The 72,089-nt window shown below is 40.0% G+C and overlaps 2 protein-coding genes and 1 long non-coding RNA gene across 9 annotated transcripts in view; all 3 read right to left on the reverse strand.

Moving 5' to 3' along the window:
* Positions 1–19,744: 19,744 nt before the first annotated feature.
* On the reverse strand, positions 19,745–28,722 carry LOC128617972 (uncharacterized). The gene is made up of 4 exons (XR_008387647.1): positions 28,474–28,722; positions 27,583–27,741; positions 20,605–20,680; positions 19,745–20,044 (listed from the first exon to the last, which is right to left on the reverse strand). It is a non-coding gene; the product is annotated as an uncharacterized LOC128617972 (long non-coding RNA).
* Positions 28,723–29,023: 301 nt separating this feature from the next.
* Positions 29,024–56,898, reverse strand: cxxc5b (CXXC finger protein 5b). Of its 6 annotated transcripts, none has more exons than XM_053641257.1 (3): positions 56,511–56,898; positions 44,399–45,430; positions 29,024–31,277 (listed from the first exon to the last, which is right to left on the reverse strand). In XM_053641257.1, exons 2-3 carry the CDS (start codon positions 45,224–45,226, stop codon positions 31,233–31,235), a joined length of 873 nt encoding a protein of 290 aa, XP_053497232.1. In that variant the 5' UTR covers positions 45,227–45,430; positions 56,511–56,898; the 3' UTR covers positions 29,024–31,232. The 6 variants fall into 6 exon arrangements, with proteins under 6 accessions (XP_053497232.1, XP_053497231.1, XP_053497230.1 ...); XM_053641256.1 differs by lacking the exon at positions 56,511–56,898 and adding an exon at positions 55,269–55,777; XM_053641255.1 differs by lacking the exon at positions 56,511–56,898 and adding an exon at positions 55,260–55,777.
* A 12,950-nt stretch (positions 56,899–69,848) lies between these two features.
* zgc:110843 (uncharacterized protein LOC541492 homolog) overlaps positions 69,849–72,089 on the reverse strand; it is a 9,197-nt gene continuing 6,956 nt past the window's right edge. For both annotated transcript variants that reach the window (XM_053641190.1, XM_053641189.1), the window contains exon 3: positions 69,849–71,527. In XM_053641190.1, the coding sequence (XP_053497165.1) occupies positions 71,438–71,527 (90 nt within the window). In that variant the 3' untranslated portion in view covers positions 69,849–71,437. The remainder of the gene's footprint in view (positions 71,528–72,089) is intronic.

The raw sequence follows: 72,089 nt of genomic DNA on the forward strand, positions 1-72,089 counted from the left end.
TACGTCAAACCAGTGAAACTGCTGGAAAACTGTGTCACACCAGTCAACCTGCTGGCACACTGCATCAAACTGCTGGCAAACTGCGTCAAACTGCTCACAAACTGCATCAAACTGCTGGTAAACTGCTGGCAAACTGCGTCAAACTGCTGGCAAACTGCGCCAAACTGCTCACAAACTGCATCAAACTGCTGGTAAACTGCTGGCAAACTGCGTCAAACTGCTGGCAAACTGCATCAAACTCCTCGCAATGAGCGTCAAACCAGTCAAACTGCTGCCCAACTGCGTCAAACTGTGCCAAACTGCTGGCAGCTGCGGCAAAACAATGAAACTGCTGGTAAACTGCGGCAATGCAGTCTTTATTTCATCTTTATTACTGATTATAAGAAATCTAACCTAGCCTAGCCTAGCAACCTAGGCTATTTAGTTAGCCAATACTAACTAAGAGTTGTTATGGTTATTGTGAACAGGTTGCTTGAGCTTTATTTTTTTTCCTCCCCAAATTGCCATTCTAGCTTGGTGCAGTTCTAGCCAATCTCTAACAGGGTTTTAGCTTAATGATGTCATTAGACCCTCATTGTACTAGCTTGAGGATATGTTTTGATGGAGACTACAAAGCACTTCTGAAAGTCGTTCTGCATAAGAGCATCTTTCCTAAACAGAGGCGTCACTACAGGACAGGTAGTAGCTTGGGGTCTACAACAGGATACCAGGAAACTCCTAAAAGGGCACCATCTTGCTCAGTGGGACAAGTTTGTGAAGAAACCAGGAAAGGATGCAAAAAATATTTAAAGAGGAGGCTGTGGTATATGTGGTAAGTGGAATTAAGGATAAAATCTGTAGAGCTATAAAGTAAGGTAACGCTAGGCAGACATCGTTTTGGCAAACAAACAGCTAGCTAGGTGTTGGCTCTCAATCTGGAGTATGCAATGTTAATTATTTAGCTAGATTTCTCAGTTTAATTGGTCATTTTCCTCAAACTGTCTTGGACTTTTAAAGTAAAGTCAATAGTTTACATAAGGTGTTGTGTTGTAGCCTACGTGATGTAACAATGCTTTATCTAATTGGGAAGCTTGATCTAGCACTACATCTAGCATGCGGAATATAGCGCTAACACTTTCAGATGGTCATGCTAGAGTTGTCTCCTCATTTTGAAGCATAAAATATGCCTATAGTAAAAAGAAATGCTTTTTTCCTTCTGCTAAATGTTGTAAATATACATTCTGTACATGTAAATCTTACTATCCTATCACTCCTTATCTACTCATGTTTCACTCAATGTTTTCACCTGTTCCCTGTTTCCACCTCTTTATAAAGTTCTTTGTTTCTTTTCTCTGACTTGCGAAGTCTTGCATATGCTTTTGCAATTCTAAACTATATACTTTATTTTCCAATTTACGCTAGATTTCTTTCAGGTCCTGACCTCTGCTAATATGTCTAGCGCATATTAGCATATTAACGCATATTACCTCTGCTAATATGTCTAGCGCATAATATGTCTTTCAGGTCCTGACCATGTATAGCGCCCCCTTGTGGAGAATCTCAACACAATGGAAAACGAGTCAACCGGATTGCGTAAGCGTTTAGATTGAGATTTTAATCAGTATTGTGGAAAAGTCAAACATGTGTCATGGTAACCTCATCAGCTCTGGTGGTGACTGATAACGGTACGCTGCGAATCCTCCTCTATAGTGTGCGCTTTTGATTAGACGCTGCTGCGTGGCTCTGCTCTGCTACCTGGAGCTCTGAATGACCCGCCCGTTCTGCCCGTCCTTACTGCCAACATCACACACAAACACACACACCTTTTGGGATCCTCGCAGAAAGCAAATTCCCCCTCTCTCTCTCAACATCTACAAAGGGTGTGACTGTTTTGCCGTCATGCTCAGATGCTCTAGAGAAGCTTCCGGAGAGAGAAGAGGGGTGGGGGTGGGCCTCAGGGTCGGAGGGACAGGGGTACTCAGGCCTCGTAAACATCTCAAAGCACACACACCCACCCACCCACCCACCCACACACACACACTCCCCCACTGCAGTGGGATTCTCTGAAGGGAGATAAAAAGAATGTGTTGTGTGCAGGAAGAGAGCCGGCTCTGTGACCCCCTCCCGTCGCTCGCTTTCTCTCTTTCTCTGTCACCCAGAGAGAAAAAAGGGAAAGAGAAAACGAGAGAGAGAGGGAGAGAGAGGGGAAAAAACATTGCAGCGCCTGGTGGACTGAGCTGAGCTGATCTTCAGTTCCACTGACCCCTGGTGAGAGAGAGAGAGAGTGTGTGCGCTGTTTGTGTGTGTGTGTGTGTGTGTGTGTCAGTGAAAGTGTGTTTGTGCAACTGCAACATGTGACAGGGCCACTGTGGATGTGCTGCTTCATTCCACCCGCAAACACACACACACACACACACACATGCACACACACACAGAGTGCCCCCCACACCCCCCACCCCAATCTCCCCTGCAGGCAAGAGCGGAACGGTCTGCTGTGAGAACGAGAGAACGAATCTCTGCAAGAAAAATGATCCACCGTGTGTGTGTGTGTGTGAGAGAGAGAGAGAGAGAGAGAATGTGCGAGTGAGAAAGTGTGTGCGTGTAACGGTCTACTGCGTCGTTTCCCCTCCATGATTAATCAGAGCGAGGGCAGGAGGCCGAGGGCCGAGGGGACTGCAGCAGGAACGCACTTAACCCCTTACAGCCCACAGCCGAGAGAGAGAGAGAGAGAGAGAGAGAGAGAGTGAGTGAGTGAGTGAGTGAGAGAGAGAGAGTCTGATAGAGCGTGAGAGTGATAGATGGAGATCACACTTTCCACTGGTAAGCCAACACAAAACCAGACCAATGATTTCAACAGAATTTTCCTCAAAATCTCACACCATTTTTCAATCCAGGACTCTTTTTTTTTCTCTGTGAAAACAACATGAGAGCACGACAATGAAAGAAAGAAGAAGAGAGAGAGAGAGAGAGAGGGAAAGAGAGAAAGGATGAAACGTATTCTCAGAAGAGGGACATGACAGCTGTTGCTGCAAAGTTTGTTGGAGTATTTGAGCAGTAAAGAAAAAATAAAACAGTACAAAAAAACGGTGAACACTGTTGAGTGAAATTAAACTGACCAATGTTTGGTAACCTCTTCATCCTGCTCAGGGTCACCGGGGACCCGGTCACTGGGGATCCAGAGCTTATCCCGGGAATACTGGGTATGAGGTGCGGCGCTCCATCATAAGGCACCATGCACACACACACTCACACACACACCATGCACACACACATTCCCACTCTTTAGAATGTTCCAGAACCTGTGTGGAAATGTGGATAATAAAGGAAAGAGGTCTATGTGCTCTATAAGATTGTATAGAATATAGTGTGTGTGTGTGTGTGTGGGTGTGTGTGTGTGTGTGTGTCTAGACTGAATTTAAATACACAACCTGGGAGTAGTGAGACAGCTCTCACTCACTGCTATCTTTGGCCTCACACATACGCACACAGAAATGCAGGCGTGAGTCAGAGTGGCAGTGAAACGGAAGAGAGTCCATCCTGCTATTACAGGCACTGACACACACACACACACACACACACAGGCACACAGGCACACACGCACACCGTGTGGCCTGCAGTAATCTATAGCTCACTGTTCACACACGCCCATGCGTCACACTCTGAAAGAGAAGATCTCGCTCCATTACAAATACAGCCAACACACACACACACACACACAGAGGCCTTCCTCAGAAAGCCTCTTTGTCTTTATGCGCTCGGCTGATTGCGCCCAGCTAACAGGAGAAGGACACACAGCACCATGTACCGAGAAACCACAACGCCACAAAGACAGAGAGGGTGGAAATGAGAGCGAGAAAGAGAGGGAAGTGTAGTACTAGCAGGCCCACCAAACTGCCTGGAGAAAAACCCTGTTTTATTTATAGTCCGCCGTAACCATGGAAACCGAAGAGGTCACTGCGAGCCAGACCCGCATTTCACCCCTGCTCAGGGGAGTAGGATTTCACGGCAAGCCTCTCACTCTGTGTGTGTGTGTGTGTGTGTGTGTGTGCGTGTGTGTGCGCGTATGTGTTTGCGCCTGAGACGCAGAACCGTGACTGATGGTGGTCACGCAGTCCCTAGAGCGAGGAGCAGCTAGACCCGGTGCATGCTGGGATACGTGCAGAAAGGCTTGAGAAGCACGCAGGCTGAGACGCGTTGGAACAGTTTAGCACTGGAACGAACACAAGCACGCACACACACACACACACACACACACACACACGTCTGGAATAGATCTGCTTCTGCACATCTCTCCAAGACAGCAGACACCATAGTTGCTGTCACTGCAGGATAGATTGTGTGCAACGATTACAGATGGCAATTATTAGATTAATATCCCAGTTATTATTCATTATCACACGTGAAAGTGTAACAGCATCGAATCTACAGCGTTTGCCCAGTTTTGTTTTGTTTTCCGTTTTGTCTCTTGTTTGTTTTTTTTTTTGGTTGGATTAAAGGACTATGATGAAATGTTTCAGCCTGATCTCTACTCAGCGTATCTGTAGCATATGTGTGATTACCACAGGCACCGGATGTCAACACATCCCCCTGTACTGAGAACAAGAAACAGAAAACGTGTTTACTCCAATTCCACGAGGGCAGTCGTTGAGTTTATTCGATCAACCTTTATGCGAAACATATGTTTTGTAGAATGCTTTCGCTTAAGTTAAAGGTGTTCAGAAATTAAATTCTCGCTTGCCGAGACAACTCTGCTTTTAGGATGAAATGGCAGAATTTTCCACTCAGCAGAATTTCCCATACAGCTGGGGTAAAATCGCTGGCATCTCCCACACTCCAATATCTAGCCCAGCTAGCCCTAGCAGATTGTTCCATTATTTGAACCCCCCAGGCTTCTGTATATATTGAAAAAGAAATAAAAATTCATATTGAAATACACTAATTATTACTCAAAAGCAAAAAAGATGGCAATTCAAAATACACATAATATATTATATTATAGTATATTAAATTAAATTGCACCAGAAGAAATGCAGCACAGTGCATCTGCTCCACGGTACTTTAAATTTTACATCAGGCGTAAAATATTACATCATATAAGACCGAGGAGCCTTCAAAGCAAGTCTGCGACAAAGTTCCAGAAATGTATCAATCAGGGTTTGGTTATAAAAATAAAAAAAATATCCCAAACTGTAAACATTCTGTAAAGCACCATTAAATCTCTTACTAAAAAAAAAAAAAAAATTTTAAGGACAACAAAGTCGTCTACCAAAAGCCAGTGACTGGATAAAGAGGACATTAGTCAGAGAAGCAACCAAGGACCCAATGGTGAAAGACCCACAACTCAGATTCGGTAAGTTTGGCAAAAACCCAATACTGGTCTTTTACCCTGAGAACACTATCTCTGCGATAAAGCATGGTGGTGGTAGCATCAGGTTAAGAGTTTAGCCCTGCCGTCTAAAAACTGACCACATCATATACTAATTTTCGTCCTCTGTGTCCACTGAAGCTGTTAGGTTAACCTAAAGCCAATTTGATCATGTTGGAGACAGAGCTGGAAATGCTGAGCAGTGATAACCCAATCCTCTTGTGGTGAAGTTAAAAGTTGAGAAGTTTTTAGCTCGGAGGCAGCCAGGTGTTTGTTTGGATTACGCGAACATGTTATAGTTTGCACACTGCACCTGCGGCCCTGATCTGCCTGCTAGCACCCACTCTTTGAAAATGAAGGTAGGATGAGTAACTGTTCCTCACGCGAGCCCTTAGTTCATGGTATGATGTAAGTTGGGCAGCTGTGACTCAGGTGGTAGAGCGTAATCGTAGGGTTGGCGGTTCGATTCCCGGCCCACGTGACTCCACATGCCTTAGAAGTGTCTTTGGGCAAGACACTGAACCCCAACTTGCTCCCGATGGTAAGTTAGCACCTTGCATGGCAGCTCTGCTACCATTGGTGTGTGAGTGTGTGTGTGAATGGGTGAATGAGAAACAGTGTAAAGCGCTTTGGAACCGCTAATGTTAGAAAAGCGCTATATAAGTGCAGACCATTGACCATAGGTCACATATTAAATGATAGATTTCAACAACTTCCATTAGAAGAGAGAAGAGGTTTAAACACACTGGAGTATTCCGTTAATTCATCATGTGCCCTCTGTTTCTCGGCCGTGGTGATATGAGTAGCCAATCAGCGCCCTGTTTGTGTGTGTGTGTGTGTGTGTGTGTGTGTGGTGATGAAATTGTGATGGAAATGCAATTAGAGATAAGGCTGTAAACTTTGTTAGCCTGCGGATGCTGTAGCGTGAGATACAAGGCCAGACGGAGGCACTGCTCTCTCTCTCTCTCTCTCTCTCTCTCTTTTTCCTCTCCCCTTTTCCTTTCATGCTCTTGTTTTTCTTCCTCGCTGCATTTTTCTCCCACACATTCTCTTCCTCTCGTCTACTTTTCTGTTCACTCCCTCAATCTCTTGCTCTCGCTCTTTCCTTTCTCTGTGCCTCTCTCCCTCACACATTCTCGTCCTCTTTTTTCCCCCTTTGCTTACACCCCATAACGCTACACCCCACCCCCCCACCCCAGTCTCACGCTGTTTCTCTTTCCGCTCGAAGCCGATCCGATTCGGTGACGCCAGGCGCGTATTTGCAGACAGACACCACGGCAACACACTGGACTGTGACGAGAAGAACAAGGGCCTCTCAGAGCTCTTCCTTTCAGCCTAGTCACGGCAGGTTCTAACGTTTATACTGCTGCAGAGAAGCTGAGGACTGACACAAGGCTTTCTGTTAGCATTATAACTGTCTCAAATGGTGTACTATACACTATATACAGTACTATACACTATATACAGTACTATACACTATATACAGTTCTACACACTATGCACTGAGGATGCAGTACGTGTTTTTTGTAGCATGGTAATCTCTTCTTGATACCGAAATGGCAAGTTCTCAGGTGCTGCCTCACATCTTTGAACCATGGTGGAACAGCCTCAACAACCAACTTTAAACATTCTAAGTGTATGGGTCACATTTTGGTATCTGGAACCTACAGCGCCCTCTGGTGGCTCCGCCCCTTTTGCTACATAGAGCAGGCAGTGATTGCTTAGTGCATAAAACGTCCAATGATCAACATTTTTGAAGCAGTTGTAGGATACTGTTCAGCTATTAATAATGCACAACATCTCTGTTAGTTTTCGCGGTATTAACACATTACTCTACTCTGTAACCAAGCTGGAGTCTCGTATCATGGGTTGGTCGTGAAATAGCTGGAAATGTTATCATAGATCTGTCAGACATCCAGTGAAGACAAGTCAATACCATCCACACGCAGTGTTAAATAAATCAACCTCTTGGACTATTGTGCAACACAACAGATAATACAGACACTCTCTAACTACAACTACACAAATACACAAAGCAGCTTTACAGACATCAGGATGTAGATTTAGATCACTAAGGTACAAGCCAGAGGTGAGATTGACAATTAAAATCTTCCTGAGACGTCACGAGGAAGGAACCTCGAGAGGAACTAGACTCTAAAGGCAACTCGTCCATTTCTGGGTCACACCGGATAGTGGGATTATAGATCATTAGTAGAACAAGAAAGACAGACAGTACTGATCGTGTTTACAGGATGTTCACTATGAGCAGATTTCTGGGATGAGTACAAGACAGTGTTTACGATTACAACAGCAGCAACAGCTCTTAAGTACAAATCTACAGAGTCCAAGTGTTAATTATCCACTGAAGCAAGGGTGAGACTTGGTACCAAAAGGACCTACAGCCATGTCACTACTGAGGTTCCAGAATCTTAACTTATCCTTTCTAAAGTGTTCTACAATTAACTTAACTAAAGGGTTCAACAACAATATTCTTCAAGAACCCTTTTACTTAAGATTGGTCTCGAACCACTTCGTTAAGCCTGTTTTAGAACATTCAATTAAGGTTGTTCTAGAATTCTACGTTTGTTCTCAAACCCTTTAGTTTGGATAGTTCTAGAGCCCTTTAGTTAAGACTGTTCTACAACTCTTTATTTAATATTTTTTTTTAGAACCCTTGTTCTCAAACCCTTTAGTTATGATTGTTCTAGAATCCTCAGATTGTTCTTGGACCCTTTAGGTAAGATTATTTTAAAACCCTTTAATTACGATTGTTGTAGGACTCTTTCAAACAATTTAGCTAAAATTGTTCTAGAATTACTTAGTTAAAATTGTTTTAAGAACAATTAATTAAGGTTTTTCTATAACACTAAGATTGTTCTCAAACCATTTATTTAAGATTGTTCTAGAATCCTAAGTTTGTTCTGAAGCCATTTAGTTAAGATTTTTAGAGCCCTTATATTAACACTTTAGTTAAGATTGTTCTAAAATCCTTTATTTAAAATTGTTTTCAAGCCCTTTAATTAAGATTGTTCTAGAACCGTTTAGTTCAGATTTTTTAGAAACCTTAGATTGTTCTACACACATTTATTTAAGATTGTTCTAGAACCCCGAGATTGTTAAGATTCAAACCATTAACTTACTTGTTCAATAAGCCTTTAGTTAGGATTGTTCTAGAATGCGATGTTTGTTCTCAAGCCCTTTAGTTAAGATTGTCCTAGAACCCTTTAGTTAAGATTTTTTTTAGAATCCCTAGATTGTTGTACACACATTTATTTAAGATTGTTCTAGAATCCTTTAGTTAAGATTTTAAAAACCATTTAGACAAGATTGTTCTAGAACCCTTAGTTGGGATTTTTTCAGAACTCTTTAGTTAAGTTTTTTTTTTAGAACCCTTAGATTGTTCTTCACACACTTAGTTAAGATTGTTCTAGAATCCTAAAACTGTTTTACAACCCTTTAGTTAAGATTGTTCTAGAACCCTGAGATTGTTAAGATTCAAACCATTAACTTACTTGTTCAATAAGCCTTTAGTTAGGATTGTTCTAGAATTCTATGTTCGTTCTAAAGCCCTTTAATTAAGATTGTTCTAGAACCCTTTAGTTAAGATTTTTTTAGAATCCTTAGATTGTTGTATACACATTTATTTAAGATTGTTCTAGAACCCTTTAGTTAAGATTTTAAAAAACCCTTTAGTGAAGATTGTTCTAGAAGCCTTTAGTAAAGATTTTTTTCAGAACTCTTTAGTTAACAATGTTCTAGAACCCTTTAGGTTTTTTTTCTCTTAGATTGTTCTTAATACTTAATTAAGATTGTTCTCGAATACTTAGTTAGGTTTTAGAACTGTTATATTTCTGTATTTTCTCAAACACTAGTTAAGGATGTTCTAGGATCCTAAGATTGTTCTTACTGTAAGTTTCTTTTAATTAACTAAAGGGTTCTAGAGAAATCTCAGTTATATAAAGACACACATGCAAATGAAATATAATAGTAAAAAAAAAAAAAAAAAACAGCCATAAAGGAAACAAAACAAATGAATAAAATAATAATTGATCATAAAAAATGTACATACAACATGTACATACAAGTTTGATATGAATTCAAGTATAAGATTTGTATTTAATGAAGTAGATGTTCTGTAGAACTTTAACTGGCTGATTGAATGGGGTGCTGATAATGTGGAGAGTTGTCTGCTCTTTGTTTTGTCATAATTTTGTCCACAATAAGTTGAAATGAATCTGCTGCAGTTTCACTGCTCACTGTATTGTTGCCTTTGATGAAATTGAAAAACGATCAGCAAGGCTTCTAGTCAGTAATGTCATTGTAGCTGATATAATCTGGTTAACTAAACGGCCATTAAGATAAAAGAATGCTGTAAATCCAAACACATCTGTCGTGGGTTTAACTGAACACTGCTGCTGCTGTTCCATAATGATGATGCAGTTCCTTTAACTGGCCTCACTGTGATTCTTATCTTTTCACTCTGTTACTTCAAACTAATACCCAGGAGAAAAATTCCCAACATGTCCCCTTACAGAAAATCACACAAACGTCACATGAGAATAATCACATGGTTCACATATGACGTTTACACTTGAATTTTTTTAGATACTTGTACAGTAAGTCATTTTCACACGATTCATGTATTTTCATCTGAATTTCTCAGGTGATTCATTTCACTTCAAACGTTCCAATTTTTTCTACAAGCCACCTGTGTTTTAGTTTTCCACGTGTCATTTTTCACATGTTGAATTTCCACGTTTTTTTCGCCCATACGTGATCAAATATTAGACGTATGATGACGTGTTTACAATACCCAAAAGTTGGGACGCTGTGTAAAATGTAAATAAAAACAGTAACACTTACTTTTCCAGCCTTATGTTGCCTGCGTCCCAACTTTTTTGAGACGTGTTGCAGCCATCAAATTCAAAATCACCTTATTTTTTTTTTCCTTAAAATGGTACATTTCCTCAGTTTAAACATTTGATATGTTTTCTATGTTCTATTGTGAATAACATATGGGTTCATAAGATTTGCAAATCATTGAAATTCTGTTTTTATTCACATTTCACTCAGCGTCCCAACTTTTTTGGAATTGGGGTTGTACATGAGTTCTCAATTTAAGAGCATATGAAGCTGAAATGTGCCTTCTTGTGTTTTTCACTTGATCACATATTACTCACATTACTCACTCAACCACACCCACACACACACACACCCCTGATTTCCTGGTATTAGGAGCAATTATGCAAAAAAAATAATAAAAATCCAACAAATCCAGGAATGACCTCACAGATATGCACAGGTATGAGAACGCACGCACACACACACACACACACACACACATTGGGGTCAGGGTCAAAGCACAGCTCACTGCATTAGTCACATGGTTGTCCGTTAACGAAGTCAACCTTTCGCTACCACGTATTAATGATTAACAAGCACAGTCGTGCTGCAGAATTCTCCCACTAAACCTCCACACACACACACACACACACACACACGTTTTCTGGTGCTCTCTGCCCTCTCATGCTGTCTCCAGGCAGCATCACCTGCTTCCAGCAGCTCTTCTGAGGAAAAACACATTGTATCTGTCTCTCTCTCAAACACACACACACACACACACACAAATTCATCCTGTTTGTGATCAGTCTCTCTCACAGGCTCATTTTGTCATAATTTTTTCTCATCTTTTATGAACACACACACATACACACACACACACACACACACACACAGACACACACAGACACACACACACACACAAACACACACACACATTTTGGCCCATTTTGGTTAGTTTTTGTCTGTAAAAGGTGCACACTGCTTCAAGGCAGTTTCATGGATTCAGCTGGCTTTCCTAACTGCTAACGATCCACATTAGACCAGGCTAATAATTAGCTTCTAAAACCACACACACACACACACACACACACACACACACACATCCTTTTCTGTTTCTCCTGAGATATCCTTGATCCAGGTATAAAACAGGCAGGAAGCTGACCACTGAAGCTGATACACAGACTTCATACGTGTCTTAAGCTTCTATGATAGGTGTGTGCTGTTTCTTTTCTTTTGTGTTCCTCAAAAATCATGCAGTTTGGTTTTGGAACATATTTCAGTGAATGCTTCAGAATATCATCAAAGCATCCTTGTGTTTCATGTGACATCACACCGTATGACCACCGCCATTTCGAGGGTTGAATACAAGTCTGACTGCGTCAAGGTTATTGAATCTGTGCTTCATTAAGAAATTCTCATTGTCATTTATACTGCGAATCGACTGACCTAATACACTTCACTTCAATATAGTCAAACTGGTAATACTTTACAATAACAGTACATGAATAACCATGCATTAATCCCTGAATTAATCCTTACTTAAATATGAACTAATGATGAGTTAAGGCATGTACTAATCACAAACTAATGAAGAGCTAAGTGAGTCTTACAAATTCATGTGTGAATAACGACCACCTTAAGTACATGTCAGTACATGTGTGTTAGTTAATGTATTAATTAACACGTAGGGGTAAACGAAATCAAGCACGCTCTACAAGAAACAATATGAATTAAACATGCATCATTTCGAATTGTTTTGTATGATTTGCCGCGTGCAGCTGCGTACACAAACATCACTGTATGGCGCTGGATAACTTTCATAATTTACACTGATCCTCCTTATCACATGTAGAAAGACACACGAATAATAAACACCAATCAGTTCATTTCAACGCCGTCCAGTGATGTTTGTGTACGCAGCTGCATACGGCCAATTATACGAACAATTCGAAATGATACACGTTTAATTCGTACTCTTTTTTATAGAGCGTGTTTGATTTAGTTTACCTCGATGTGTTCATTAATACATGAACTAACAGACATGTACTTAAGGTGATCGTTATTCAGGCATAAATTCATAAGACTCACGTCGTAGTTAAGGTTAGATCTTCATTCGGTCGTGATTAGTGTGTGCCTTAACTCATCATTAGTTTATATTTAATTCAGGATTAATTCAGGTATTAGCGCATGGTTATTCATGTACTGTTCTTGTAAAGTGCTGCCGTCCAATTTATCTAGCATTTCCTGTTATAAGATTACTCATAGACGAAATATACGATTATTAAACCTATGTCTGGACTTTGTTTGAACTCATTTCAAGCTGGAAATAGTGTATTATCCTATTGGCTGACCATTTTTCTAGAATGAAGCAAAATGATCGGCTTCTTTCTAAATGATTCATTATCTTAATAAGAAAACTTAAAGCTTAAATCTGAGTAAAAATGTCTCAAAATGCATTTAATAATCATATATTTGCTTTCTTGTCATTTTCTAATAGGAAATACTAGATCAATTGGACTATATTCAAGATATTTTCACTTTGCTAAGATGTCGGTTTTCGCAGTGTTCACTACATATATTATATCTTCATCTTACCTGTGCTGCCTCATAGCTAGGTTAGCTAGCTAGCTACATTTTGGGAAAGCTCAGACGTTTATCTGGGCAGCAACTATGTAAACATTAGCAAAGGTTAGTACGCTGTATCAACTTACTCTCTTTATAATAAGCTGAACTCTTTCAACTCTTTCAGCTGTCCGGTTTTGGTGAGTCTGCGCTCACTGTAGCCTCAGACTGTGGTGTTCTGCTGTTGTAGTCCATCTGCCTTAAGGGTTGATGTTGTTGTGCATTTTGAGATGCTTTTCTGCTCACTATGGTTGTAAAGAGTGGTCATTTTAAGTAACGATATCCTTCCGAGATCAGGTTTTTCCCGGATTCTGATATTTGATGTGAAAATGAATCGAAGCTTACGACCTGAATCTGCATGATTGTATGAATTGTGCTGCTGCTACATGATTGGCTGATTGGATAATTACATGAATGAGTAGGGGTATAGGTGTTCCTATTAGTGTATATCAGGATGTGTTGTGTTCTGCCAGTTTAAGTGGAATCACCAGCTTGGGGGAAATAAAGTTTTCAGAGTGCCATTTCAAAACAAGCTCCTGGACTGAAAACCATTCACATTCACCACTAAACAGAACCTTATTGTTCACCTGAATACTTGTAATTGAGCATAAAAGCAAATAGTCGGTTTGTTTTCCAGACTCAGGTTTGCCTTATGTGCTTCGTGTCCAATCAAAACACCACACTGACACTCGTGTTACAGAAAGTCGACTATAGAGGGCAGGGAGCCAAACCTGTGTGCCTTTTTTTGACGAATCTGATGACACTTTGACTGACTGCAAAATCACAATCCCATAGAAACTTGTGGGATTATTGGGAACAGCAGGTGAAACACCAGAAACTCTAGCTGAATTGTCACCCAGTCAGTGGAAGAGTGAGCTAAAAGTGACAGGAACTGTCTCCAGTTACCAGTGGCATCTTTCTCCATTACTGGCAGGAATAGAGCTGGTGTTCAGGTGAAGGAAGGCGTAATGAAGTATTAGGAAAGAAATTGCAACTTTTTTTTTCTTTAAGAATTTTAGAAGTGTTTTCTGAATATAAATGAAAATTGATGAATTTGTCCAAACAGAGCATCAAGCGCATATAAATGTATAAAACTGTACCTTTACTTGTCAATAGTTATAGTGCGTATATTCCACCTGAAATGACTGGACATTAAGGATCACCATTTTACTAAATGAAGCAAGTGAGTAGTATGAAAATTTCCAAACTATGCAGGGCAGTGGGTCCTGTACATTATGTTAAGCAATAAATCACTTTGGGTGAAGGCTGTTAAAGGAAAATAATTGACAGGGTAATATGCTGCGGCCCAACATAAAGCAGAGTTACTGTTGCCACCTTGAAGTTGATTGTTTTCCACTAAAAGCATGTTCTGGAATGTTTTATTCCTCTGATGCCACCACATTGATCAACTGTTGCGATTTATTTATTTATTTATTCATTAAAGAACGACATGCCGTCATTTTTAGCCATTTATACACAGATCAGCCATAACATTAAAACCACTGACAGGTGACATGAATAACATTGATTATCTCGTTACAGTGACACATGTAAAGGGGTGGGATTTATTAGGCAGCAATTAAATAGTCAGTTTTCAGAGTTTATGTGTTGGAAGTAGAAAAAAATGGGTAAGCGTAAGGATCTGAGCGACTTTGACAAGGGCTAAATGATATGATGGCTAGACGACTGAGTCAGAGCATCTCCAAAATGGCAGGTGTTGTGGGCAGTTCCTAGCACAACAAAACACATGATTTGTCTATACTAAACATTTGTCTGTACTATATCTCTGCCAACTATTTTTACTTACTAATGTTTCACGGCACACGGTGGCTTAGTGGTGAGCATGATTGCCTAACATGTCCAGGTTTGTGGGTTCGATTCCCATCACGGCACTGTGTTTGCATGTTCTCCCTGTGCTGTGGGGGTTTCCTCCGGGTACTTTGGTTTCCCCCAGTCCAAAGTCCCAACATGCATGATAGACTGATTGGCATGTCCAAAGTGTCATATGTGATTGTGCCCTGTAAAGGATTGGCGCCCCATGCTCTCTGGGATAGGCTCCAGGTTCCCTGTGATCCTGAAGGATAAACGGTATAGAAAATGGATGGATGGATGGAATGTTTCACAATAACAGGTTAATTGGAATATACATCAAAAAACAATAGATAACATTTCATAACAGAAATGCTATCTATTGTTTTTGTGTTTCATTGTGGAAAACATGCTAACAGCGCTAGTGTGAACAAAAAATAAATACAATGTTTAGTCTGTCACGTTTGTAGTGTTCCGAGAACATTTCTACATAACGTTTATAAATGTTCTAACAACGTTGCTGCAACGTTTATGTCTAACTGGGAATATTCCTGCAAGCATTCATGGTTTCAGAACTTTGCAGGAGCATTATTTTTGTCAAACCGAAGTGTAACCTGTGAGATAACCTTACTGAACATTCTGATAACGTCCTCCATTAAATGTTTAGGTTATACAATACTGGTATCAATAATGACATCACAAAAATTCTTTCTAGGTGTGGCATGTTCCTTAGAATACACTACAAAAAATTTTAAAACTGTGATGTCTACTATTGTAAACAAACATACATACATAAAACAATATTCCTGCCATTTTTTTTTTTTTTTTTTTTTTTTACAATTCAGGAACTTTATTTGGTCTTTAATGCAAAATATACAGTGGGGGAAATAAGTATTGAACGCGTCAACATTTTTTTTTTCAGTAAATATATTTCCAGTGAGGCTATTCACATAAAATTTTCACCAGACATCAGTATTAACTCAAGAAATAGGGAAATATAAAGAATTCACAACATTAAAGTCCATAAATAAAGTTATGTGTAATAAAGTTTTTCCTGTGTCATTCTGCATTATTACACATACCTTCATTTATGGACTTTAATGTTTGGATTTCTTTATATGTGTGGATTTCTTGAGTTAATACCAAAGTCTGGTGAAAATTTCATGTGAATAGCCTCATTGGAAATATATTTACTGAAAAAAATGTTGGTGCGTTCAATACCTATTTCCCCCGTTGTACATATACACATAAACACAATGCAATGATAGGCAAATAGCAATAGTTAATCGACGAAGTAAAAAAAACAAACACATTTTCTTATCACTTAATTTGAATGAAAACAAAATCTAATGTCTTTTTCCTCACTTGAATTTGCACAAATTTTTCACATAATAATAACTGCTTAAACACGCTTGTTAGTCTTTGTCTCTGTCACACATCTAAAACTTCTCAAACTACCAGGTCCTTTCTCAATCTACTTCCCTGCTTCAAACTTGTTCCTGTTCCATGTCCTTCTCCATCACTGTTCCAACTCTGCCCATCCTGCTTCACAATCTGACCCCGTTTCCTTGTTCCTTCCTTCTCTCACTCCTCTCCATCTCCCCCCATCTCCTGTCTCTGCCACTCTGCCAGGCTCCGGTGCCTGCTGGCGCGTTGGCAGCTCAGGCGTACAGCAGCACGGACAGCAGGTGATACGGATTTCCGGAAAAGTGGAATTAGAGGTGTGGAAATCGCTGTCCAGTGAGTGTTCATGTGGAAAATGTGGAGCCAGGGATGCAGGAAAAACCAGCAGTGATTTCCAGACTCAAAGATCCGCTCAGCCAAAAGCACATAATGCTTTGGCTTTACTTACTGTAACTTTTTGGGGGGTGGATAGAGATTAAAACCAAGTCATCCAACTAGTTACTAGTTGAAACTGTAGAACTGGTTCCCCTAAAATGGTTCAGAAAAAGATTGTTCGGATAGAAAATACTTATGCTGTATAAGCGAGCCTATTTGTGGTTATTTTGGCTTTTTATCACATTTTATTATTTACTTAACAGTTTGTAGTGTTGTTCATAGATTTACAGTTATCTTGTTTAAGATCGTTGGTGGTTTCACTAAAATATTTAATGATTTATAGTAGTTTTCATAGATTTATAGTTAATTCATTAAAGATGGTTGATTCTTTCGCTAAACTATTTAACATTTGTAATGGTTTCCATAGATTTATAGTTATTTAATTAATGTCATGTATCAGAGAAGGAACTCTGGAATACAGTTCCCAACAGCCACTGCACCTCACTGCATCACGGTCATGTGACCACTTGCACCTGAACCACGTTCATGTTGACGAGCACTTATGTGCATATTAGCCACAGTTTGCACTGCACTCCTGGTCTTGCGTTTGTCTTTTGTTGCTGTTGTTAATGTCTTTGTGTTCATGTTCTTTGTTAATGTTTGATTCTTGCCTTAGTGTTTTGCTTCCTGTTCATAGCTCTTGTTTTGTGGTTTGTTTTTGGTATTCATTAAAACTGAAAATCTGCACTTGCATCCATCCCCACCTCCAAACCGTGAGAGAATGCAAGACATCAACAGGGATGCAGCAGAGTACAAGAGACCCTATATGAAAGGGAAAAGCCAAGTTGGGAGAAGGAGGGAAAATTCTCCCTAATTCAAGCCAATGGCTAGAAATGATGTACTCCATCATGGGGTATGTCAAGGAGGAGCCTTCCAACCAGGCTGGAACCATCTTCCACCCTCCCTCCCCCACTGGGCATCTTGTCCAGCATGCCGAGTCGACGGAGAACGTCGTTGAGCCTCCCTGCTCGTCTGAGGATGCCTCTCAGCATTCCTGTTCAGCTGAGGATGCCACTCCGCCTCCCAGCGTGGCCAAGAGCTCTGCTTTTCTTCCCTGATCTTCCACGGATGTCACTATGCCAGGCTCCGCTTCAGACATTGCTCCGCCTCCCTGCTCGGCTGAGGAAGCTGCCCCACCCCCATGCTCCGCTGAGGATGTCGCTCCTTCTCTTTGCTTTGCACCATATGTCGCTCCCCCCTCATGCTTCACGGAGAGCATCGCTCCCCCCTCAGACCTCGCGGAGAGCGTCGCTCCCCCCTCTAGCTTCATGGGGAATGTCGCTTCTCCCTCAGGCTCTGCCTTGAGCTTTGTTCCTCCCTCTGGCTGTGCAGTAGCCATCGCTCTGCATTTAAGCCAGGCTGGGGTCATGTCATCATGTCATCTCTCTGTGGTGTGGAAGAGACCGCCCCACACCTGAGCCTCAGAGCATGCCCAGTTCCTGTCTGAGGTCGGCGACATGGCCAACCAAGTTCTGCTCACGCCAGAGTCTGTTGACACGGCTGACCAATTTCTGCCTTCCTCTTCTGCTGAGGACGTCGCTCTGGATTCCTGTTCCACTGAGGACGTCACTATGCCTTCTCGCCCTTCTGAAGCTGATGACCCAGCTTCCCACGCCGGGGTGCTGTCTAGCAACCCCGGCAAGCCAGCCCCAACCTCATGCCTGCCCCTCGGCTCATTGAGGACCCTGCTATCTGTAGGACAATGCCTGCCTCAGGACCTAAGGGACTATGAAGACATTTTGCCCAGAGGGCCAGGACCGCCGGGGGAGGGAGTGTTTTCTGGCTCCGGGAGTAGCACCTTTTGGGGGGGTTCTGTCATGTAATATTAGAGAAGAAACCTCCAAACTGTGACAATTAAAGATTGTTGATTGTTCTACTAAAATATTTAAAGATCTGTAGTACTTTTCATAGACTTTTAGTTATTTATTTAAAGATTGTTTCACGAAGATATTTAATGATTTGTAGTAGATTTTTTTTCATAGCAGTTTTCATAGATTTATGGATAATTCAGTAAAGACTGTTGACTGTCCTACTAAAACATTACTACTAATAATACTACTAGAAATATGATTTGTAGTAGTTTCCATAGATTTATAGTTAATTCATTGCAGATTCATTATAGTTAATTCACTAAAATATTTAATGATTTGTCACAGTTTTCACAGATTTATAGTTATTTCATTAAAAGTTGATGATTAATACTTTTTTTATAAGTATTTTCTTCGTAAAACGCTGAGATTTTGCGCACAAAATGAAAATGTTATATTATTAATAATAGTAACATAATTAAAGTTTATTAATAAGACTGCTACTATTTCAACAGTTTCGACAGTCGCATGTACATGCTTAACCGCAATTAAATGTGTAGCATGAGAGAGAAACTTGAGCAGGGAATTCAATAAATATAGCAGCAGCTCTTGGTTTCTCTTCTTTTGTGAAATCCCCAGTACCCTCACAACCTTCCTGCACATCCACACACAGCTCCAGGTTGTGTGTCCACCATCTCATCACTATGCGGTAGTGTTGCTCGCTTTGTCTGGGCTTCAACACAGCCGGCTGAATATCATATAGATCATCATATAAATTCTGATCACTATATAGAGTTATATAAAGGAGTGAGAGAGAAAGAAAGAGAGAGAGAGAGCCCCAGGGTGTTAAGTGATTCACCGCATCCTTCCTTTGTTTCTGTGCCAAATGGATGTACAGCCATGGGCTACGCTCTTAGCTGGGCAAAACAATACATCAGTAAATTGATACATAATACAAAATCTATCAATATAAACTACAAAATACTATGAATAAAATGTATGAAAAGAAAATAAGGGGGGGGGGGTGATTGTAAGGAGGACATGAGATGATAAAGGTAATGCTAGCAGTCTAGTGCACGGTAGCTAGTGCTAATGTTAGTCTTCCTTCAGAAACCACACTGTGGTCTGCACTAAATCATTAACTGACAAATGTTCTGTCTTGTGTCTTTACCACAAATGTTAACCCAGTATTACTATTTAAAGAGCCTTAACAATATCATAGCAGGGTTGTTTTTTTTTCCTGCTAGCTAGCATCCACCGCTAGAGATCCAGAACCAACAGTCGTGGATAGAAATGAGTCTGTCAAGATTTCCATTTCCTTCCTGGTGAGTCGATTAAGCTTTTGTAAGCTGCTGTTCATTAAGGTACTGCTTTTGATAAGTTTTTACCACTTGGGAGTATTTCTAGCCGAGCAGCTGTTGTTGGGTGTTTAGCACCACAACGTAACTTAATGGAATCGCTTAATAAATTATAATGCAACTAGTTTTAATTTTGTTTTAATTTAATTTAGCTTGAGGTAGTTTTACAATGTTGAAAGAAAAAAAAAAAAACACTAACCAATAAACAATATATTGTATATTTCCGTAATTGAATTATATTAACTGACTTAATGACACTTTTCTTATTTGCATTACTGTAGTGCTTTTAAGTTGCATGCATATTCATTCATTCATCTTTAGAAACTGCTTTATCCTGGTCAGGGTCATGGTGACTCTGGAGCGCTGGACATGAGGCAGGAATTCACCCTCAATGGGACACCAGGCCATATCAGGGCACTGCACTGAAAATACATTATGTAGATTTTTGTCTACATAATATTCATTCTTAACATTTTACACAATTTGTCGAATTTAATAAAATATATCAACATTATTCAAATTTTCAGATGCTGTCAAATATTGAAACGTAATCAGGCAGGATGCTAGGATGAAACTAGTGGCTAAAGTTTCTAAGTCTAAAGAATGACTTCTTTTTTCCCCACACGTGCTTTTTTCCTCTGTAATAAAGCATTAGTTGTTATATAGATGATTCTATGATTGTGGTACCATTTAACCCTTGTAAATCTTTTTACAAAAATCAACATTTTTCATACGAGGCAGCGCTATATCGCACACTTCTTTGCTCACAATTTTGCTGTTGTATCAATAACAGAGTTTTTTACCTTGGAAATAACAACTACACAAAATGGGGTTAGCTTGCATCCATGTTAATGGCATAACAACATTAAAGATATTATAATTGACTTATTACGTACTTACAGGTACTTACAACTTTCAAAGTGACTTAATCGGCCGATATCACAGTATCATTGAGAATAAACGATAGGAAAAAAGAACTTACTTTTCTTCTTACCACAATCCTCAGGAAATTCAGATGACGCAACTTCCTGCTGACTTGTGGAATATTCCACATTTTCCTAGGGGTGATTGTGGACAGGAAACAGGGCTGAGTGAATGCTGTGAAACTAAAATGTACATTTTTCGTATCCTATAATTAATGACTCGTAGAAACAGATCATTCGAGTGTGAGATCTACACATTAAAGCAAAGAATACATTTCTGATGTATTTTAAATATCATGGAATCACCAGGTACAGATTTCTACTACTGATGTGTCTTATAGGTGAATGTTAAGAGTTGACTCACATATGTGAGCCTTTTTTTTTTTTTTTTTTTGCATCTGTGGGCAATGTTGTTACTCCTGTAGTGTAATTGGATCAAAATGATTCAGTGGAAACATCTGAGCTGTGTCTTGAGTGTGAATTCATTCATCTTGTGTAAGCGCTTTATCCTGGTCAGAATCAGGGTGATGTTTGATTTTACTTTCGTTTCTTTGTCTGTCCATGTGCGTCCGCCATGTTTCAGTTTAAAAGCAGCACTAAGCCACGTGAGTTGCGTGTTCTTCGTCATCGTTTATTACTTAAACCTCTTATCACTGGCCAAAATATTTTTGTCTTTGTCCAGTTTAGAACAAAATGACAATTTGGGACTCGACTCTGATTGGTGCGTTGAGTCAAGTGGCCTGACTCGCTGAACAGATGAGAATTCTCATCGCTAATTTGTACAGGTTTTAAAGAGTAACTTCAAATGAGTAGCGTGATGACTTTTTCCAGACAGTAATGAGTAGTAATTACGTTTTCAACAGTATTCATTACGTGACTCAACAATGGTCAAAACACAAAGCGTTTAATGATGTTTGAAAGGACAACAACACGAAAGCATTTCGATTACATATTTGGTTTGTCTACAAATGTATTCTCCATTACTCTAAATTGTAACGTGTCTTTGACATGCATGCATCCCTGCTTGGAGTTGACCTTCTGTTTGACATGGTTCACTTGCGTAAAACCTTTAAAACCTTAAAGGAACTAGCCTCGTCTATATCAACCCCAAATGAGTAGCGTCGAGGTAGACCAGTTGTGAGTTTTGTCTCTGAACCATGTGACGTGTTTTGTTTTGAGGCTACTGATGAGCTCAGTAATGCGTCACTCACTTAAATCAAGTTTTGTCAATAATAATAAGTAGATATTCAACGCTTTGATGGTTTAGTTGATGTTAGAAAAGAAATTCCTCGTCATCTGCCAAATGAAGGTGAGAAGAGTGCTCGAGAGAAGAACGATAAAAAGAGAGAGAGTGAGCGAGAGAAGGAGGGAGTGAGCTGGAGAGAGAGATGGTGGAAAGGCTTCTGTAATTGGCAGTCAGTCTTTGTTGGAGAAGGCCGCCGGATTTAATAGGCTCTGCTGGTGACTCGAGCAGCGTGGCAAAAACCGTACACACACACACACACACACACGGCCACCCCTCCCCCAGCCCTCAGAAGGGTGCCGAGTGCTCCTGACTGCCCCTCAGCAACCCAGCAAACCTCACTAACCTCCGATACGTACAGTGTAGGATTACATCCTATCGATGTTACAGTTCCTCACTTCCTTGCACACATTTCAGGAAATCAGAAGTGTCTGCTATCAAATGTCCCAACACATTTCTCAGAAATGTACAGGCATTCTGTAAATCCTAAAGTGAAATAGATTGCAATACCTATACACTCCCCCAACACACACACACACACACACACACACACACAAACAAACGTACATACACTCCTCAAAATGAATTATTTAGAGCAAAATCCCCCCCCCACACACACATATCATACGAACTTCTACAGCAAGCCATGTCGTTGCACACTGCGCAGATCTATTGACAATACAGCTGTCACAGTGCTGTCAAACTGCACGAGCATGTTGTTCTTATATTTATTTATTTATATTCTTTGCATTCTATTCATTTATGTAAGGAAACAGGCAGGACGTGTCTTGTGAAAGTCATCAACGACAGGGTGGTGTGATCCGTTGATTCATTCCATTATCAGCACTTCCTGAAGTGTTTTATGCCCCTTATACCATAGCAGTTTGCCAAAAAATAACACATTTTGACATATTTTTAAACGAACAAGATGTACAGTACTGTGCAAAAGTTTTAGGCACATGCAAAGAGCATGCTGTAGAGCAAAGATGCCTTCAAAATAATGAAATTAAATGTTCCTACGTTTTAAAAAAAAATACTATAAAGAGCAGTAAACAGTGGTAAATGAAGCAAAGTCAATATTTGGCGTGACAAAAAAATTAATTAATTAAAATAGTAGTCTCGAGTACAATGTGTGTAGGTTTATAAGGAAATGAGTTGTGAGTTTTATTGAGCGTCTTACAGAACCAGACACGGTTCTTCTGGAGACTGTCGCACTCGCTTCGTATTTTTGCAGCGAAATCCAGCAAACTTCATTGTGGGTTTTTTTCTCTGAAAAGTGTCTCTTACGTAATATGCTGCTTTCTTTACTGACATACAAACATTTTCCACTAATGTTTGCATTCTAAAATGTTTTTTGTACAAACTCGATAATATAGAAGTCATCCATCCATCTTCAACCGCTTACTCCTTTTCAGGGTCACGAGGAACCTGGAGCCTATCCCAGGGAGCACCGGGCACAAGGCGGGGTACACCCTGGACGGGATGCCAATCCATCAGAGGGCACAATCACATACACATTCACACACCCATTCATACACTACGGACACTTTAGACATGCCAATCAGCCTACCATGCATGTCTTTGGACTGGGGGAGGAAACCAGAGTACCCAGAGGAAACCCCCCCACGGGGAGAACATGCAAACTCCACACACACAGAGCCGCAGGAATCGAACCCCGACCCTGGCGGCGTGAGGCGAACATGCTCGCCACTAAACCACTGTGCGCCCCTAATGTAGAAGTCATAAAATAAAAAAATATATAACAAAGCTTGTACTGTAAAAAAAAAAAAAAAAAAATAGGGTGCCTAAAACTTTTGCACAGTACTGTACTTTATAACTGTTTATTAGTTTATGTTGTTTTTAAAGGTTGAAGTTTACTGACTGTTACCAAGCAATGACACTGAAGAGTCCTTCCAAAAACTACACCATATAAATGATTATATGGTTTTTTTTTTCTTTAATAAACAATTTTACCAGATTACATTTCTTATAAATCTGGCTAAAATTGGGAAACAAATTAAGATAGATATATGCTTGTAAAGATTAGTGACGAGAAGTTCGGATCGTTTTACTGACTCGGATCTTTGAATCATGTTCAGCAAAATGAACGAATCTTTTTTCAAGTCATTTCAGCAGAATATAATTAAAATGTTACACGTTAAATTCCCCAACACATCTAATGCTTATGCAAACGTTGATCACATCTGGAATAAAAATTAAATTATAGGCCAATGCAGCCAAGGCTGATTTATGAGAAACAGAAATGATTCATTAATTGCTTAGCTGGGTCTTCAGGCTATGCAGTTTGTTAGTTCACCTCACCTTCCAATCTGAGTCATTCTTTCGATTCATCTGTTCCCCAGAAACAGAAATGAGTAGTTCACCTCTCGAGTCTTCAGGTTCGAATCATTCGTTCATCCTGTGACCGCCCCATAGGCTGAATCCAGTGAGACTGTGACGTGATGAACCAACGATTCGAACCCAAAGACTCGAGATGTGAACTAATCATTTCTGTTTCCGGTACTGCATGGTGCACTGCCTATGCGGCGGTCACCGGAAGAACGGACGACTCGAACCCGAAGATTCGAGACGTGAACTAATCATTTCTGTTTCCTGTACAGAACCTATGGGAATGTTGCAGCACATGCGCGTTCAAAAATAACGAATCGCTCTCTGAGACAACTCCCAAGTTCCCGAGTCATGTTAATGATTTGCTCAAAATGATCAAACAGTTCATGAATGACACATCGCTAATAAAGATACCGTATGTCTCTGATCTTTGTGATGAAATTTTGGTTAACCTGCAAATTACTCAATTTTCTTCTCACACATTTTAGGGAAGAGTGTCTAAAACGTACACACACCTTTAGCAAATCTTTGCATAATTATGAGCAAATGAAAGGCTGCATCCAAATCGACGAGCACTCTGTCCAAAGTGAAATATTTACATCAAAATACCATGTGCACTTATCGTACACAACAGATCGTTTATTTACAGATTTAGTAAATAAAATGTAAGAAGGAACAAAATGTGCACCACACTTTCACTGAAATGAATGAATGAATGAATGAATAAGACTAACATTTTATCATTCATTTTTCTGTTTTTCCGAAGATCTTTTTCTACACGTGATTTTTCTCTCCAGCTAAACGTTCACGCCCACCTCACATTCACAATTACAAATTCTGGCATTTGGCAGACAGCCTTATCCAGAGCGACTTACAGAAGTGATTTGAAGTATCTATCAATAAATACATCTCTCACACACAGAACACACAGCTCAATCATGTGGCTCAACTTGTCTAGTCTGACTTTCATTTGAGACATCATTTGAGGCAAGATATTACTTGTGTTGTTCCTTTTCTTCATACTCTACCTCTGTACTCTCCTCATCGTCTATCCTTCTCTAACGTACAGCAATTAGTAACATCTTTTACGGTGTACGTGTTCGGTCGGGTCCGGTAGTCAGGTTTGGAAGCTCTTTGGCTGTGTAGCCATTGCGTGTAATAAATTATTGTAGAAACAAAATGAAAATAATAATGCATAAATGTATCATGCTGTAACTTTGCATCACTTTTTTCATTCGGTAGAGAATGATAAAGAAGTTGAATTTTTATTAGGGGGATAATAAAATGGCGGCTCTGGTACAGCTATGGGAGATTTTGGAGTGGAGATTGTGTTAAATAATTGTAAATAGTGTCTAATTATTGTCATGCTATGTTATGAAAAGACTCAGACTAGCCCTTTTGCAATCGATTCATTTCTGCTTGTGTTGCATTTTTTTTTTACGTCGTTTGCTTTAATATTATTAATATATCACTGATATAACTTGTTTTTATATATATATTGAATGCTTGATGCACATTATGAAACTGTGTGAGTGTGTGCAGTCTCTACCACCCTACCTAAAAACCTAGCCATGCCCAAGTGTGTCCAAGGGTGTGCGTTTGACCAGATCTGTATCCGTTAGTGGTAACAGTGTGGTGGTAGGACTTCGACAGATGCTTCATTAGATATTAGGACATGAGGGCAGTGGTTAAGGTGTTGGTCTATTGCTTAGAAGGTCGTGAGTTCAAACCCCAGCACTACGAAGGTGCCATTGTTGGGCCCTTGAGCAAGGCCCTTAACTCTCAACTACTCAGATGTATGAATGAGATAAATGTAAGTCGCTCTGGATGAGGGCGTCTGCCAAGTAACGTAAAGGACATGGGTTTGGTGTGTGTGTGTTTGTGAGAGGAATGAAGGTGGTGAGGAATATCTGACAGGTTTGACCTTGTGGGGACATTTAGCTGGAGCTGCAGCTTTTATTTTAGAACCTAAAATGTTTCCTTTTGGTTCCTGAGGTTAAGATTAGAGTTGGATTTAGATGTAGGTCTTAGACATAGCATTAATTATAGTTGTATTAATAATGATGCCACTGGAAGTTCCTCACAAGTATAGTAAGACAAACATTGTGTGTGTGTGTGTGTGTGTGTGTGGTGCACAAGGGAAGCTGAATTAAATGGCTTCCTTGCAGAGAGAGACCTGAGCCTGTCCTGCTGCTGCCTCCCGCCACCACACGCAATTAAACCCAGACATAGCCTAGAGAGAGAGAGAGAAGAGAGAGAAGACAGAGAAAGAGAGAGAGAGAGAGAGAGAGAGAGAGAGACCAGCAGCAATCTCTAGATCTCTGGAAGAGGAGAAAGGAGGGAGAAATCTCTCACTCAGTGTGTTCACTCATGCCTCAGCGTGTACGCTCAGACAGATTGAGTTACAAAGGTGCTGCACGTGATGTGTGTGATTTCAGGCCTTGGGGGTCATCAGCACTTTTAGAAGGACGCTAATTCTGAACACGGCTTAGGTCGTCCTCCTTGTTGTTGTTGTGTGTTTTTGTTTTTAAATGGGTCTCTAATGATTCAAAATGATCTGTAGAAATAACATTTCAGGTCTGTGTGTGCCAGAAAGTCACTTGAGTCCCCACTTTCTGACACACACACACACACACACACACACACGTTTGATCTCTTGAATATTTTCTTTACAAAACAATTTTATAATCATCAGAGACCCATTAAAACATTTCCTAAGTGAAAACAAGCCGCAGAGGGGAAAAAAAAAGAAACAAGGAAGGAAAGAGCAGGCCCAAGGTCTGGGTTTTTTTTCTGCCTCTCTCAGCAGGAGGGGGTAACATCGTGCTGACACACGCACCTGGAAGTGCCGCTACGCTGCCTCGCACCAATTATAGCGCAATGTCTCGCGCTGCCGTTACCATAGTAGCACCGCACTACGTTCCCGCCTCCTCCGAACCCGTGCAGGAACCGCGGGGGAGCGAATATCTTATCATCCATCGCCCTGGATACCGTTCCTTCCCTCCCCCCTTTCATCCCTCCTTCCTCACGCACGCCCAGTCACATGAGCGTCAGGCCGCTCAAAGTGTGTGTGTGTGTGCGTGCGTGTGTGCGTGCGTGTGTGTGTGGCCATGTTTTTATATCTTGGTGGGGGCCAAATGCAGAAGTATAGTTATCTGAAAGGGACATTTGGCTGGTCCCCATTAGAAAAACTGCCCTTTTTTGTTTGATTGTTTCTTTCTTACAAAACACTGCAGCTTATATTTTTTTTTTAAATAAAGTTCCTTTTGGTCACTGAGGTTAAGGTTCAGGTTAGATTTAGACATAGCGTAGCATTAATTAGCTGTATAGAATTATGTCAACAGAAAGTCCTCAATATTTATGTCAGTGGAAAGTCCTCAGTAGGATAGTAAGGCAAACATGTGTGTGTTTGTGTGTTTGTTTGTCTGTGTGTGTGGATGCATACCTTACAGCACTAGAGCCTGGGTTGTGCTGATAACGTTGAAAGGGTCTCCAGCCCGTCCCTCAGTGTCACCCGTTCTGTGCCTACAGGTCACACACACTGATGCATGCAAGCTTTTTGGACAAGAGTTGGATGGTGAAATAATGTCTAATGAGCGTACACCTGTAGCGCACACAAAAACAAAACACAGCACATGCACAGGGACGAATCACTTTGTTCTAACGGTAAATTCGTATCAGGTCATGTGATCACCATGTTTATGGAAGAAGAAAAAAATAGCCTACCACCCAAACATTTTTAACTCTTGTGGTGCCTGTAATGTTGAGGGATCACAATCTGAAGATTAGTGGTCGATGCTACGCATCATTACAGTCCAATTTTACTTACAAAATTCTTTTTTAGATGCGATTTACCAACACATCTGAGGAAAATGTTGATATTCCGGATAGTTTTGTCTCATTTTCACAGTCACTGTGCCTTTACATTGACCGTATACCATACTTATTGGCTTGGTGATAGCTAGCTAAATCATTATCCTCATTTAGAGTCAACAGCAAAGTGTCTTTAGGTGTTGCCCCATTGTGTAGCAACAGTGTTTTCATGATTCTGGCCATTGAGAGTACCTCACAAGGACAAATTTCTTTGGTGGTCGAATTATTTTTCCGATAGCTCAGATTCACGATATAGCATTGACATTTCTCAATATGGCGGAAACCCGTAGAAGTTTGTTGTAGTCAGAAGACATCTGCATAATTTTTCATAATTAAGCAAGACATCTGATGAAAATTTCAATGGAATATTTTTTGACATGTTTCCACTGGTACTAGTCACTGTTACTAGTACTAGATTGTTCATATGGACTATGTGCTTGTTAGCAAATTTTTGTCTCGTTACCTGTTAATGGGATGTCCACAATACTCTTTGCTATCAAGATGAAGGGAGATAACATTTATGACATTGCTATCCATATAATATTCCACATTGATCCAGCAGCCATCCCAAATAAAAGGATTAGCTAGTCATGATCACCAGCTAGCTATGCACAGCGTCCATGTTTCTCGGTTGCCTAGCAACCGTATTCCCTTTAACTTTAACTACTTGAGCGGCGTCGTGTTTTTGTCTTCCCATGTCAAAAGCACTACTTCACAGTTTTCATCTGAACACGTCTTCAGTTTCCTTAACTAGCGTTCTTGTGCCTGTCCTCTCAGAGGGCCTCATTTATCAAACTGGATACGAACGAATTCATTTATCGTTCGTAGGAGCATTTACACAAGAAACGTGGTAGTCATGAAAATCCAGTTAAATCGTTAAAAATGTAGTAAAATCGTATCCTAGGAGAGCTCCTGAGTTCCTGAGGTGACGAAGTAATGTGAACCCCGATTGATCGGCTTCGGTTCATATAACTGGTGATTAGTTACTGTAATTTTATACACGGATTACGCGGTCAAGTTTAAATAGCTTATTTATTTCAATAACACACAAATTGAATGAAAATTTTGTGAAACGCAGTCATTTCATATTAATGACTTAAAGCAATCCAAAACAAATCCATAAATCAATACAAATAAGACTAGCCATTCAATTAGGTCAAAAGAAATGGCGCCCTATAACAGGAGGAAGAGTTAGTGTGCATTTAAGGTAGCTGACTTGCTGCAGTGGCTGAGCTGCTTTACTAGAAGATTTAATGCATGTCACACTTAGGAGGCGCTCTTTCACCATTTAATTGTCATTTTGTCGTTTTCCGCTCTGTCAGCTTTGCCTTTTCTGTTGTTTTGCGGAGGTCACTAAATATAAATCAGCTGTGCTGTGAACACTCTTGGTAATTTATGGGTGATTGGCACTTATCAACATGCGCAACAAAGAAAACCAGAATTACAGAAACGTTTGTAAATCTGGTGGGAAATTTTGGCTTATGACAACATTTGCGCACAACTTTACTAAACGATTCATAAATGAGGCCCATTGTTTCTGTAATAGGCTGAAGATTTAATCCAGACAGAGCTTACACAGAGAGAAAAGAAGAGAAAAAAAAGACAAAAACGAACCCCAGACCTAGACACTCATTCACTCCTACCCTCCAAACAAAAAAATGCACTGATGTGACTGCTTTTTCCCACATGCAGGCTATAAATCCTCCCTACATACTAGTAAACAGACTGTGACGTGGAAATTTGACTGGGTATCGATTTGACCCTGAATGACCTTTGGAGCAGCACCCTATCTGTTTTCTAATTAGCCTTCAGATCCATAAAACTTTGTACTTCAAGTCACACATTTACATATTCCAGCGGCAAACAGTGTAGGTTGGTATCTCTATTTATTCCAAAGCTGAGGAAAAGCTGCAACCTCAGAGCTGTCGGTTTCTGACACAGATACATGCATTCGTTTATTCAGTTTACAAACGCAGCCCTCGGGATGGCGGCTGTGGAAACATGGATGTCGCACTGAAGACCTTCAGACATGTTAGGGACCTGGGCTTCATCCATTTCTAGCCAGGCTTCAACACTAAATCAGAACAGAACACCACCAGCGTGACTGATTAAGCGGATTGTGGTCAGCCATCCAAGATGGCCTCCACCATGTGGTTATGGTGCAGGAGGGAGGGATGTCTTTTGTCCTTGAGCCTTTTTAATCTCACTGGGAATCTCACGATCTAGGTAAACGTACAGAGAGCTTTCTGACGTGGTTTGGTAGTATAAGGGCCACCACGTTTTGTTTAGAGATCTCGGCTGTGTCAGTAATTTCCGTTTGACCAATCAGGATCCAGTAGAGCAACAACCTGCCGTGGAAAGTAATCTGATCTGTAAACGCCGCCGGCTGGTGTTCGTGCTCCTTTTTCCGTTTGTCTCAGCCATCCTTGAATGACGTCAGTGCAGAACTACATTGATTCTGTTTCACAATACAAAAAAAAATAACAGTAGATGGGGTTTTTTTTGTTTGTTTGTTTGCCAAAAGGGATGCTACATCATAATGATTTCTGTCTTTTCATCTGGTTTGATATCAAACATCGATCTGAAAATCAGTTTTTATGACAAACTATTCCCCCCCTCCCAAAAAGAAAACAAAACAAAAAACCAAAAAAAAACAACAACCAAGAACATAAAAAAGCCAAATCCAAATATACTGAAGCAGTCAGTAAGAACGTCGGTGCTAACTGTACAATAGTGCTCTGGATTAATAACTAGCTTTAATACAGAGTCTCGAGTTTACATTCTCTAATGCAAATACAGCATTCCTCCACACATGGACAAAACACAAAAAACACAGAAAATAAAATGATTGTACATCTTCTGTTTGGCAGTCCAGAGTTCCCAAAGTGTCCAACAAAGGACACGACTCCACAACGATTCCCGATTGGAACATAGAGAACAACGAACGAACAAACAAACAAACAAACAAACAAAAAATAAACAAAGCAGTGACATGCTGCCATGGCAGTCTATTTTTGGTTCAGAAGAACTAGCTTCGTCCTCGTTTAGTGCCTTCTTTTTTTTTTTTTTACCTCTCTCGATTCATAGAGGCTGTTTGTTTATTCTTTTTGTTATTTGTGGCCAGTGTTTATGAGCCAGCAGCAGTCCGAGTGGGCGTTGGCGTTGCACGTGATTGGCAGTTTGTTAATTTGAGCTCGCCAGGGAGTCCGGCTGGCCGTCGTCCTACTGGAACCAGCGGAAAGGAGCTCCGGTGGGCAGCATCACCTTCTTAGAGACACAGGGAAGTAAAAGAGGGGGAGGGGGAGAGAAAGAGAGAGAAAGAGAGGAAGAGTAGTGGTCAGTAAATGAAGCATTTTGCGCTATGTTTAAATGGATTCTTCAGTGTCTTTCAACCTAATCTTTCAGACATTAATTTGAACACATTATCCTTACCAGAGGAAAACACCAGTTTACTCGAAATTCACTTTTAATGGAGGTCTAATGCCAGTTGTTGACATCCATTAATAAACATTTATTATATATATATGTATATGTATATATATATATATATATATATATATATATATATATTTTTATTTTTTTTTTATTTTTTTTTTTTGCTAAAATACCTTTATAAATTCAAAGGTTTTTCTAAGCTCTCAAAGATCAGACTACTTTTTCAAAGGGAATAATTTGCGGATCTGATCGCTCATAGATACAACACCACCTTTGGAAAAGAGTTACGCTGAAACCCCTCCCTCACTCGTTCACTATTTACTATATCGACTGCTCCGTATGCAGCACTATATAGGAAGACAGACTGAATTCAAACTTTAGTGGTCATTAAACAACAATTTTTAAAAAAAAGATTTAAATTTATATTCCACTCTGGTGTCTATTCTGACCTGTCATGTTCGAGCTGAAAGAACTCGCAATGGCCTGTATATTATTATTCTAGTTAGTATTGTAGTTATTGTTTTATTATTAATATACTGGTATTTTACTATGGGTAATAACATACGAAGGGAGTAAACCTCAGTCTTCCACATGATACGATACGATTTTGACAGTGTTGTAGTTGAGACCAGTTCATCCGAGCTGAGTAGGTGGAGTTAAGACTGAGGCCAGATGAGGGTAGAGTCCGAGACAAGACTGAGTCCAAATGCTCCCGAGTCCATGACAAGACCAAGACCATGAAAATATGGTCTTGGGACCAAGTCCAGTCTCGAGTACTACAGCACTACTCCATACAACCACCTGAATCCTGACCGTGTGCGGTTTCAAGATGTGTGCAAAAGAAAATAATCAGTCACTGGTTAGTATTGGATGTGAAGTCAGTCATTGGTTAATATTGGATGTCAATCAAGTCGTCAATTTAGTGAAAATAAGCTAATAATAGTAATAATAATGCTAATTACTGGGCTTTTTTTTTACTCAACTGGTCTCGGGAATAAGTCAGATTCCATACTTGTTAGAGTCCAGGTCAAGACCAAAATCTCCCAAGTCCCTGACAAGACCAAGACCATGAGACCGTGTCCAGTCTCAAGTACTACAACATTAGATTTTGATTCAATATTTGACAATATCACAGAATCTGCTACAATACGATTCATTTTATTAGCCTCCAATCGATATGTGATCAACACTGTTCAGAATTTAGGGTAGGTCTATCCTTAAATCCTTAATTAAAATCCTTAATTTGCTAACAATAATGATGTAGCGAAGGACTTTATTTCTGTCAGAGTTATGCGCAAATCACCTCGCTAACCTATTTACACATCATTTACACCACCAGTTAGCATCATCAATGGTCTGTCCTTTGTTTTTTGGGCAATAATCGATTCATGTTTGTTGCCTCAATTTATTTCAATTGTTGCCTTTTAAATCAATGCATCGGTCCAGTTCACCCTCTAACATAGTAGCTATCAGGGGAATAGAATGAGAATTTGAACAATGCTATAAAATGTCTGCATACCAATTAGTGCGCTAGTAGAAAACGAATGGAGACACGGCATTCTAGAGCTACTTTTTACTGTACGGTTACAGGGCTGGAAATTGGAACTCGTATCATTTTTGCAAAGTTGGAAACAAACATGGACGCCTTTGTGTTCATCTTTTGCTAGCAACAAGCTAGCCAGCTAACTGTCATGAGCAAACTGTATGGTCGATTTAACAAGCGAATATGTGTGTATGTTGATTGATCTAAAGCAATTCATCTCATTTATACAGTAATGAAGTGCTACATTATTTACTGTTGATGTATACAGCCATGTTGATTTGACATCACTTGCTGAACTCGGGGTTGAGGAGTTTTACATGTTCTAAGTCGGAGGTCAGAAATTCAGACGTACAAGGTTTTAAGAGTTTTAGTCGAATGCAGCAGACGACCATCAGAGTGTAACAGTTGTTTTATAGTTTTGCGTTTTGACGGACTTCAACAACTGTGCTTAGATTTCCATTATCCGCGAGTAAACATGTTTTCTGGTTTTACGCGGAAATGTGTTGAAATTCTTGTCTGTGGTAATCACAAATACGTTTAGTGGAAAGGGATTAGATGGAAAAATACTGGAACATTCCTTTAAGGTAAACATCTGAGAAGAAAACAGCTGCTGACAAACTTCCCAGAGACTGGAGCATTAACACCTGTGTTGGACTGTGCTTTGTTTTTGTTCGTTCCTTCGTTCCTCTCTCTCTCTCTCTCTCGCTCTTCCTCTGCCTGATTTACCCCCTATTAGTCACGTTTGCTCACTCACCCCTCCCCCATCTCTCTCTCTCTCTCTCTCCCTCTCTCTCTCTCTCTCTCAGTGTGCGGAGCTGGACTCTGAGCCTGTGGAGCCTGAAATGCCGCAGTAGTGGTGGATTTTTCCCAGCATGCCCTGCGGCTGTGGGGGCCGGCCGGGCGGCGGTGGGACGTGGGGACTGGCACTGACAGACTCAAGCCAACTGCAGCATTTCCTGGAAAAGCTAACCGTCATCACATGAGAGAAAGAGAGAGAGAGAATGAGACAAAGAAAGAAACAAGGAGGAGTGAAGTTGCTTAATTATGAAGTAACATGGGCAGACGATGATTTCACCTACTGTGACTTAATAACCTCTCACACTCATACACACACACACACGTACTCTCATACACACTCTTTTCCTGTCCTGGACATCCTCTCCCTCTCCCTCATTACTCTCCAAGATAGCTGACAGGACCTTGGCATATCTGCACACACTCACACACACACAAACACACACACACACACACACACACACAGTTCCCCTTATCCTTCCATGACCCCCCTGACAAGCCAACACAGATGGACGCCCGGCGCAAGCACATGGCAAATCAGTCCCTGGCCACACACACACACACACACTTACACACAAACCAGAAAACACTCATCCTTCCCACGTACACAAATAAATATGACACTGCAGACAGTTTCGGTCGTTATTTTTCTCACTGTTATTTTTAATTTTCTCTCAATAAATCACACACACACACACACACACACACACACACACACACAGACATGTTCCTAAAATACCTCATCTGTCTGACTGTTGCTTAAGCTCTTTGGGAAAGGGGTGGAGCCTGGATTACTGCCATCCTTGTCTCCTCCCACACACAGCTGTCAAAGGTTTTAAGTGGAAAACATTACGCGCACACACACACACACACACACACACACACACAAAGATATGGTCCACTTTTACAACATTTTACACACATCAATAACCCTATATGCAACAAAAATGAAGACAAACTATGACACACACACACACACACAAACAAAACCAACTCACACCTTTCCTCTTTCCTTCTCCTGTCAATAAAACCTTGCATGTTCTCCAATCGCCATAACCTTTGTAGATTCCCCCACTTCATCAATATGAGCCTGTTCATATGATACACACACACACAGCCCAGTCAATACATGCAACACCGCCCCCCCCCCCGTGACATCAATAAGGGCTCTTTAAGCCGTATAAGCCTCCACGCTTTCATCATCCATCCCCTCTTACTGCCAATACGACATCATAACACAGCACGGCTGAGCGATATGACGATATTATGCTGATATTTTGATGAATGATGACACAATACACTTATCTGTGAGTATCAAAGGTATCATAAATAATCCCGTTTTACTCATATTATACATCCTGAGGCTAATAAACGGAGAGCGAAACTTACTGACTGTTACAAAGCACTGACACTGGAGACTCCTTCCATGAACGCTGATTAAACGTCTCCTTACACAAAACGTCTTAAGTTTTTCTCTGATAAATAACACTATCTTTTAAACATTGGTCTATCGTTAGGCTAAAGTTACATAAGTGTCCGCTTTGAGTTACAGTCGAGGTCGTAAGCTTACATACGCCTTGCAGAATCTGCAAAATGTAAATCTTTTTTTTTTTTTTTTGAAGAGAGATCATTAAAATTGCATTTAGTTTATTTATTTAGTTCTGCCCTGAATAAGCTATTTCACACAACAGATGTTTACAGATGTTTAACTGAATTTACACAAATGAACCAGTTCAAAAGTTTACATACGCTTGATTATTAATACTGTGTGTTGTTACCTGGATGATCAACGACTGTGTTTATGTTTTGTGAGAGTTGTTCACGAGTCCCTTCTTTGTCCTGAGCAGTTACACTGCCCACTGTTCAGAAAAATCCTCCAGGTCCTGCACATTCTTTACTTAGGATCTTCTGCATATTTTGCCCCTTTCCAACAGTCTCTATATGATGCTGAGATCCAATAGTTCACACTGAGGATGTCTAAGGGACTCGTGCACGACTATTCCAAAAGCTGCAAACATTCACTGATGCTCAAGAAGGCAACACGATACTTTAAGATCCAGGGGGGTGTAAACTTTTCAACAGGACGATCAATGTAAATCGTTTTTTTGTTTAAAGAACTTGTGTTTTTCATTTAGTACTGCCATTCGGAAGATATAAGATAAGATATATATATACGTCATCCTGTTCATAAGTTTACATCCCCCTTGGCTCTTAATGTAGTGTGTTGCCTCCTTGAGAATAGAACGAGCGCATTAACATACTGTACACCTGTGACGTGTATTGAACTACTGTCGGAGATGCTGTTATAGAAAACGAATCAACACCTTCTGACCCACAGTATTCTCTGACAGATGTTCCGCATACTCTAATAACCAAATAGTATAATTTAAGCCTAAAAATATAAACATTAATGTGGTAAAAATGAGATGTTCATTTAAATGTTTTGGAAGGAGTCTCTAGGTCAGCGTTTTGTAAAAGTCAGAAGTAATGCCTTTCCCTTACACATTCCACCTTTGCGCTTTCTCATGACAAAGCTTTTTAGAAAGGTTTCTAAGAGCAGTAGTTAAGTGTCCCCTCTGGTTCCTGTTACTATAGTTACTATCATCGTACATGTTATCTGCTATTGACATGCTGTATGTTTTATTGTAACTAATCTACAGGATGTCTCAAAAGTTAACACTTTTTAGCAAAATGCCCCCACCCAAATGCCCCCACCCAAACACGCCCCCCCCCCCAAATGCCCCCACCCAAACGCTCCCCCCCCCACACACACACAATAGCCTTGAAGAACGCCTTTGACAAAAGAAGAACGCACTGAACGTATCATTCTCGTGGCTGAATCAGGAAGCTTTCGCAAGCTTGTGATGGACTTTAACAGGAAACATGGCAAGCACATCACACACAACACTGCTGCCAGACAGGAAGTGTTGCGAACCGACCGAGACGAAGTAGACGTCCACGAACATCCGCTGACGAAGGCACAACCGACGTGGTGCTGCCGTACATAATCCACCATATATGCAGACTTTTGGGACACCCTGTACATTATTGCTCATGCACTGTTGTTGTTATTCGTTTTATTAAGCTTTCTTACACACTTACAGAGAAAAAAAAAACTCTGACTGTTTATAGCTGTTAAAAGGTAAGCGATAACAGGAACAAACTTGTCTTGTGGACCTTCCATATCATTAAATGTAACTATAAATCGTTAAAAAAAAAAAAATTATGTGTTGTTCTTTAATTAATAGAAAAATGCAACGGTTGGCAAATTCCTGTGTTAGAAGGGGGTACAATACTTCAGGATGTGCCGTAACTCCTCTTCACAACTCCATTTCAGTTGTGTTTTACTCCTTACTTATCTGACTTATACTTAGCAATGTTACTGTTACCTACTATTGAGTGAAAGGCGACATGGCGGTGCTGTAAAGTGGCAAATACAAACAATTAGCTCAAATGATTAATCAGATCAATCCTACGGTCGTGTATGGTCATAACTAGAGATGCACCAATGTGCCAGTAATCGTTATCGGCCGATAAAGGCTATTTTTCCCGCTATGGGCCATCAGCCGATAGTTTAAAAACATCCGATGATCAGGGCCGATTATATCCTGTCAATCAAAAGAGGGCGGGAAAACACATGGATTTCGTGCTGTGTGTAAAGATGATGTCTCTCGTGTGGAATGACGACAAAACGGCAGTTTGTAATCTCTGCAATCTCTGCACTGATAAAATTTTACACCGGACGCTGCAGCAGTGAAGCAGGAGTTTCGGCGTCTAATTTTTTTTTGCTGCGTTGCTCGAGCTGGTCGTGCTGAATTAAAGCTCTAGTACACCGTTGAAAGATTTAAATGAAGATGAATTGACAGAAAAGTATATATTGCATAGAAAAATATATTTGTAGAGTAGTATATTTCATATCCAGTTAATGTTAATATATAAAAAAAGTGTATATTATATATTACCAGTCTGATGTTAATGATGAAGTAGAAATGCTTTTGTTTGTGGAGAGTGAATGTGAGACTAACAGGAGGTTTTTACACTTCAGTCAATGTTAATATGAATTAATAACATTCAATAAGTTAAGAACTCTTACTTTAATCTTCAGAATTGAGTTCATGTGTTAATGTTAATTAGAGTAATGTGTTTTGTGTTTATGAGACCAGTTACTGTGAAACAGCTTGTTGAAATGGAGAGAATAAAGTTTTTATTTGCATTTCTTTCAGAATTGTGGAATTAATTATTAATCATTTATAAGAAAGCATAAATGTCAGAACTATCGGCCGATATCAATCTGAATAATCGGTTATCGGTATCGGCTGAGAAATTTAGCATCGGTGCATCATTATTCATAACCTTAGTTCCCACCTCCAATTCGTTCCCAATTCGTTTTTCTGTTTGATCCCCAAAATTAGAAGATAAACCTATTATCCGTGGTATCGTCTTATCCTGTCATATACAAGCTCTCATTAAATGTTTAACCGTTCTTGGAAGGAAACAGCAGTGATTGTTGGTTCACTGTGATGGCTGTACATAGCTAGTACAGTTAGGTTCCCTTGCAAATCTGCCACTGAAGATAGTATGAAGCCATATCAAGTCAAGTCAAGCCGTCTTTTATCTACCGAGCACATTTAAAACAACAGAAGTGCTTTACAAAATCAATCAAGCAAATAAGCTTGTACACGTAAACGTCAACCTACAAGCAGCACGTGTGAAAGCAGGGTTAGCTGTCAGTAACTATAACTATCTAACTAGCTGTCTACAGTCTCTTACGTGAAGCACAGCCCGTTTTCAAACGTTGAGTCTGGAACACGGGTTATGTTTTTGGGCTGCATTTCCCTATCTGCTGATTGACTAGTCCAGTTGTAGTTTACAACGCATTAAACTAAACACACACACACACACACACACACACCTTTAAGCCTTTTTTCACGACCCCTTTAACTCCCATCAAAATCCTCCCCAGAGAAACTGGAGCGTTCAGCAGTCCCATGTACACACACACACACACACAAACACAAACATACACGCACACATACTTACACACACAGACAGATGCTCAGCAACATACGTGCAAGACTACAATCATTGCTTAACAGCTTCATATCCTCTGTAACTGATTAAAAAACACAACCAGTTTGATCTATAGCTAGAGCTGTGGCATTTACAAACACCATGACTAGTGAAGGGTTGTGTCTCTCTGATGCCAAATGACACACAAACATACACACAGGATTCCAGGCCACACTGACACCTGGTGCTCCAGATGACAGCCGCAGTGGCCAGATGGACCGGGTAAGACTCACACACACACTCTCTCTCCACCCCATCCCATCCCCCCACATACACATGGTGTACGCTCAGACCAACGGACACAGCCGCACACCACGGTCACTTTTACAGGAGACTGGGAGAAATTTACAGTTTAACTATCACTAGGTGTTGTCTAGTGATAACTGATGGAGCTCTTTGTATGTGTAGCAAAACATTCGCAAGATCATTTTTGACACGATGACCTGGAATTGTGACCTTCTGTATCGTGATGATGTCGTTATTAAATATTTGTCTCCTCTGCGATAAAACCATAACAGCCAGTTGGTTACAAATGAACGCAAAGCATGCAAGTTTCTTATTGTTTACTTCACACATCATCAGACCATTACATCACTTAAAGAAAACTATCATCATGATATGGTGCAATATATGAATATAAACTCAGATTATTTTTTACTGTCTATTTTTTTCCCTATTGAAGTATTTTAATTATTTAAATAGCATTTACGCATATTATTAGCAATCGTAAAAAAATAAACAAACAAATAAATAAAAAAGTCCAACACACAATGAAACCTCTGCTTGAAACATCACAGAGATGGCTAACTGGATGACACTAAAACGATCAGACCACCCTCGAGTGAAAAAAAAAAACAGCACCTGCAAAGGATCATATTGCCTCAGCGGTCCGTGTAAAACTAGAACTCTTGCATGATATAATGTTCAAAGGACCCAGATTATAAAATGGTGCTGTAACAGAGAAAGTCTATACACAACAAGCCAAATGTATCAAAGCAAACAGATATTCAGTCCCTCTAGGATTTTGTGATCAGGGAAATTAACGGCAAATCAAGGAAATTCCGCAATATTCGGACGAGCTTGCAATTTTTCTAAATTACCGCAGATTTGAACCAAGACGCATCATGTGACGTCATCACAACGCGCATTCAACCAAAGAATTCTTCGATTCACGTGCGTTGAACATGAGTACAGCTAAAAGGTCACATTTACCAGCAAACATCACTGGGAAAGTCTGTGTATGTTGGTATATGCGAAGAGCAATTCAAGTAGTTTTCCGTGGAAAAAAAAAAAGCACAAAAAACTCAGCAAGTTGCATCGCAATTTTTTTTTTACATTTATTTAAAGGTGCAGTAGTTTTATTATTATTATTATTATTATTATTATTATTATTATTCCTTACTAAATCAAATAACATGGACAATATATAGAACATGATTAAAACAAAACAAGCCTGTGGCCTGAACAAAAGTGTATTAATTCGCTGAGAAAATCCATTTGGAAAACCGACTTCCGGTCCGGAATGCTTGTTTGTGCTTGGATGCACCTCCTCATTCAGTAGACACTCTACTCTACAGGCCACAGTAGATCCTGGGGGCGGAGCTTCGTGAACGTGTTCAGGAGTTATTAAAAGGTTGAATCCACCTAACCGTTAAGAGACCTAATTTTGAAATTAATAAATAAATAAAAGACTAATCGTCCCTAATGCGCCTTTGTATTAATTTTCCAACCTTTGAGAATTGAAGGTCATGTCCACCACATATGACAAAATATTACGCAGATTTATCTCACAGTTACAATTATATATCGTGTAAATGCACCCAGCAAAGGTGAAAACGTGCAACATCGCCTACCTGAATATTCTTTACAGCGAGAACTGGACCTTTTTGTCAAGTCTTGTCACAATTGTATGATAGTGACTCGTAGCTGTGAGATAAATCTGTGGAACACACTTTCTCATATGTGACGGAAACAAGCTTCCACTCTTCTTGTGACATCTCGTTAAGCCAAAAAAAAATTAATCTTGAAAAAATATTCCTCAGGTTCGGAGCGATATTTGCATATTGTGTATAGAACGGCTTTCAGGTCTATGCTGATACCTGACCCGTTGTTAATTATTTACAGACTTTTAATTAAATACAGTCCGGAACCTTTTAATGTGAGAACTGCGTGAACGATGAAGGTTGTTATATAAAAAAAAATTTAAATGCAAAAACAAGAATCAGAATCAGACATAATACAGACTGCGTTGTTCTTTATTATATTATTTCATTAATAATGAAATGACTGTCTGCTATCTATTGGGGAAAAAGTTTATTTTTACAGTTAGTTACTGTCACACTTGTGGCCTGTAGAGTATAATTGAGCTTGAATTGATTAATATTTTTACAAATCTTTTTTTTTTTTTTTCATACGATTTGGCTATAAGCAATGCAATAGCAAAAAATTTAAAATAAAAAACATTTTTAAAAAATTTTTAATTTTTAAAAAAAAAAAACTATCTAATTTATTTATTTTATTTATTTTTCTTTCTCAATTTTTACATATTATTTCACATATTATTTTTGTTGTTGTTATTGTGATATATATTGTTATTATTAGTTTCCTTTTGATGTAGTTGTATTATTTGTCTGCACATTAACATGTTGTTTATGATATTGAGAAAATTTTACATTGTTTAGGCTTTAAATAAGCCCTTCCGAGTTTTCTGCCTCTCACTGCACTGTAAATATTTGTATTTTTGCTGTTTCTTGGTATATATTTTAAATTGTGCAAAACAATAAAAGACAAAAAGACTGGTGACTTATCTGGTAGACAACGAAACTACTGAATAAAAAATATCTTTACAACTAGGGCTGAATTTACTTCCCATTTCAGAATCATGGTTATAAGCTAAGAAGTACCACAAGTCTACAATCATCATCAAGTCAAAACCACGTGTTGGGTTAATTTTGGGTGATTTTTCCCGTCAAATGCAGAGTCTATTATGTCGCGGGTATTCAGGATCTTTTCAGAAATAGAAAACCGGTCTCCTATAACAGCGGTTTAAATACCACAGCACTTTAGAATATTTCAAATAAGTGTATTCATTTTTAAAAAATTCACTTATGTGATGTGAGTTTGTTCGTTTTGATGTCAGAAAGTCTGTAATTACTTGACGACTCGACTTGGCTTTAACGTATTTGCATAATTCTAATTGACTATCATAACCCCGGCTTACGACAGTCAATTAGAACATGTTAACAACATTTGACTTATAGCTGCATTGCAAAACTGAAACAGTCAAATTCAGCCACCAAACATGTCTTAACTTGTCTTAATTTTAGGTAAGTGATGTTTTCCCCCTTCGAATAGACTGTGTATTACATTGCAAGTATTCAGCTCCTTGTTCAGAAATAGAAAATTGGACTCTTATAACAGTGATTTAACAAACATTTATATTTAAAACTGTTTTTAAGTGCAGAAATCTCCTTATGCTGTGTGGAGGACTCCATCCTAATAAAGAGAAGAGTGAATGTTGATACCACTTTGGATATTATTACATTTTTGTAAATTAGCCACATGTGTTCATACACACACCTGATCCAACCTATTGAATTTATTACAGATAATAGCAAACCTTCCCACAATGCAACTCTACCTAGCTATCAAGTACAAGTTCAGGTCAAACCTTCTGTTCCCATCATCCTGCCACCAAAAAACACCTTAATGATTTAATTACTTAATGGACGAAAGTATATAATCGGTGCAAATTATCCATATAACCAAATTATGACCGATTCTAGATAAGCACTCTTACTCGGAGAAGTTTCCAGAAGGTCCCCATGGGCAGATAGTGTGATGGTTTTGGAAGAAGTAAAGAGCAAAATAATTTCCTGCATTAGCAATGGGGTCAGCCACAGTGGAACCTACAGCGGTTTCTCCATCCTCATGCACAGTTCAGTAATGTTACTGCCCAAACACACTCCTGATTCAGCTCAAGAAGAACTTTAGACCTTTATCCACTGCCTACAACAACTGGAATTTATGATCAAATTCAAACTTGAATCGAGCCTTTTCAACTGGCTACTGATTCAGTACCAAACTTTACAATTGTACAGCTTTTGGTACCTGATCAAGGCTGATACAAAGAAGAACTAATCGTACTTGGGGGCGGGGCTAGCAGTACTGTTCACTGCTGATTGGTTAGACATCACGCAACATGTCAAACCATACACACAGACAAACAGAAAAAATAACACCAAAAAAATAAAAAGCTAAATAATCTGGTTTGCCTGAATAGTTTATTTTTACTGTAGAGGTGTAAAAAAAAAAAAAAAAAAAAACTAAATTAAGCTGATTTATTTCTCTAAACATTTAATTTGTAAAAGTTTTTTTTCTTTATTTCTTTTACAGACCAACACAGCACGAACAAACAGAAAATACAGAAGTTTTGATTTTCCGTCCATCACAATTTTTTTGGTGTATTTTGAATTTTCTTCGCATTGCTAGTTTCTTGTTTTCATTTTATCGTATTTTCATCAACAATGGGTCAAAACAGCGGTTTCGTTTTTGTTATTGTTGACAAAATTTAAAAACCCTTCATCATCAAGTCTTTCGTCATTCATTTTGGTGCACCAAACAGCCAATCAGACAAAGGAGTAATGTTAATCATAGGACATCTACCACGTTCAAGCTTAACAGTGGTGACGTTTTGAGTCATAATGATGAATCGGTCGCTTTTATTGTTGTTACTGTACCCGTTTCCGCCATCTCTTAAGTTAATTGAAAATGAACTAGAACCACATTCTCATCTTCGTGTTTTTGAATGTGCATTGGAAATATATGTTACAAATTAGTGCATGACTAGAATAATGGTGTGTTTTAAATGTAGTTAAGGAACGCGTGTACTTCTTAAATGGCGATTGGGACATTTTGTATTGGCAAAGCTGCAAACATGTGCCTGTGAAATTTATTTCTTGTGCTTCCTTAGCTGAAGACCATCTACTTTATTATAACAGAATGATTTCACAGAGACTTCATCAGTTTGATAAGTTTGAAAAGGAGAGCCATAACTCTTTGAAATACAGGGTATAAGTGATGATTGATTCTTATTGTACTTATTCCAACCAAAGTTATCTACAGGGTAATGTCCAACAGTTTCAAATTCAGCTGTTTTCAGATCAAGAAAGAGTTTGTACAAGGGAAGAGCTGTGGTGTCAATAACCTCTGGTCTCGAACACTGCGGCTCATAGCCTCTTGTTGAGAAAGTCCACCAAGGCAACGTCAAGAAAACAAATAACCCATCCACATAGAGTGTATAGCTTTTACATGTTACCTATATATTAAATGTACCAAACAGAATGTATGATAAAATCCTGTAATGTGTAATGTTCATTTCTAAAAGCTGCTGTACATGCAAGGTCATGTGCAATATTCTGGGTGGCTACGGCAAAACTATTGGAGCAGCACACTGGTGCGCCCAATTTCTTCTTCATCGTTGGAAACCAGTGATTTGTCAGTTTGTATTCATAAATTTTTTTTTTTTTTTTTTTTAGCATTTTACCTCTAGACCTCCAGCTGGTTTCTTCTTGAGCTCCTCACACTTCCTGAACTTGCAGATCTGGTGGCCGGTTTTGCGGTTACGGCAGCTGCTGCACTGCTCGCAGTTGATCCTGCGCCTGCAGGGCGGGCATAAACCGCAGCGTTTGCGCTTCTTCTTGGCGTTGGCGTTGGCAGCCGCTGCCATCTCACTGTGCGCTTGCTGCTGCTCAGAAGCTCCCGTCACCTGTGACAGTGCCCCATCAGCCAGGAACACTCCAGCCGGCGTCATGATGAAGAGGCCCGGGTGGAACGGGAAAGTGCCCCCGACACCACCACCATTGCTCAACAACGGAAAGTCTGTCACACTCCCCAGCGAATCAGAGGCTGAGACTGCCTCCATATCCCCACCCACGCCAAGGCTGGAGGAGTCAGAGACAGGAAGTAGCATGCTAGCTCGTCGTAAGAGCTCTGCTGCCTGGGCCAGATGCAAACCGCTTGGAGAGTCCAGAAGGCTAGAAACCAGTGCACCCCGGTCCAGTTTGGAAAGTCCCACCTGGCCTCTGTGCTGGGCGTCTACTGAGTGAGACTTAATCCCTGTAGTTACTAAGGAACTCTGGGCAAGTCTGTTAGCATTAGCATTAGCAACTGCAGCTGCGGCAGAGCACGTGGCGATGTACTGAGAGAGCGCTCGGGAGTGTTTGAGGCTCTTGCTGAGCGGTGTGCTGATGATCCCGCTCCGGTTCCTCCTCTCCACCACGGGCGACGATTCTTCATCAGCACAGCAGCTGTCCCGAGCATCCTCGTCCTCTCTAGCTTGGTTTCCCTCCATCAACCCCCCACTGGCAGACATGGCCCAAAGCTCAAGGGGGAGGGAGAGGGAGGAGGAGGGGAGGAGGAGTGGAGGGTGAAGGCAAAGGGCAGCAATGTTCTCACTGGTTGGTGCACGGCTAAGATTGACACCAGCAGAGGTGAAGAGTCGGCCTCAGGGTGCTCTCCTACAACTGACAGTACGCCGTGTTTGCACACATTTTAACAGCCTTTCCGACTTTGAGACCTGGGAAAGAGAGGGGAGAGGGAAGTTAGAAAATATATAATAAGTAGACAGGTGATTTTCCAAGCTAGCAAAGATCTGCCTGTTTTACTCATCCATCCATTTTATATACCACTTATCCTACAGGGTCATGGGGAACTTGGAGCCAATCTGAGGAAGCATGGGGCACAAGGCAGGGTGCACCCTGGACAGGGTGTCAATCCATAGCATAGGCACACTCACATACTACGGACACTCAACCTACCATACCATGCATGGACTGCCGGAGGAAACCCCCGCAGCACGGGAAGAACATGCAAGCTCTGCACACACAGGGCAGCGGCAGGAATCGAACCCCCAACCCTGGAGGTATGAGGCAAACATGCTAACCACTAAGCCACCGTGCACCCTCTGCCTGCTTTATGCTACATTCAAACAGCTTTTAACTGCCAGTATGTTAACATTATTTTTGACAGGAAAGAGAAAAAATTCAGCAAGCTTTTCTCACAAGCTTTATATTAGAAAATCACAGTGGTTTATATCAGTATATTTTCATTTCAGTCAAGGGTCAAGGTTTAATGCCATTGTCAAGGACAACGAAATTATAGAATCCGAATTAAATGGTTTGTGTACTTTAAATATATTTTATGCAATAAATATGACATATATGATGTTATATAAAACAGATACAAATATGAAAGACTCTTAGCATTAATCATATTTAGCCAAACTGTTTATCTAGCTTGCGACCATTGTTTAAGACTTGTCGATGACTAAGGGAGGGGCGCTGCTCAGCTGGTTTTCAGTCAAAATTAAATTAAAACAGCGTATGTTGTATTAGTTTGTTTCAAGATTTTTGTATTTATTGTTTTGGAATATTTTACAAGAATATTTTACAGTATTTTGTATTTCTTGTTTTGGATTATTTAACAAGAGTCTGTGTTAGTGAAAGCAAGAAATATGTTGACCTGGTAAACTGCGACTATGTGCAAATATTTGTATTTGTATGCTTTTAGCTACAGATGGTATATAATGCATAGCAATAATAATCCATCCATCCATTTTCCATACAAGAGCCTATCCCAGGAGGCTAGGGGCACAAAGCAGGGGACACCCTGGATGGGGTGCCAACCCATAACAGGAGAGAATTGCAGACACATTCACACACTACAGACAATTTGGAAATGCGTCAGTCAGTCTACGACGCATGCCTTTGGACTAGGGAAGGAAACCAGAGTACCCCAAGGAAACCCCCAAAGCACGGGGAGAACATGCAAACTCAAGCACACGTGGGGCGGAGGTAGGATTCAAACCCCCAACCCAGGAGGTGCGAGGCAAACTTGCTAACCACTAAGCCACCGTGCCAACAATAACAATAATAATATAACCATAATATTGATATAACAGTCACCTTTACAATATGATGTATTTACTCAGTTACTTTTAATGTGATATAAGCTTGAAAGATGCTTCAGTTTTATGATATAGCTTATTACGGTTTCTTTGTGCAAATGTTATCTTTGGCATACTAAGCTAATGTGAACACTGATGGTGCATTCGTCATGTTCACAGTTTCTCAAGGCATCCCACCAGTTGTGCGGCAAAGCGCGTATTTCTGCCACAACCCTGCCCAATCTAATCATGTCTAAGCATTTGTGTGGATGTGATTATACACTTGTGTTTTACTCTTCGACTTGAGCTACATCTAGCCAGTTCTGGTGACCGGTATGCAGAATCATTATTTCATTGTCACACGACAGCCATTACTCCAGTTGTTCTGAGTACAGTGACAGTAAGGAGGGTTAACACCGACTTGTGTAGGTAGTTAGACTTGTCCAGGAGCTGAGGGACAGGAAATTCTGCTGTTGTTTCTGCTGTTTCTGTTGCAAGTCTTGTCATTCACTCACTGACTAGTCAGCCAGGTCCCAAATCCAGTGTAATGGGGTATTCGATTTGGTGTTCAAATTGGTTGGAATTCATTTTATTACAACTCTTCTGCCCTGCTCAAATCTCTCTGCGTCCAGCTTTCCTGCCAGGTGATCATATAACAGAGCATTCACAGAGATGATGGGCTTCATTTGAATCAATATACACTTGGGAACACACTATGTTCCCTCGCTGGCTGATTACTGGACCATAAACTGTCAGGAAAAAAAGTATTGCGCATGCAGGTAGACTATTGTTCCCCAAGGCACAATGTAAATGATCCCCAAAGGTACACGTTAAGGGTGCACTGCAGCCACTTTTCCAGGTAACTAAAGGTACAGATGATGTACCCATAAAGGTACCATCTCAGTGAGAAATGTTTGTACCCTGAAAGGTATAGACCTTTTTTTCTGGGAGAGCTATGAGCAGTCTCAGTCAACTTACACAGCTGTACAGGTACTCATGGTAAAGCATTCCAGGGTCCATTGCCACTCTATACCTCTATAAATTTGAAAAATTGGCAATTCTTGAGGGGTTCTGAGGAAATATTTCCCCAATTGCTTTGTAAGCTTTACGAATAGATCGGGCAATGATTAAAAAGGATGGTGTATTTGGCTGGAAATAATACATTACCAAAATGGTATCTGTGTAAAAAACTACTCTCAGGAAAAGGCATTCCTCAAGGGCTCTTTGAATAGCGAATGGCTTCCTAAAGGGTTTCTTGGAATGAAACTCATAGAACCATTAATCGTTCCCTAATGTGACTACTCAAAGGACCTTTTGGGTTCTAGATTTAACATTGTTTTAATAAGAGTTTATATGGACTGATTTGAGGTATTAATTGTAATTGAAATTGAACCCACAATTCTTGGGTTCTGGCTTACAATGCAGTTATGCACACGCTGTGGTTGGGATAATAGTCAAGGGTTCTTAGCAGGGCTGCAACTGACGATTATTTTCAAAATCAATTAATCGTCTGATTCTTTTCTTCGATAAATTAATCGATAAATACCATTTTTACAAATATAAACTTCAGACCAAAACTTTACATTAACACAACTGTTTGTCCAATTATATATATACACATGTAAATATACATACATATAACTATTATATAATAATATTTATGCATTATTTTTAATAGATGCACTGATAATTAAACTACAGTCCTAAATTAATAATAAAATCTCATTACAGATCAGACATTACATTACAGATCTTACACGCGTTTCACTGTTCATCACCACGTCTACATTGCGAGTCAGGAGCAATGCGGCGGAATAGATTACTTATGTTATACTAGACTACAGAATTTACACTGCAAGCACGCAAATGCCGCATATCATGGCAATAAACTTGATTTAAACTAAACCTCTTAAGCAACTCGCACTAGTTTCCCCAAGCCCTTGCACACAGTGGAGCGTTTTGGATATAAATATAAGTTTGTGCTCGTGCATGACTATCGTGTTTCCGTGCTACACAAGCTCCGCTTTGTAAAGTTTGCAGGTTACAATCTTCTACATTACATTTAATATAAAATGCTCCCATGCCTTAGAGGACTTTGGTCGCACACTTGACGATTATGCCTCCGTGTGAGGGTGACTGAGGTCATGTTGGGCATAAAAGGTAACGTTAACTCTGGGTATCTGCTAAAGCTATCGACATCGTATTATGTGCTTTTGACATCACGTGCCATCGTCTGGGAAACGGCTTATACTTCTGGTTACTAAAACCCACTCGTGTTCCATTTGAGACGATACTACCCTTCTAAAATATACACTAGCTGGTATAGTGCATAGTGTAAGTGTACATCATTTGGGACACAACTTTGGTCTGTACTCTCCGATGCGTGTTTTTGGAATAAAAGTTACACAATGAGTAAATGTGCCCCGTGCCACGCCCAGACCAACTAATCGATAAAGAGATTCGTTGACGGCGATTTTCATAATTGATTATTGTTGATTTTATCAATTAGTTGTTCCAGCTCTAGTTCTTAGTTTTCAAAAGGGGTTGTACTTACAACTCTCTCTGATGGAAAGAAGTTGTTGAACCAAATGTTGTTGGTTCAACACTGAATTTTTGACGCTGTCTCAAGAGGGACAAATGAAAGAACAGTTTAGGGTTCTAGATTTAACCTCTTGCTCTTCAGTGTGTAGAGTTAATGAGAGGCTACTTGCTGTATCACTAACATCACCGATATTCATATTATCCATTTCTCCTGAAAGAGATTTGCTTCTTTGGAACCATCAGGCCAATTATGAAGAAGTCACTCCAGAACAGTGGGGAGCTGAAGAGATTGGACAGCATCAAATGGTGTTGCCGTATGCAGGTGGAAGGATTAGGAGGTTTTTTCACCCCCATTTCATCTAACAGCTTTAGAACGCGATGTGGAAAAGCCACACTCCAAATCCAGACCATTGTTGAGCCAGAGCTTGTCCTTAACTGTAATTGTAACATGTGTGGGGTTGACCATTTGGAAGCTACTACATTGTAGGATGTACTGGGGGAAAATGGTGGGAAGAATGGTGGGTTTTTTTATGGAGTGCTCCCCATTTCCATTATAAAGGCACACATCAAACACAAACTTTGTTCACAAGCTTCTTCCAAACAAACAGAAGTGGTCTCTTGAGGCTTTCAATCTGAAGCTAATTCGTGAGCTATGTGACAGTTATAATGGAAAGGAGCAACATTTGTGTCTAAGACACGACTACAGCGAAATCTCAAACCTGGTCCAGTTTACAGCTTGTAAAATTGATAAACAGTGGACGTTGAGCAAAGACTGACAGGTGTGTGGAGATAGGTCGATAGGTTAGTGGATATTTCACAAAGGCCTGCTTATGATTTGCTTGCTACGCTCATTGTTGATTCATCATTTTACTTCATCATCTTTATCATACATGCTCTTAAATTCAGTTCAGCTCATTTTATTTGTATAACGCATTTAACAATGGACACTGGTCACAAAGTAGCTTTACATGAATATATAAATTCATTTAAATTGAATATACATTTAAATTTATCCCTAATGAGCAAGCCAGAGCCAGACCTTTATATTCGGTTTGGTCAATTCCTCTAAATAATCGAATCAAACAATGTTTGCAGTTAGTATGTTAAAATTATAGGCTGCTTTACACAGTTCTCAAAATGTTACTGATTTATTACTTTGCATAAATATCATCTAATCTCTCATTATTTTTATTTTCCTTAGCCCTTGATCACACTTCCTACAAAAGAGAAGATTAATACACTTATTAATGTAATTATTTATATAAAAAAAAAGGGTTACTTATCATTCCGAAGGTAATTATAGTGTGGTTTGTGATCCTCCAATAATTACTGTGTTTGAGTCTATTATCTAGTTTTGCCTGAAAGCATACTTACTAAGACACATATAACATTAAAACATTGAATACATGAATTAACTCCGTGGCGTACTCTAATACCAAACACAACAAAACTAAATGAACCTGAATATTTCTGTCTTCTTGGCCTGCCTGTGCAGCTGCAGTGCCATCACTTTGTTCAGGCCCGTCTTCATTCTTGCCTGGTGACCTCAGCTACCCCACGCGGCTTCATTCACACCCACGCAAGCAATCATATTTATAGTCTTACACAGTTATAATCGTATCAAACATCTGATATCCCTACCTTTGAATACCTTTGTATTTGGAACGTGATTGTTGTTTCCAGGTTAAGGTACTAATATCTATTAAATGTATGTTTGAAATAACTTACATATTACAGAATCTTATTTATGGAGAGATTTGTCACATATTGTGATTGCAATACAGTAGGGCTGATTATTTTCATAATCGATTAGTTGGCTGATTCTTATTCCCCCCCCCCCCGACTGATCGATTAATCAGATGGGGCGGGGCAAACTTTCAGTACCATTTTTTTTCATTTATTTAAAATAAAATCTACAAACTAAGTGTTACAAATATAAACTTAAGACTAAAACTTTACACAACTGTTTGTCCAATTATATAAGACTGAAAAGAACCCAGTACACACACGACACACACCAGAATATATATTATTCATTTAGGATTGTAGTTTAATTCAGTGCTTTTTGTGCATCCATAAATATAATGCATAAATACTTATATATAATATAAATATACACTAATATATAAGTTGATATTATATAATAGTATTTATGCATTACTTTTTATAAAAGGTAACGTTGATATAAACAGTAAACTGAAGAAAGTTATTGTCGGTGACTCTGGGTATTAGGCTAAAGCTAGCGGCGTCGCATGACGTGCGTATGACGTCATGCGCCGTCGACTAGGAAGCGGCTTATACTTACGGTTAGTAAAAAAACCCGCTCGTGTTCCATTTGAGATGATATTACCTTTCTAAAATTCATACACTAGACGGTAGAGGATATAGTGTATAGTGTAAGTGTATAGCACATCATTTAGGACACAACTTTAGTATTTACTCTCCGAAGCGTGTTTTCGGAACAGAAGTAACGTAATGAGTAAATCTCCCCCGTGCCGCGCGCAGACCAACTAATTGATAATGAGATTCCTTGACAACGATTTTCATAATCGATTATTATCGATTTTATCGATTAGTTGTTGCAGCTCTACAATGCACTGGTTCTTTGATGTGGCAAAAACTGACCTACGATATTTTATCACAATTATCCCTGTTTCTCGCTCTCACACTTGTGAATTTGACTTAATTTATATGAAAAGTTCAAAAGGTTAACATTACTGTTAAAGGTGAGTTTAGACTTTGTACCATTTTGCACAACCAAGGCCCGTTTCACACGTATATGTTTTTTTTTGTGCAATTTTTAAGAAAAAAAATGTAGTTTTTTGTTTTCACAGCAGTTTGCCTTTCTGGTTTTTATGGGTCACTGAAAATGAATGGTGGAGAAATGTTAAAACTCTGTTTTCACTGTTTACGTGTGGATTCTTGAGGTGTTGCGTGTTGCGCTTTTGTATGTGTTATGAATGTGCTAGGACACCTTTTAACAAGGCTGTAATAACCAGGTTATTACTTTGTGGTCTGGAATTGTGTGTTCGATAATGTATTTGCCATTTAATTTAATATATTTTATTATTACACCATTTGTAGCACAGAGGCACCAGAATATGATATTCACTGGAATACTTCCAAATCAACCACTCCGGTGATACAAATTGTATATAAGACCTGGGCGAACTAGCAGTTGGTGGGACGATTTCCAATCAGATGTTGTTGGAGCTGGTGTAAAGAGTGCATTTCCACTTTCTGCCTTCTCTAACAATATGCATGCTCTTAATATGATTCCTGAAGCGTTTAACATAACACTTTATGCCGTACCATGACCGCGTACCGAACTGGCGTGTTTTATGTGAGCGTTTTCAGATCGTTTTTGCCTTTTCGTATGGACGAACATATTAGAAACTTTCATTTGTATGCAACCGAGCAAAATCCAACCACATCATCCTTTCTCTTTTGACTTTAAAAAAAAAAAAAAAAATTATGAGCTCAGGTCGACTCTATCTTAGCCCTAATCCTATCATGGCATCTTGATGTTCGGCTCAGGAGGCAGGGGATTTAGAAATGAGTCCAGTCTGGTAAATAGGATATGGTTATAACTTCTTAACCTACACTTCACACACACACACACACACACACACACACACACACACATAGAGAGAGAGAGAGAGAGAGAGAGAGAGAGAGAGAGAGAGAGAGAGAGAGAGAGAGAGAGAGAGAGAGCTGGTGCATGACGGGAATGCAATGTTGGCCTCAGTGAGGAGGAAAAAAACGACTTAACAGAATTCTAAGGCAGGTAGGCTCGAATACACCCCCCACCCCCACCCACCCCCAGGCAAGTGAGAGAGAGAGAGAGAGAGAGAGAGAGATTAGACCGTCACGGTACTCACTCAGACGCATGAGGAGAGAGCGCGCTCACTATTCACGCACGCATGCACGCGCCCTGGTGAATTAACATTTACGTAAGGTAGACATAAACAATAAACAATAAAAGTGACATTGACAGCATTATCAAGCAATGCCACTATTCAAAAACACGCATATTATTTTGAGTCAATTCGTTTAAAGTCTTTTTCTTTTATCAGTATGTTGGGCAGAGTTGCATTAAATACCATAAGTATTTTTCTTTTCCTTTGAAAAAAATAAAATGAATAAAATACAGTCACCGACTAAAACCGCGTTGTGAGGAAGTATGAGACAGGTGTTGGGCTATGAGTCAGGTGCTGTTGTGAAATCACCGGGTAGCTCAAGCAGGCAGGACAAAGGGCTCGAGCTCGAGCTCGGGGCGCATTACCATTCAGAGGGGTAATAAATGATTGACGTGACAGCCAGATAAGTTCCGTCAACTGTTTAGGGGGTTATATAAACGCCGAGAGGAGCTATTGAACCCAGAGGATGGGTAAAAAGAGAAAAGAAAGGAAAGACACAGAGATTGCGTGATGAAGCGTTATCACGAGCTGCGCTACAGAACCCATCAGCCTGATCCGACATCTCTGCGCTCGAGAAGAGAAAAAAAACAGCAAAGCACCACGTCCGGTCGCGTATTGCGGTCGTTGCGGTGGTGATGGAGGTGGGGGGAGTTTTTGGGGGTTTTTTTTGGGGGGGGGGGTGTCACGGTGAACTCCCGCACGAGCGAGGGACAATAGAGCGACGGTCACCGCGCGGGAACAATGAACCCAAAGTCCACTCTCTCTCTCTCTCTCTCTCTCTCTCTCGTGTCCTTCCTTATAAACGCGTTCTAGCTAAATCTGTTCTAGCGGAATAAATCACGCACGAGATCTCACCGGATAAGAATCAGCGCACAGATTATATCCCGGCCTCGTGCGTGCTCTACAGTACGAGCTGTTCATATGAATGCACGGTCAATAAAAGGAAAAGAAGAGAAAAAGTTTTCCCACCAACTCATCTCGGTTCAATCATTTAACACATGACGGTCAATAATGACTCACTGAGCGCGTGCGGCTACCAAACCAAACCGACCAGACCGGATTGGGGGAAAGGAACGAAAATGCTTAACAGGGTGTTTATTCACCGGTTTTATTTATTATCGAGCTCACGTTTGTTTGTTTTTTGTTTTTGTTTTTTGTTTGTTTGTTTATTCTCACATTAGCACTCACAACCAACAATTCCCCCTTATGCAAATCCGATTAGTCACATTACTAGTGGAGAAGTTGTAAAAAGCCTGCGTGTTTGACTATAGTCAAATAAACCGTCGGTCACTTCTAACGGTCATTTACAGAGGAAAACAACAACAACAACAACAACAACAATAATAATCTCTATTGTTTCACAGGCTGGTCTGAGACCGGTGTGTCCATGGCGACAACAACAGCGGTTCGGTATGCGCGAGCACGTACACAGAGAGAGAGAGAGAGAGAGAGAGAGAGAGAGAGAGAGAGAGAGAGAGAGAGAGAGAGAGCTGTTTCAATTCACCGACATTCTTTCCGTTTATTCCTTCTGCGCTCGCGCTCTTCCGGAAGAAGATGTCATTGTAACTTTGAATAGTCCTCGACAAACTCTGATCCCTCTCTCCTTCCCTCCCTCCCTCCCTCCTTCCCTCAAATACTATATCTGCATATTCACAAACACACGAGCCCCGGGTTTGTGGGTTTTGGGTTTTTTTTCTTTCCCCCTTTTCTCGCACCTACCAACGCGGTCGCGAGCCGAGGGGAGCGACGAGCGACTCAACCCGTCCGAGCGTCCAAGCCGGTGATTAATACCGACATTAATAGGCTCAACAAAACACACACCAACATCTGAAGTAGAGATATCATCATCATCAACAACAACAACAACAACAAACAGTCAACACTCACCTGGAATTAGTGTCCGAGCTTGCTTTCTTTTTATATATATATATAATAATAATAAATAAAAAAAAACACACACACACACACGCGCGCGCACACACACACACACACACACACACTTTGTTTACTGTATTATGAAGAGCCGTCGGGGGAGAAAACGGAAACGGTGCTAGGATTTGGTCGGAACGGACGCGAGCGCGTGGGCTCCTCCAAGCCGTCGTCGCCTCGCGCTACCCTCCCACCTCCTCCACGTCCCCGCTCCGCCGAGAGCAACATGCAAACACATTTCATAGATTTTTGGAGCTTCACGCAAAAACCGAAGTGGACTTTTTTCCATCCCGGCGAGAGACGCGCGCCGAGAAAAAAAAAAAAAAAAAACACTCACACACAGGCTACACACGTTCACAACATCAACCGACGCGTCCTTAATAATAACAGCGCGTGCACGTGACGCAAGAGCCGACTTTACATTTCTGTAGCATATGCACGCGTGTGCACTGTAGCCTAATGAATGAAGTATAGTTATGGCAGAGAGAGAGAGAGAGAGAGAGAGAGAGAGAGAGAGAAAGCATAGTGAGCATGGATAGGTTAGACGCAGCCCATTGTTGACATTATTCTTGATGGCTGTTGGCTGATGATTTTTTTTTGTTCCTCCCTACATGAGCCACATGGATTTTTATAGGCTGCCTCTTTAAGACACAAACTTTTTTTTTTTTTTTTTGCACATTCATGCTTTCCAGGAACTTTGACCTGCATCTTATAATAATATTATAATAATATCCAGGCAGGAAGAAAGGGGAGGTGTGTGTGTGGGTGTGTGTGTGTGTGTGTGTGTGTGTGTGTGTGTGTGTTTATATTAAACATGAGCTCCTGATCGAGAAAGATTGAGAAAGACAAATCAGTTGCATTATGACATTATTACATACCACACAGGCCATCATGGTGCTATGTGATCATATTCGGCTTACTGTTTAAAGATTGTGATGGACATGTGAGGTTTGTAAAACAGGATGAAGTAAAATGCATGCCAGAACAGATGTTCAAAAGATGTTCAACAAATCAGAGGTCAGTCTGAAATGCTGGAATAATAGCCTAAGCCTAAAGCGTGTATATTTATGATCTATTTATATAAGCACCTATATCAGTTTAGTGCAATGCAGTCTGGATTATTGTTAAGCAATGTGTCAGAACAAATCAAATAGTGTGTGTGTGTGTGTGTGTTTAAAGAATACCATGTGACCATGCAATGTATAATCTATAGGCTAACGCATACATTTTTAATTAACAGTAATTGGCAGACACTTATTACAAGACTAATTGTAAATATGGCTATTCATTATGATATTGAAATGAATGAGATGCCTCGTTACCATTAGCCAACGGTGCGGTTTTCTTTGTGCTTTGAGTGGGGTCAGGTCCGGGTCCGGTGCTGCACCGGGTCGTCTCGGTACCGGTACGGTAAAAGGTACTTGCAGACCCTTGCGCCTCTCTCCTCTCCTCTCCTCTCCTCTCTACTCCTCACCTCCTCGCTCCGTTCCGTTCCTCCGGCGCTGTATCCGGCGGCCACTCTTGGTCCACTCCACCTCTTCCGAGCGTCCTGTGCGTTTGGCAGGCGGCCAACCGAAGCGCGGGGAAGCGACACCGCCAGGGCGGCAGAAAATTTTCCCCTCCGTTTCGGGCTCCTTCCCCAGCGGCAGGCGGGCGGACATTGGCTGGAAAGTGGAGCAGCTCGTCAGGGACGATCAATGAACATCGATCCACGCTGGCCGCGCCGAGGAGGCTTTGGCTACTAAAAAAAAAAAGAAAGAAATAAAGCAATGTGCTGCATGAGGATTTCTTTTTCTTTTTTCACTCCTTAATTGCAAAAGAAGGTAACTATAAAGTTTGGAACAACATCATGACACAAAGGTAATGTTTGTGTAATAAAGTTTGTTATAGGATTATATATATATATATATATATATATATATATATATATATATATATATATATATATATATATATATAGATAGATAGATAGATATATGCTGGGGATCATGCTGGGAACTTGTCCATTTTATTAGATATTGTGCTGTTCTAGGATAATAATCAATGACTACGTTTACATGGACAGCAGTAATCTAATTATTGACCTTACTCTGAGTAAGATAATAATGTGATTAAGGTGTGTACATGAGTCGCTTTTAGAATACTCCTGTCATGTTCCTGTTTTACATGTTGTAGAACATAATTAGATTAACGGCACACGTCATTACATCACCGCGCCACGCCGTCCGACGCCCCTGCAGAATTTCACGTATCGACATAGAGTTCGTCTTCGTTATGGTGCCGTATACAGTTTTGGGTGTTTTTATTTAATTTTTTTACGAACGCTTTAAGTGCGGTTAATTATTTGTCATGCTATACGTGCTAATAGACGACTGCTTGAAGCCGTGGGCTGCGTCCCAAACTGCGTAGTTACCGTTTATATAGTAGCCGAGATACATGTATTTTTCCCCACTACAGGCCTATGGTAGGTAAGTATGCGGTTTGGGACGCAGCCGAACTCTCTTGTTCGCTGTAAAATGTTGAGCACTGCCGTGTGTGATCGTGTCCTGTCGCAAAATGCGATGAAAACTCTCACACGATGTTAATAATATGATTAAGGTGTGTATGTGTCTGTAATACACGTCGATAATGGGACTAAAACAGGAATACTGCACATGTCTTAATTCGATTAGTGTTTACTTCAAGTATGACCTTAATCAGATTAAGGTAATTAAAAATTGCTGTTTACATGGTAGTTTCTTAATCACAGTATTGTCTTAATCGGGTTAATAGTGGATTATTGTTGTCCATGTAAACACACTGAATGACAAGGTGGTGCGATGCGAGCCCTCATGGAGCTACTGCTACTCAATTTTTATTTGTACAGCGCTAGGGGTTAATACGTTTGCCTCGCACCTCCAGGGTTGGGGGTTCAAATCCTGCCTCTGGTCTGTGTGCATGGAGCTTGCATGTTCTCTCCGTTTCCTCCCAGTACAAAGACATGCGTTATAGGCTGACTGGCATTTCCAAATTGTCCATCATGTGAGTGAGTGTGTGTGTGTGTGTGTGATTGTGCCCTGTGATGGATTGGCATCCCATCCAGAGTGTCCCCCGCCTTGTGCCCCGAGTCCCCTGGGATAGGCTCCAGGTTCCCCGCAATATTGTGTAGGATAAGCGGTACAGAAAATGGATGGATGGATGTATAGCGTTTTTAACAATGGGCATTGTCACAAAGCAGCTTTAAAGAAGTATATAAAATCAGGACATACATTTAACAATTATAAATGTATCCCTAATGAGCAAGTCAGAGGAGACGGTGGCAAGGAAAAACCCCCTGAGACGATATGAGGAAGAAACATTGAGAGGAATGTGACTCAAAAGGGAACCCGTCCTCATCTGGGTGACACCAGATTATAATTACGCAATTATAGATAATTACTCTTCTAGCACTGTGTGCTACATGGTCAGAAAGTTGTATAACCAGGAAATTCATTATAGTTTTAACATGAAGTCTATTTATTCTTCTTTCGTTGAAGTTATCAACTGTTCACACATGGAGACTTGAGTGCAAAACTATGTGGGGCAATTGCAATCCTAAAGCTATCAAAGAAATCAAAGTCCCAAGCCATTGTAGCAAAACTTTGTATGCTACTGTTTTATATGATGTAGAAATGATAAAGATGATGGCACCATCCATAATGCTACCATTATTACGTAGCCATCTTGTGGAGGTCATTAGGTCAGCTAATGGCTCGTTGCTTTGTTGTCCGTTGCATAAAGTACATACCATTGACAATGGTGAACATATTTTTGAGTTGTTTTGAACTTAAGCTAGGCTATTCAGTGCAATGAGCTACACTCACACTAGCTGCTGACACACTCCACTGACTCTTGGTCACTACCAATTTTTTTATTTTGATATCTTGAAAATGTGATGAAACAAAAACGAAACGGACATGTATTTCCTTAACAAGTTATTTTTTAAGCGGATGTTACAATCCGCTGATGAACTGCGCTTTGTTTTCTTAGTAAACAAAACTCACAAATAAGAGCGTTCCATCGAGGCAATCGATTAAGATCAGTCAGTCATTAGAAAAAACTTAAAAATAGTCAAATCTGCCAAACATGTACAATTGCATTGGGAAAAAAAAAACAGAACTAATGGTAACACGTCAGAGACCAACAGCAGATTGTACAACATGACAGTTACTAAATGTGACAAAACTAACCAGTGAACATTATGGTACTTAGACTGGCAGGCTTCAATCCCACTCCAACACTCAAAGATCCATAATATAACATAAAGAGCACAAGCATGGTCCCCACTAATCAATGGGAAACAGTAATGTGGTCTTTTCCTCTATCCGGGTGTGGTTACATTTGGAGAAACCCAATGTTTGTCCAACCACAATGTTAAACGTGGTGTTGCATCCATAATGGTATATGCAGCCATTTTTTAAAGGTCATTAGGTCACATGATGGCTTGATGCTTTGTTGTATGATGCATAAGGTACTGTACATATCATTGACACTGGTGCAAATATCTTCCATTAATATGCTTCCAATATGTTATATTTAATGATATATATAAGTACAGTTATATATTTAGACCTCCTCCCAATCAATTTCAAGAGCGGTTTAATGATCTCCTGTCATCAGCCTTTGTCCTCCAGAGACTTCTTTCTTGCTTTTGCAACTCAGGACTTCAAGAATGACCAAAGCTGTTCTCCTAAATGTCCCTCATTTTGAAATGTTGTTCCCGCTGCTTTTAGGTCGTCCTGCAACTCATTTTAAGTGACTGCTGGATCGTATTGCAAATGTTACGCTGTTGTAGGAAAATAATCAACGACATGGTACAGTAATGCAACATGACGTGAAGTATAGTTAATGCTACCAACCTTAATGTTGATTACTTTCCTACTGTACAACAGAACTACTCCTAAGTGTTTTATTCCTCTTATACCACAGCAACCTGCGAACAGTTTATTAATGAACAGGTTAGGCTTCTCAAATGTTTACAGTTACATTTAATCAGTTCCTTTTTTCCTTTTCAATTAAAAAAAAAGAAGCATAAAGTCCCCTGTCCTGATGGCAGAAAACTTACTTAGTACGTTTACATGGACAACAATAATCCGATATTATCCTGATTAAGACGATACTCTGATTAAGAAACTAGCATGTAAACAGCGATTATTGAGGACCTTAATCCGATTAAAGTCATACTCGAAGTAAACACAAATGGAATTAAGACATGTGGAGCATTCCTGTTTTAGTCGCATTATTGACATGTATTACAGACATGTACACACCTTAATCACACTATTAACGTCGTGTGAGAGTTTTCACCGCATTTTGCGACAGGACACGTACACACACGGCAGTGCTCAACCGTTTTACGGCAAACAAGAGAGCACGGCTGCGTCCCAAACCGCGTACTTACCTACTATATAGTAGGTGAAATACACGTATATAGTTGGCGAACTACACGTATTTCGGCTACTATATAGTAGGTAAGTACGCGGTTTGGGACGCAGCCCACGGCTTCAAGAAGTCGTCTATTTGCACTTACAGTATGACAAATAATTAACTGCACTTGATGCGTTCGTAAAAATTAAAAATGAAACGCCCAAAACTGTATACGGTTCCATAACGAAGATCAGCTGTATGTCGATACGTGAAACTCTGGAGGGAACGTCGGACGGCGTGGCACGGTGACATAATGACGTGTGACCTTAATCGATCTATGTTCTATAACGTAACACGGAAACATGAAAGGAACATTCTAAAAGCGACTCATGTAAACACCTTAATCAGAATCAGTCTTATTCAGAATTAGGTCAATAATTAGATTACTGCTGTCCATGTAAACGTACTCACTGACTGTTTGTTTTTCTTTGTTAAACGACAAAACATTTTAATCTGTTTTCTGCGATCCATGTCTCTGTAAACGAGTTGTTGCTATAGAAATGATAAAACTGTTAGAACTTTCATATATTACTATATTTATATTTGAATTACAGCCGACACTGCTGTCAGAGCTTTTGTTATAGAACATTAAAAACACCCTCTGATCAAACAGATTTGAGAATTAAACAGTGACATGGTATAAATAACAATATAATATTACACCGGAAAGTTAATTCAGGTTAATAACTACACATATTATTCACATTCACATTTCTATCCAGAGCGACTTCGAGTCAAGCCCAGAGCTGAGCAGCTGAGAGTTAAGGGGTTTGCTCAAGAGTCCAATGGTGACAGCATGTCCTGGCAATCTTAACTGCTAAGCTACCACTTCCTGTTCACAGAGAAACAGATTTCAAACATCTTTTCCTGTAAGCAATTTGGTCCAACATGAGTCTCTTCGTTCAACCTTAAAAGAGTACTCCATTATTTTTCCAATTAATTGCATCTGCAGTGTATGGGAGAAATAATACGGACCATGTTTTCCTGTTCTAGGAAAAGAACACAAAACCTCTTTATACTAATCTCAGTGATAATGAAGGTCTAAGGGAAGTTACTGAACGCACTGAACATTCAAACTGTATTTTTCCATGAATTCAGTTAAAGGTTTTCGCAAATGAAATTATAATCTATAAACATAATCCTTTCTGCAATGAGACTTGTATTCGTATAAGTTTAGTAATTCCTATTGACAGAGAAATCTATATTATTGTTGCTAAGTAGTATACAGGTATGGTTATATTGCCACAAATTGTCTTCCGCTTAACTTTTTTTAAAATTTCTTTCTTTTTTTTTTTTAAATTTGCATTTCTTTGTTTTTATTACTATGTGAATCACATAACTACAGCAAGCAAGTGAGCTAACAACGTCATATGAAATGAATAATTAGCTAACGTGAAGCTAGTTAGGATTTACAATGGACATTCAAGCTGGATTTTGTCAGATTTACATGAATAATGATCAAAAGTGTCAATCCATTTTTCTACGTTGTCAATTAAAAATGTTGCATAAATAGGTGGTGAGCATTTCCTAGTACAGCAGCTAGCTATATAAGCCCTGAAGACCTAATGCTAGTATAAAACTCAGTTCACATAATCGGTAATTCAGGTTCATAAATTATACCTCTTTTGATTTGATTGGTTGATTCAATGTGGTGGCATAATTTTACTACTAACTACGACGACAGAAAATAAAATCATCCACCCAACGTTTATGGTGGTTTAGAGGAACTCTGGAGTTTAGAAGAATTTAGCTCCCATATTACAGGCACTAGTGTAGCTGATCAAACCAAGTGTGTGGTGAATTAGTGGTCATGTGCCTTGGTGGTTTGGGGATAAAGATTCTCTACATGCCTCCTCTACAATGATAACAAGAGTGCAAAACAGTGGTTGATTTCATATACTGTCAAATGAGTTGTGTATTAATGAGCGCTTATCGTTTGAAAATGAATAACCACACCTCAAAACACTCTTGGTAAGCAGACAATTAAAAAAAACAAATAAATCAATTGTAATCCATTTTTTAAAAAAATCACCAATGCCTATATTGTAGCAGGCAGGTTATATATTGTAGATTCTACTAGCAAACATCACTGAATAACTCAAAATGAGCTTCACATCTCTCCTGAGGCCCCCCTCCACTCCTACACCTCAGCTGCTGCCTGTGTGAAGGTTTTTTTTTTTTTTTTTTGGAGGGGCGGGAGGCTCTGGATTAGCATCACATGGTCTCCTCCAGCAAGCAGACACATGACCCCTGGCACAGCAGTGGATAAAGCCCACTTGAAAGACACCGAAAAGGAGATGGAGGGGTTGGGAAGGGGGAATTGTGAAGCAAACGTCCGGTTTCACAGACACTGAGGAATGCTGTCAGTCGGCAGAGGAATGCAGAGGACTCGGTTTTCCCCTGAGGACCTAAAATTCTCTTTCTTCCCCCCCAATTCCTCCATCTCCACATCCAAGATGAAACACACTCCCTCTCTCTGTCTACCTCACCACCTGGAAATCTGCACACCTTTACATCAACTGTGTATTGTAGCAAACCAATATCAACTGCTATATATACTGTATACACACACACACACCGTACTATATAATAAAAGGTGCCTTATTTAGTGTCAACATCCATGTTATTGCCATAGCCAATAATTTTGAATTGGTTAAAAAAAAAAAAAATAATAAAAAAAAACAGCACTTCATTTGAACATGAAAAGATGCATGATCACTCATGGCAGCTAATTTCATCTAACTTGCCTCCTCACAGCTCCAGGAACGCCGGGATTATTCTTGATTTCTCAGGTTTCTCTCTGTGTGTGTCCCACATCAGAAAGTGTATGTGAACCAGGAAGTAAGAATTACCTATGCTAAATTGCCTCTAAGTGTGAATGTATGTGTGCATGTTGCCCAGCAACGGACTAGTGTCCCCTCCAGAGGGTATTCCTGCTCACTGTTCCCAGGACAGCCTCCGGATCCACCACAATGCTGACCAGGATGAAGTGCTTCCTGATGATGAATAAATGAAGAAATCACGAATCTAATCCTGGAAGTTTGAGGAAACAATCAAGAGGCTGTGACCCATTCTTTCCGCAAAAAAACCAAACAAACAAAAACCAAAATGTAAGGTCTGTTAATTATTAAGTAGGAGTCATACTGAAATTTAGTCACACTGTTGTCTTAGTGGTTAGGATGTTTGCCTCGTACCTCCAGAGTTGATGGTTCAATTCCCACCTCCACCCTGTGAGTGTGGAGCTTGCATGTTCTCCCTGTGCTTCAAGTAAACCAGTTTCGTCCCCCAGTCCAAATCTGATTGGCATTTACAAATTGTCCGTAATGTGTGTGTGATTGTGGTCTGCGATGGGCTGGCACTCCATACAGGGTGTTCCCCACCTTGTAGCCTAAGTTCCCTGGGATAGTGATCCTATGTAGGATAAGCGGTACAGAAAATGGATTGATGGATTCTACAGTACCTCCGAATATCACCCCACATTTTGCTCCACCTTTGTCAAGAAAAGTGGTAGGAAAAACTATATGTCTGGACTATCTGTCCAGTTCACTTTCAACCAAGTGCATGAAGGATTATAGATATGTTGATTTCTTTCTTATAAAGTGAGTCATCCTGTTGAGTTGGTTCTGCATGGGAGTGTAGTGGGTAGTGTTCCCACCTCACAGCTCCAGGAATCCCCAGCTTGATCATGAGCTCAGGTTACTGTCTGTATGCCATGTTTTCCCTGAGGGTGTAAAGGTTTCTACACAGTTCTCCAGTTTCTTCCGACCTCCCAAAGAAAATGCCAGTAGGTGGTTTGGTTAAGGTAAATTGACCCAAGGTGTGAATGGGTGTGGTGCCCTGGAACCCCTGGAGAGTGTTCCTGCTTCGCACCCAGTGTTCCCAGGATAGACACTGGATCCACTTCAACCACGAGGGTGTGTAAGTTTCCTGCCAGTTCTCCAGTTTCTTCCAACCGCCCAAAGAAAATTTCAGCCGGTGGTTTGGTTAAGGTAAATTGACCCAAGGTGTGAATGGATATAGTGCCTTGGAGCCCCTGGAGCGTATTCCCGCCTCGCACCCAGTGATCCCAGGATAGACTCTGGATCCACCGCAACTATAACCAGGTTAAGCGGCTATTTAAAACGAATGGATGGAAGTAAATAAAGGCTTAATTTCCTGCTTGAGTTAGCAGCTCGTTAGCAGCTCAGGTTAATGTTTGGCAACTTCCCAGGCATTGGTATTATGATGCTCAAGTCTAAGAAAGACAGGTTTTGGATTTGGCTATAAAGAAACTTGACAACTTCTAACATGGGTTCTTTGGGTAAAGCCTTAAAGGTTGTATGGAGAAACCTACAACAGAACTACTTTTCTTTTCAAGTAGAAGCTGTTCATATTCATAAAGCCTTGGAAGCCAATGACGCTTTTTCAGTCCCTCCAGAATTCTGCGATTTCTTACAATCACAGAAATTAACGCAAAATCAAGCAAACTCTGGGGGAGCCTGCAAATGTTCAAAATGACTGCAGATTTTCCACAGATTTGAACCGAGACGTGCCACGTGATGTCATCACAACGCGCATTTACCCAAAGCCCTCTTCGATATATGTGTGTCAAACATGAGTACAGCTAAAAAGTCGTATTTACCAGCAAACACCACAGGGAAAGACTGTGTACAACAATTTTGCGCAATTGCAATTTCGCCAGTTCCAGCCATTTTCTGCAAATAAATAAATAAATAAATAAATAAATAAATAAGCTCAATAAACATCACAATTTTTTTTTTTTTTTTAAAGCATTTTTGGCTGAAACAATCACAAAAAAAATCCTGTACAGACTGCTTTTTGAATGTAAAAAAATATTTGAAAAGTTTCAGTGGACAGTTAGAAACACTGGCATTGTGGGTACCTCAGTAACGGTGGCCTCTGGCAAAGTCGTCCAGAATTTATTCGCAGTGAAGTTGTTCAGAGCAGCCTTGTCAACTGATTAAAGGGCCTCATTGTGGAGCATGAAGCACATGGAACTCGTTGTATAACCATGACTTCTGGTTTGGATGTAGTCTGGTGATACCAACTACCTCACCACGACATGTATACTGATGCATGCAGTCACAAACCCGCAGTGATAATGCTGACATTCCTGTCAGTCCTGTAAAAAGAGTCGTGTCAGCAAACCCAGGCCTGCGGTGATGCTTTATTCCTGAAATAATGGCAGAGGGAACAATAAGATCAGATTGTGCAAGGTCGAAGTTTAGGAGATATTTTGTATATTGGAGTAAATTTAGCGTTTTCACTGTGGGCTGGACAGGTCACACACTGTGGAAAGCTGTAGGCCTGACTCAGGGCTTTTAGATGACTTGGTACATTGTGGCTCTCCAGCCACGGTGGCTAGTTATTTTCCATATTTAGTATCCAGTCTGCAATTTCCACTCGATAAATCACTGCAAAACGAAATGTCACTGGGGTAAATCCACGATTTGGGGTGCCATTTCTTTCCCACTGAAATTACATACGCAAATGTATAGGTGTATGTTTCAGATTAGATTAAACTACAGCACTTAGAAAACATCGTTTTTTTTTGCTGGTCGCAGTCCACCATGACACTTTAACTTAAATATAATCACAGAAATAGTCGCAGAATCATATTATTCGCATTGATGTGTGAATACATTTAATATCTCTTGCTAGAAACATTATTTCCTATTAATAATCCATTATAGGTTTTCAGTCACACACCACAGCATTCACTCGACCCTGCTACCTGAATACATTCACCCCCGTGAAATATTCGGAATATTCCAAAACAAAAGTCGAGTGATCGACCGGAAGTCGCATCATCGGAATTTCCTGAAAGTAATGATATTGTGATATTGACTGATGACGTCACTTTGAAAGTACAGCCCTGTTGCGAAAAATGACAGAACATTAATAGGTTTTGTATAAATCATTACAATGACCTTACTGTCATTATATTGTTAGCATGGATGCTGGTTAACCACATTTAGTGTATTTGCTAATTCTATGCTAAAAAACCCCCCCAAAAAACCCTTCAACCTTGTTACACATATAAGCAAAGTGCACCCAGCGAAGAAAAAATGTAAAAACGAAATAGTGTTGCCAGAGATTTGTTAACATATTTTTGAACAGAAATGTGAAATGTGTGTTTTCTCAGATGAAAAATGTTTGTGAAAAATGTTCCTTTTTTTTTGTTCCTTCAGAGGCACAACGGCTAAATGGAAGCAAAATCGTGAAATTGTGTTAATCTAGGGTTTAAATAACCACAATTGGGCTAAATTGCTTTGCTGTACTAGCTACAAATGATGTGCTTCAGACTCCATTATTTCCATAATAACACCAACCGTCTCGACGAAATGTTAGCTTGTTAGCTGGGTCTTTTCAAACCATCTCTAAGTGCCTACATTCGTGCTAGCTAATCAATTGTAAGGTGACGACAGATAAACCGTATAGAAACCATAATTTCGATACCTAGCCAAGAGTGGAAGCTTCTTTCTTCAGAGATATATCTTATGCTGAGGGAAGAAATGATGGAGTGAGTACACACTTGTTTTTAAGATTAGCAGCACCAGAGTGGCTAGTAAAATGGATAGCAGTATTAAATGCTAAATCTGACTAGAATTTGTTGGGTGGGTGGACAGGCGTTTGTTTTAAGCACTTGTTTGACTGTTTTAACGTCTGCTACATTAATGTCACTAACATTGGTAGCAAAAGGACCTTAGCTTTAGCACTTGGATGAAGGCACCTGCTAGCAATATAATCAATAACAGTAAATGTACTTTGTTTACAGTAAAATAATAAAAAAAAGTGATATAAATATGTCGAATTAATCATATATAACCAGTATTCCTGCCTGCTCAGAATCAAATAAACCCATTTGCTACCACGACAGCATTAGAGAAGCCCTCGCTAAGCTACATTTCTGTAAACACTAAGATAAGATCCTAGTAATTCTTCATACTGTGTGGAGTATTTGTTTAATTAGATACATTTTATTTCAACAGACCCGCTGAGAACAAGCCACTGTTGTGTGATCTGGCTCAGTTGAATTTCTGCCTGCACACACGCGCTCTGTCTCTCACACACACACACCACCTCTGACATCTCTTTGTCCAGTTAGCGTGCTCACGCAAAGCCGGGGCTTGTGGGCCTGCCCAGAGGATTTTTTTTTTTTTTTTGTCGGATAAGCTGTTTCCAGTCTGCTGGATTACAATGTCGTCTCTCACACACTGATGCAATTCTTTCCAGCAATATTTAGATCAGGGAGTTAACTTAGTCTTCATTTTGTGCTTATGTACATTTCATCACGTCGAACCTGAAGGGAATTGATACATAACTTGGATAACGATAAAAAGCGGGTGGAAAAAAAAGCATAATTGTAATAATATAAGATAAAGTGTGTATAATTCTTACAATGTACTCAACAAAATAGTAAAGATTCAAAGCTATCATATTTGAAATGCTTTGCAAAGCAAGTGTATTCTTACCAGAAAACAGTGTGTGTAAACGTGTTTTGTTATGAACTTATGGCGCCGTCTGGTGGATGATGGATGAATTGCTGCATATTATATACTGAGGAAGACACAAAATTTAAAATAAATAAATAAATAAATAAAAAAAGCACGTGCATCCTTTACAGGTGTATTACCTGCTTGGTTTAAGTAGTTTACCCGTATCAGAGTCACATATCAGAAATAAAATGCAATAAAACCTTATAAAATCTTATCAAGATTATTAGCAAAAAGGCTACCAGTGTTTGCCGCTTTGTTTTTTTGCCAGTTCTGCAGAAGTCGAGAAGCTAAATCAACACCCCTGCTCTAAGCTATTTTATAAATATTTGATGTAATACCGTGCTGAGAAAAAAATAGAAACCATCATAGAATTTGTAATGGTTTTAATGGTTATAAAGGGAATTGGTTTGAATGGAAACTGTAATGGTCTCTGTCGGTCTCTACTGGTGATTAGTTGCCTCACTATTAGTGAACCAATAATAATAATGGCTTTAATGGTTAACTGATGGCTTGTAATGGTATTTGATGTCAAAACCATTAGAATTTCTGTGATGGTTTCTATTATTGTTGTTGTTTTTTTTCAGCAGGGTAAGCGCTGTTTAATTCTCTGTTCTGATTGGTCAGAAGGTGTTGATTAATTTTCTCTGACCGGTACTCCGACAATAGTTCAGGCTCTAAGGCAAATCACAGGTTAATATTAATGCCCTAATTGTAATGCGTTATAGCTTCTACAGTAACAACTCACACAGGGCCTTGTATGGTGGACGTGATGGGATTTCCCCCCATGGGAAAGTCATGACAGAGGGCTTAGTGGATTTATTTTATTTATTTATTTTTTTACATCAAGAGAGGCTGGTGAGAGAATTAAGTGTATGAAGCGCCGTCCTTTAATTAATAGAAGAGCGGAAATCTTTAAGATGGTAACAGTAACGCCACATCACAAAGCCGTGTTGTTGTGTAGTTTCCAATGACAGTACGCTTCCTTACTTAATCCTTACACCATAATGCTATTCATCTTTTAGCGGTCATCAAAACATGAAGTCAATGGTTTTAAACCATCAAAGCGTTTATATTTTCAGTCCTTCGGCTGTACAAGCTGTTACGTGTTCAGCCAGAAACACTTAAGAACATCCATCTATTTTCTGTACCGCTTACCAGGGAACTCGGGTCACAAGGCGGCGAGGAAGGGGGGGGGATTCACCCTGGACGAGGTGCCCATCAACCCATCACAGGGGAAAATCGCACACATACTACGGACAATTTAGAAATTCCAATCAACCTACAACGCATGTCTTTGGACTGGTGGGAGAAACCAGAGTACCAAGAGGAAACCCCTGGGGCACGGGAGGAAATCGCAAGCTCCGCACGCACACACAGGGCGAAGGAGGGAATCGAACTCCCAACCCTGGAGGTGTGAAGCAAACGTGCCACTGTGAGCCACTGAGCCTGCCTACTTAAGAACATCATGATTAAAAAAGATGTAGTGATCTAGAACCATGTAATCAACATGACCCAACCCACAGAAGCAGTTATTTTTTCCTTATTCTTATTTTGGCATTAAAACAGACATAAAGATCTTGTCCTCAACTTATAAGTTCAAACATAGGTTGATGGAAAGTGGAGAATAAATATAAAACTACCAGCATAAACCTGGGATCCTGTGCAAGAAGCCATTTAGGTTTAATATCAGAGAAATGAACAGATAGCAGAAACAAATCCATTTTCAACAACTTTTATTTCAAATATATGCTTCGTTCATCCAAGAAAATAGACATCACAATGTCCAAATACTGTAAGCAATCACAAGCGAGCTCTTTTCCTCTCTATTTTTTTTGTTTGTTTGTTTCGTTCACTGTACATAACACTTTTTAAATCATATATTTGTACTGTCATGTATTTTGGATATCATTTTCTTATGCATATTGATTAGGATGTCAGAAAATCTGTTTTAGGACAGAACAGTTATCTAGAGTAAAATAAATAATAACGGAACAACTGCCAATGCAGGGATACTCCACTGTTGTTCAACTTAACCTCCTAACCACTGCACCTGTAATGTGCGTGTGATTCCCACAGATGAAAATGGATGCATTTCTCTTTCCTGAGAAAAGAACAGAAACTCAAATCTCACTCAGAGCTGTTGAAAAAAAGTTTAAAATATACGACTGTATATCACAGACGTAACATTTTCTCGCACTTGCTACAAAACGGACAAAATCTTATCGAAAATTTCAATATGTAGTTTTATTCAACCTTCATAAGCTGGAGAAATACAGTAACAAGCGATAACGGATACTAGAGGACAACCGATTGATCAATTTTGCAAATTAATCAGGAAAAACCATGGGTGTGGATTTTTGCCAATAACTGATCGTTCCAGCAATCGGTTATCGGCAAACATCGGGATAGTTTTTCCCGGTTGCGTCCTTTGCGGGAGTGGCAGGGAAGCGTCTGCTGTCATTATACAGTACGAGAGCGACCTCTAGAGGAGAAATAACCGGTCGACACCTAATAGTTACTTTACGCATTCCCAAAGTTGGAGATGGATCCTGGGTACACCGGACGTGAGGCAGGAACACTGTACACCCTCAACGGGACGGAAGACGGTCGCAGCGCAACATTCACACACTTGGGGGCAATTTATCTTAATCAATCCACCTACCTGCAGGATTTCAGGAGCTGGGATCAAAACCAGAGAACCTTGAGGAAACCGCACACACACAGATACATGCAGAACACAGGAAATGCAACACAGACAGCATCCTGGGGGGGTGGGGGAAGTCCAAATCCCTATCCGTGGTGATTACACACGCACGTTCTACAGAAGCCGTGTATAGAGATGAGTATGAATCGTTATTTACTACTACTATAGCTCCATATCTTGCACTTTAACACCGAGACGCTGAATCATGAATAAAACTTGTATTAGGAATACTTTAAAACTCATACTAATCGACTAACATTCAATTGTAGTCAAAAACAGCTTGTTATAAATGAAAAGGCAGACACGGTACGAGAGACATCGACAGGAAATGCGGTCTGTATACCTGTTAAGTGCTTGTGGTTTGCCAGGAAGTGATGTCTTGGTTCACACGGCTGCCTGGAACAGGTTTGTGTGAAACGGTTTTTTAATGCACCAGTGACACACAACCTTAGTGTTAAGGTGAGAACGATGACAGTAGTGGATTTCATCTTTATCTTTAAGTCTTTATATTGTCTGATACAGTAATGATGTTACACACACACACACACACACACAACCCTTTTCCCAGTGAATCAAACACAGCAGGGTGGTGATGAGCCGTTCAGGCGTCTCTCCTCTTGATGATCAGTGGACCCACGTTGTCTCCGGTCTCCTCGTTGTGTTTGGTGTGAGCGCCATCGCAGTAGGGGAACTGTCAATACATCACAAAAACACTGTCACAAAACCAAAACTCTACCAAACACTACAGCGGCTCTGGTTGTCGCTTGTACATTTGGCACATTAAAGGAGAAATATATGACAATATATTTTCGCATAAAATGCACAAAAGGGGGTGTAGATGTTAATAGACGCATGGAAATGCATTTTAATTCGTATTTTAAAGACTTTACAACAAAGTAGCTGTCTGATCAAACACCACAATGCTCTAACAACCCAAATGTCAAACCAATATGAGTACAACCCACAAGGACCTACATGAAAAACACCTGCTTGTGGTGGTTAACTGGTTTAAAAGAAGAAGAAGAAGAGAGAAAAAAAAAACGTTACAGAGTTTCAGTATAGAAACCTGAAGTTCAGTGAATTATCAACATTCATGCACAAGCTGCCATGTAATTTCTGTTAACTGATGAGGACTTCTTTTTAGTCATGGGTTTAATAAACGTTAGGTAACATTTAAACAAATACATAAATATGTGTGTTCACTTTGTTAACGTCACTGATGGGTTATTAACGGTGAAGTCGGGGTTTGTTAA

The sequence above is a fragment of the Ictalurus furcatus genome, chromosome 14 (genome assembly GCF_023375685.1).
Source record: "Ictalurus furcatus strain D&B chromosome 14, Billie_1.0, whole genome shotgun sequence".
NCBI lineage: Eukaryota > Metazoa > Chordata > Actinopteri > Siluriformes > Ictaluridae > Ictalurus > Ictalurus furcatus.

Coding starts and splice junctions, on each gene's coding strand:
- cxxc5b (XM_053641257.1), bottom strand. CDS start 45,226: ATGTCTGCCAGTGGGGGGTTGATGGAGGGAAACCAAGCTAGAGAGGAC. Junction 31,278..44,398: donor AACCAGCTGGAGGTCTAGAG/GTAAAATGCTAA, acceptor TGTGTCTCTAAG/AAGGTGATGCTGCCCACCGG.